Below are 72,089 nucleotides of genomic sequence, written 5' to 3'. Positions count from 1 at the left end.
TGATTTTTTCCTATTCCAAACACAAAATAACTCACAAGGATTGATGGCTGGAAGGGAGAACAAAGCTTTTTGAACCAGCATTTTTCCAATGGACTGGCTCCCAGTGATGCCCAACCATTTTAATGTGGGTCTGTTTTGGTTCCTGCACCCGGAATATAGTAGATTGTCAATAAATATTTGTTGAAGGAATGAATAAATGATGGATAAATGGAAGAAAAGAAAAGGAAGGAGGGAGGGAGGGAGAAGAAAAGCCTGGAATATCAGGGCTGGAAAGGCTCCTACTGAGTATCCAATCCCATCTTACTCCCTGTGTCTCTGTTGGAGAAACTGAGGCTCAGAAAAGAAGGATTCTTCCTCTCTTCTGCCCCAACAGAATTATTGGCAGAGGATAGTAGCATAGACCCAGGCCTAGAAATTCATGAAATACTTAATAAATATGAGTTAAATTTCTATAATAATACACATGTATTGAACAATTATTATCCCTCAGCCCTGCATTAACTACATACAGACAGTATCTCATTTAAAATTTGCACCCACGCAAGGGATAGGTTAAAATTCCCATTGAAGCCAGGAGTGGTGGTGCATGCCTATAATCCCAGTAGCTCAGGAGGCTGAGGCAAAGGGATCAGGAGTTCAAAGCCAGTCTTAGCAACTTAGCAAGGCCCTAAGCAACTTAGCAGACTCTTTCTCTAAATAAAATACAAAGGAGCTGGGGATATGGCTCAATTGTAAAAGTGCCCTTGGGTCCAATCCCTGGCACACACACACACACACACACACACACACACAAATGCATTTAACAGAGATGCAAACTGTTTATCCGAGAGGTGACATCACTTGACCTAAGTTATAGAGTCAGTATGCAGTCTAAGGGGAAATTAAACTCAGGACCTCTCTCTAAATCCACTGCCAAGGATAATTAGCTGCCTTCTTGCAGATGTTGAGGGCTCCAGGGGTAAAATAACTCGCCTAAGACAGGAAGCTGTGGAGGAAGGACTTGAACTCACATTTTCGGACACACAGTTCAGGATTCCTTCCAGTTTCCTTCCTGCTTTCGAGAGTCAGCCATCTGACTGGGCAAAGGAAGGGGACCCCCTTCTGGCTGTCTTTGCCTCCCAGGACTCATTTCCCCCAAGGACTCTGCTGATTCTAAGCATCTCTTTGGGTTCTTGTGCCACCTGGTGGTAATATCTTAAACTGCATCAGACCTCACTAATGAACCAGCCTAAGCCCTCTTTGGAACCAGGTGTTTGCTCTAGTTCTCTGGAAGGAAATATAACTGGTGCTTAGGTCCAAGTGTAGGCTCCTTGCTGTCCTGACGTGCCACACTCTCCTTTTTTCTCAGCTCCCTGACTGGCCTCCCTGACTCCATTCCAGCCTCCTCCAGTCTGTTCTCTGCATAACCAGCCAGAGAACCCAAAATGAACCACGCTATTCACTCCACTCCCTGCTTATACTCCCCATAGTGGATTTTTTTTTTTTGGTGGTGGTGGTGCTGGGGATTAAACTCACGGCCTAGTGCATGCAAGGCAAGTGCTTTACCAACCAGCTATATCTTCAGCCCCTACACTCTCTCTAGAGTCCATTTTCTGAGGATGAAGTCCATCCTCCTTATGGCCTGCAGGACACAGTCAATGGTCCCCACCTCTCTCTCTCCCTGCCTCCAAGCTGTCTCTCTCTGATCTTCAGCCTCCTCATCTTCTTCCAATTGCTTGTGTCTGTCTGAGCCACTTCCTAAGTCAGCCTTTACACACACAGCCCCACACCTAGCCAATTCCCTACCCTGTACCTGGAAAATTGCTAAGTTCCTGTTTGTGAAGCTGAAAGACGACTACCTCAGAGATGCACTGTTTTGAACCTCGGCCTGACCTTTGCTAGGCAAGTACTCTACCCTGAGCTGCACCCCCAGCCCAAGAACGCACTTTTATATTCCCCTGCAATGCCACTCCCAGAGTGCTCTTTGGACTTGCAGTTACTTATGCAATGACTGCCTTTATTGTAGTTAACAAGAACCCCATCTCACTCAATCTCACTCAATGGGGCACTCCCAGCACCAGGCACAATTCCTAGACATGTAGCTTCTCAATATTTGTTAAATGAATGAATGGATTAAAATGAAGCAAAGGAAAAACCTGATACTTAGTAAGCTCGATATGCCACAAAGTACTCTAAATTATGTGTGTGTGTGTGTGTGTGCGCGTGCGCACAACTGGGGAATGAACCCAGGGGTGCTCTACCACTGGCCTGCATCACCAGAATGCCCCTCTTTTTTTGAGTCAGGGTCTCTATAAGTTGCCCAGGCTGGCTTTGAACAAGTGATCCTTCTGCCTCAGCCTCCTGAGTTACTGGGATTACAGGCACAAGCCACTGTGCCAAAAGAAAAGCCCTTATAACCATTACCTCACATGAGCTATGACATGGCCATTATTAGCTTCATCTTACAGGTGCAGAAACAGTCTCTGAAAATTTAAACTGGTGGGGCATAATGACACATTCCTGTAGTTCTAGCCAATCAGAGGATTGAGGCAGGAGGATCATTTGAGCCTGACCAGGCACTGTGGCGCACACCTGTGTTCACAGCAATTTGGGAAGTTGAGGCAGGAGGATTGCAAGTTCAAAGCCAGCCTTGGCAATTTATTGAGGCCTTAAGCAATTTAGCGAGACCCTGTCTCAACATGAAACATAAAAAAGGTTGGGGATATGACTCAGTGGTTAAACACCCCTTGGTTCAATCCAAACCCTGGTACAAAAACAAACCAACCAACAACAACAACAAAAATCGTAATGCATCCATTGCTGGGCATGGTGGATCATGCATGTAATCCCAGTGTCATGAGAGGTGAGGTAGGAGGATCAAAAGTTCAAAGCCAGCCTCAGCAATTTAACAGGTCCCTAAGCCACTTAGCAAGACCCTGTCTCAAAATAAAAAATTAAAAAAGGGCTGGGGATGTTGCTCAGTGGTTAAGTGTTCCTGGGTTCAATTCCTAGTACTTAACAAAACAAATAAATAAATAAAAACAAAAACCTTACTATAAGGCTATTAAAGAAAAGAATGCATACAAAAACTATTGACATCTGAATAATGTCTGTATTCTGCTTAACAGTATTATACTGGTACAGTTTTTTGAGGTGATTATATCCGGTTTTGACATTGGCTATATTTATGCAGGATAGGTAAAGGGTACATAGGAATATTTATGCAAGTTTCTGCAACTTCCTGTGAGTCTATAATTATTTTATTTTTTTAAAATTTGTTTATTGGTGCATTATAATCATACATAATAGTGGGATTCACTGTTACATGTTCATACATGCACACTATAATTATTTTAAAATAAGGATTCTTTAAAATGAAAGCACAATTTTTCTGTATCCTGATTGTGGATACATGATTCTATACATGTCTCAAATCTCATTAAACTGTACATACAAAAAGTCAATATTATCATACATAAATTTCTAAAAATGTGGTCAAACAAAGACTTCTTCAGATTAACAAAAGCTGAGAGAATTCATTACTACCAGACCTGTACTCTATGAAATCTTCTTTTAAAAAAGTTTTTAATTGTAGATGGACACAATACCTTTTTTTATTTATTTTTATGTGGTGCTGAGGATTGAACCCAGTGCCTTACTCAAGCCACTAGGACACCTCTACCTTAAAAATTCATAAACCAAAAGCACACTGCATTTCCAGAGGGATTTCAGAGGTCACTGTCACCGTCAGGACTTGAAAGATGCAGGAGTGGTGATTCCCACCACATCCCATCCCCCCCATCTGTTTGGTCTGTGCAGAAGGCTCAGGGGAATGAGTGTGGGTTATTATAAGTTCAGTGACTCTATTGCAGCCACCATCTAGATACAGTGTCATGATCTGGTCCCACGGTCCCAAACCATCATGTGACACACTCACACCCATCGTAAGCCACCATGTGACATGCTCACCTCCATCCCACACCATCAAATGACACACTCCAATCCCCAATTCTGGCACACAGCTACTGATCTGCAACTTGCCTTCCTTCCCCTTCCCTGTCCATCATGGCCATCACAAGGGACTTTCTTAGATCTGGAAAGGACAGCAAGACACCTTCATTGTCCTGCCTCAGGAGTGTATCAACTCTCTAGATCAACGTCCCAACTTAGTTCACAGAGATCTCAATGACCTTCCTCTTCCACGAGGGACCACCTGGCCCATTACATGGACGTCGTCACGCTGAAGTGGTGACTGTCCTACACTCGGTGATCCATGTGCATGTGAGGGGTAGGGGGAGGAAGTCCAGCTGGAATTCAGAGCCTTCTACCTCAGCAAAATATCTAGGGGTCCAGCAGTGTGGGTATGCTGAGATACCCTTCTACAGTTGCTCCATCTGGTACCCCTACGTCCAAGAAAGCAGCATGGTGCCATTGGGCACCTCTGCACTTGAAAGATATTGTATTCTTCATTTGGATGTGTTGCTCTGACCCATTTACTGGGTGATCAAAAAAAACTGCTCTATCTATCTATCTATCTATCTATCTATATATATATATCTATATATATCTATCTCTCTATATATATATCTATATATCTATATCTATCTATCTATCTATATATATCTATCTATATCTATCTATCTATCTATCTATCTCTATATACATATCTATCTATATCTATCTATCTATCTATCTATCTATCTATCTATCTATCTATCTATCTATCTATATATATATATATTTCAGTACCAGGGATTGAAACTAGGGGTGATCTACCACTGAGCCACATCTCCAGCCCTTTTTTATTTATTTTGAGGCAGAGTCTTGCTAAATTACTAAAGCTGGCCATGAACTTGTGATGCTTCTGCCTCATCCTCTTCAGGTGTGTACCATCAGGCCTTGTTGAAAAACTGCTAGCTTTTTTTTTTTTTTAGTACTGAGGATTAAACTCAGGGGCACTCAACTGCCAGGCCCCATCCCCAGCCCTATTTTGTATTTTATTTAGAGACAGGGTCTCACTGAGTGGCTTAGTGCCTTGCTTTTGCTGAGATTGGCTTTGAACTCACGATCCTCCTGCCTCAGCCTCCCATGATTCTGGGATTACTGGCATGTACCCCTGTGCCTGCCAAACTTATATGTCACTTTTTCTATATAGCAGGAAGAGAATGTAGAATGTTGGCAATTTTGAGAGCATATAAATGATTATTTGGGTAATGAATAGTTCCAGAATTGTGTGTGTGTGTGTGTGTGTGTACATGTGCTGGGGATGGAACCCAGTAGGTATGACCACTGGGCTGCATCCTCTTTACAATCTGAATGAGCCCCAGGGACAAACGCTATCTTGTTAGGGACATCTGTCCAGGGGCAGCGACCTCCAGCCTTCTTTCCTGAGATAGATAAGGGGATTTCAAGGTGGGGGTGGAGGAGGCCCTTTTGCAGCCTCCTCTTCGCATAGATCAGGGAACTCCTGGGGCTCCAGGTGCTTGGGTGGGCAGAAGCCACCAGCTTTCTCCTAGGTCATGAGCCCGACACACCCCAAACCCCACTGTGTTTTGGAGGCACCTTCTCTGAGTCCAGCAAGCCCCAGAGGTAAGCCCTCCTGCAGGACAGCTTCTGTGACTCTTGCAGAAAGCCACACCTCATCCTGGGGCGGACGTCACATCTGGGATGTGACCATGCCTGGGCCACCCTGGCCATCAGCTGCCCTGGGTGACAGGTGTGTGCTGTTGGTGGCTTCTTTTCCTTCTGTTCAGAGGCGGACCACAGCTGATATGACATCTGACACTAGAGCCCTGCGTCTTGCTGGTCTTGATTGATGTTGCCTAATGCAGACTGGAGAGTGGCCAGGGGGCTCTGCACTCACCAGGTGCTTTGAGCAGAGGAGCACCCCAAAGAGGAAACCCATGACCTCCACAAGAGGCTTTGCAGAGATCCAGGAAACCCAAGGGTCTTCCTCTTTGCTCAACCCTTTCAAGTCTCCCTCTGCAAGCTTTGGTTTTGACCGACCGCTAGACTCCTGCATCCAGCCACCACTCATTGATCCACTCTCAACCATGCAGACTGCCTCAAATAGTCATTTGCCTACACTCGTAAAAATCAGTTTGTCTCCTTGTGTTTTAGAATTAAAATGTGGTCACTCCCTGGATCCTGAATTTGACCTTAATATAAACTACAATTTGGGACCATCTTGAGGATGCCGATCACTTGGTTCACAATTTACATTTGTTGGAAATAATCTGCAAGTTTGTGCATTCCCATTACCACTTAATATGAGTGTTTAGTTCAGGTTTACTCCATTCTGTGTACCCTATTCACCCAAAGGGGAAAACCTCTCCCGAAATGGCCTCAATTTATTTTGAAGGTTACAGGGACTGTGAATTACCACTTCAACTGCATTTTTTCTGAAGCTTCTCTCTCCAACAAATCCATTCCAGTCAAAACAGCCATCAGCAGTTATGCAGTAAATGAGGGCAGAGGCAAGACCTGAACCCAGGACTTCTGAACCCAGGACTTCCATCTCTAGAGCCCATGTGCTGATTCCCTAGAACATTTCAATTCTTTTTTCCTTTTGGAGACGTACTGAGGACTAAATCCTGGGGTGCTTTACCATTAAGCTACATCCCCAATCCTTTTTACTTTTATATTTTTGAGACAGGGGCTCACCAAGTTGCTGAGGCTAGCCTCGAACTTGCGATCTTCCTGCCTCAGCCTCCTGAGTGGCTGGGATTACAGGCGTGTGCCACATCAGACTAGAGAACTTCTAATAGTGAGAAGATGTGCTTCCTGCCATGGAGAGGCCCATCTGTGTCCCATCTCACTCCTGATTAGTCAATGACATAACCTTCTGCTGGACAGCTATGTATAACCAAGGACGGATTGGCGCTGTCGTACAGGCTCCCGCTGCCTCACGCCAGCCCTTCAATTCTTCATTTTTCACAGAACCAGCAGCCAAGACCAGGCCCGGCCCGGCCCCAGGCACTGCCCAGTGTGTCTGTTCCCAAGCAGGTCCCAACAGAACGAACGGGCAGATGTTCACTACTGGGAAACACAAAAACAGCAGACAGATGTAGCTCCACTCGCAAGACCCTGGGGTCATTCCAGCCCCCCCAGTTTAAAAATAAATAAAAGCAGAAGAGAGCAAATGCCAAGGAGCTTGCATTGTTCAGCCTGGAAATGGAAACTAGGACCAGGGGTGTGGCCTAGGGGCAGAGTTCCCACCCAGCAGGCATGAGGCCTTGGATCTGAGCCCCAGCCCTTCAAAAGGAAACCGACATTGACACAGACAAATTAGAATGGAACCAGCAAATAGCAGAGGAGGGCTCTGGGCTGCAGGTGTAGCTCAGGTCCAGACCTGCCTAGCATGCAGGAGGGCGGGATACATCTCCAGCACCTCCCCCTGCTGGCCCACAAGGTGGTGCAGGTCGAGTCTGAGTATTTCAAACCATTGGAAGTGAGTGGGGGAGGGAGGGACTGGCCTCCAATGATCAGCAATGAGCTTGCATTCTGTAAGAGCACCCTTAGCCTTGGGTGGCAAGGCAGCAGGGTCCCTGGGCCCAGAGTTAGAAGTCCTCCTGGACTGGGGGCAGAGTCCTGGACTCTGCACTCGGGTCACCCAGATTGCTTTGAACCCTGGGCTTCTTCAGAGAAATTGACTACAGATGTGTCCTGGGGTGTTCCCAGCCTTGGAGAGGATGGAGAGTCAGGCTCCTGATGACCCGGTGACCCAGTGAGCTCCTAGCACGTGCCAAGTACTTTCCATACAGTTTTCAAGTCTCCATGCCAGACTGGACCAACTGGTCATTCTTGGCTCAGAGACACTGGTGTTCACAAGAGAAGCCATGTGCCCAGTGAGACCCAGACTAAGAGCTCTGGGTGAGATGGGCAGGAAGATTTTCAGCAGTCCCCTAGTATCCACAGGATATTAATTTTTTTTCTTTTTTGGTACTGGGGATTGAACCCAGGGAGTCTCTACCACTGAGCCACACCCCTAGCCCTTTTGCTTTTATTGGGAGACTGGGTCTGACTAATTGCTGAGGCTGTCCTTGAACTTGAGATACTCCTGTGTCGGCCTCCTGGGTCACTGGGATTACAGGCATGTGCCACCACACTCAGCCCTCATTTTATCTTTTAATTTTGAGCCTGATATAAGAGGTTGAGCCTGGTATAAGGGACTGAGCCAGGCACTTTACCACTGAGCTACAGCCCTGCTCCGAGGAATAGAATATGCAGGAGGATGTCAACCTGGGCCCTGGGGAGGAGCCTAACACACCTGGCAGGCTGGGCTTCCTGCCCCTTGGGAGCCACTGTCATGTAGGAAGCTCAGCCCTCCTGAGACCACCAGGCTGAGAAGGAGGCCCTGGTGGGCATCAGGCCACATACAGAAGAGAACCAGAGGGTGCTGAGGTATACATACCAGCCACTCAGGAGGCTGAGGCAGGAGGAACACAGGTTGGAGGTCAGCCTTAGCAACTTAGCAAAACCCTGTCTCAAAAAATAAATAAATAAACAAGGACTGGGGATGCAGCTCAGTCATAAAGCACCCCTGGGTTCACCTCATACCAAAAAGAGACCTCCTGAGGGGAGGTCCTACTCGTGGGAGCAGAGACATTGTTCCTGATGTGCCTCTCAAATTCCCGAGCCAGGAACACCGAGCAATGGTTCCAGATCTACACGGCCCAGCTCAGGTGTGTCCTACAGCCCTGGACAGCTGGAACATCCCAAGTCCTAATCTAAGCCAAAGTCCCATCTTGGCCTCAAAGAACTGGTGGGGCTGGGCCGGTGTCTAGGAGGTACAGATGCAGAGTGCTCACCCAGCCCTGCGAGGCCCTGGGCTTTGGTCCCAGTTCTACAAAAATCCATAAAACAAAACCAGGCGCCAGGTGGATCTTAACAACTGGATCCCACACTTCTTACTGAGAAGGCTCCAATCCCTCTAGGTGTTTCCGTTACTCTTGGAACAAATCTGAGCCCTTTCCCATGGTCTCAGAGGCCATGCACCACCCAGGGACAAAAGTAGCTCCAGAATATGCCAGGCCTTTCTTGCCTGGGGCTCCTCTTCTTCCCGCCAGCCTTGCCTGGAGAGGGTGGGTCACTTACCAGGTTGAGATGACTTCCTAGGTCCACTAGGGCCTCCTGCCTGACCCTGGGCTTTTCTTTTTTCTGTCCTAGTTCATGAGCCGGTTTTGACCACCTCTGGCCCCAGCTCTGGGAACACGGCAGGTGCCGAAATCCAGGTGCCTGGGCCTCAGCAGATGCTCACTGAGCAAATGCAGCTGCGCTGATAAGGACTCTCAGTATGCTCCTGACAGGCAGGGGCTGGTGTGGGTGGAGGGGAGACAAGGTAAAGGGTATTTCCAGGGGATCAGCTCAGCAAACTTGCTTAAGAAGATTGTTAACAAATATGAGCTGGGGCCTGAAGCCAGAGAGCAGCTTTGACCACCAGCCCTCGGAAGGCCGATTTTTCATGTCTGAAGCTGCAGAGGGTGAAAGGAGATTTGGGAGCAAGAAATGGGGGCCAAAGCATGGATTCCTATCATCATGGCTGCCACCACCTAGAGTCTTTCAGTGTCAGGGTTCTTCCTACAGGGGCATTTCCTACGCAACACTGAGCCCCAGACAGCACCAGGGCCCTTTATCCTAAAAAAAGCATCGTCTAAGGAACAATGACATTTTAAAGAATGTTAGATAACAGTCAGGCATGGTGGTACATGCCTGTAATCCTAGAAACTGGGGAGGGTGAAGCAGGAGGATTGCAAGTTGGAGGCCAGCCTCAACACTTGAATTTAGCAAGACCACAGCAACATGTTAAGACCTTGTTTAAAAATAAAAAAATAAAAAGGACTGGGGATAAAGCTCAGTGGTAAAGGGCCTCTGAGCTAAATCCTCCATACAAATAAAAATGGGTCAGATAACAGTTTTAAGTGGTGGCTATTTTGGACTAATTTATACTCTAGGCCCTAACACACTAGACTGAAAATCAAAATGTAGTAACCCATACTATACTCAAACAAAAATTAAGCTGATATAGGATCTTTGTAGGAATCAGGATAGAAAGAAGACAAAACTTGAATTCCCAAAGAGTCCTTTACAATGGCATGACAAGTTTTTTTTTTTTAAGATGGACACAACACAATGCCTTTATTTATTTATTTATTTATTTATTTATTTATTTTATGTGGTGCTGAGAATCGAACCCGGGTCCTGCCGGTGCAAAGTGGGCGCTCTACCTCTGAGACACAATCCTAGCCCCACATGACAAATTTTAATCCTTATCTTTTTTGTGCAATCAAAAATTTAATAAGAGGGATGTAGATGTTGCTTTGTTGGACAGTGCTTTCCTGGCATGCATGAAACCGTGGGGTCAATCCCTGCTTAAAAAAGAATAATTAGTAGCAAAAATATTATTTTTTTTAAATGTGTACTGTAGATGGATCCTAGCGGTGCTTTACTACTGAGCCACATCCCCAGCTCTTTTTATTTATAATTTATTTATTTATTTATTAAAATAAATGACACAGGCTTTGTGCCACCTGAGTTTTTTTTTTAATATTTATTTTTTAGTTTTTCGGCGGACACAGCATCTTTGTTTGTATGTGGTGCTGAGGATTGAACCCGGGCTGCACCCATGCCAGGGGAGCGTGCTACTGCTTGAGCCACATCCCCAGCCCTCTTTTTATTTTTTATTTTTAGACAGGGTCTCACTAACTTCCCCAGGCTGGCCTTGAACCTGCTATCCTCCTGGCTCAGCCTCCCAAATTGCTGGGATAATAGGCTTGTGCCACTGTGCCAGACCAGCAAACTACTCTTTTTACTATTTTTTACTATTTACTTATTTTAACTAGATTAACTTCTTGCTTCATGAAGCCCCATAGGATGGAAGAAAACTAAGTCCAGTATTTAAAATATGTTTCACTTGATTCTAGATGTAAAGATAATTTTAAATTAAAAAGAATTTCTGAAAACTCAGTCTGTTTAGAATCATAAAAAATTGAACACATTTAAATGAGCATGTAAATAATTAAATTATTATTAAGTTTAATTTTTTTTTCTTTTGGGTACTAGGGATTAAACTCAGGGGCACTCGACCACTGAGCCACATCCCCAGTCCTGTTTTGTCTTTTATTAGAGACAGGGTCTTACTGAGTTGTTTAGTGCTAAATTGCTGAGGCTGGCTTTGAACTTGAGTTCTTCCAGAATGCTAGGCAAGCATTCTAGAACTGAGCCACACCCTGGGTCCACCTCCCTGTCTGTACCTGTGTTTTGGGGACTGTGATTGGCCCTCTCCCAGCCCATTTCTTGAGAAGAATTCCCATTTTAAGCTGCCCTCCTTTGTGAATGGTGGTCAGAGGATAGGGGGAAATTTTTTATTTCTCATTTATTTCTGGATTTCTCTTTCTCTTTCTTTTTTTGGTGATTCTGGGGGTTGAATCCAGAACCTTCAGCATGCTAGGCAGGTGCTCTACCGCTGAGCTGCACCCCGTTCCCCATGGTACCTTGGTTTATAAAAGAATGAAATTTCGGTATTGCCAAATGTGTTTATCTTCTTTATGTTTTTCTTTTTTTGGTCTTTAAAAGGTGGCTTTGCTGGTATGAGGTTGTGGCTCAGTGGTACAGCGCTTGCCTAGCTCATGTGAGGCTCTGGGTTCCATCCTCAGCACCACATGAAAGAAATAAAGGGGAACTGGGGTTGTGGCTCAGGGGTGGAGCACTCGCCTAGCATGTGCAAGGCCCGGGTTCAATTCTCAGCACCATATAAAAATTAAAAAAATTAAAAATAAAGGTATTTTAATTAAAAAAGAAAAAGAAATACAGGTATTGTGTGTCCAATTACAGTAAAAATAAATGCTAAAAAAGGTGGTTTTGCTAATCCAAAGTTATAAACAGATTGTTATATTTTATCTAATACATTTATAATTTTAGTCTGTTTAGGTTTCTAATGCATAGAGAACTTCCTGATGTACACAGTAGGAAGAAATTCCATCTAAATTCAGTTTTTCTCAAATGGATCCCCCAACACCATTTATTAAATGGTTCATTTCTCCACTCACGAAGTGCTTCCTCTATCTTACACTAATTCCTATATATGTGCAGGGTTGTCTCTGGCTTCTGGTCTATTCCAGTTTGGTACCTGTTCCTAACCTACAGCAGCTCTCATTTACCATTGCTTTATAAATATTTACATATAGAATATAGCTCCTTCGTTGTTTCAATTTTTTTTCAGAATTGTCCTGATTGTGCTTTTTCCCTTTCATGTGAAGCAGCTCGTCAAATTCTATGCAAAATGATCTTGGAGTTTTGGCTGAGAGTACGCTGAAATCACACATTAATTTGGGGAGAGCTGGCATTGAATATTACATTGGAATTTTCCGCCCACTGGCAGGGTCTCAAGGGCATTCTCTGACGGTCTTTGGTAAAGTTTCTCAGTTTTCTCTTCTGAGGTTTTCCAAGTTCTGGTTGGACTCTTCAGTGGACCAAACTCTACAAGTTTAAAGTCTGTCCTAACCCCCTGCTCCCTCACCCATTCAGAGGCTTCTGCAGGCCCTTCTGCTTACATGATTGTTACAGATTGCTTACTTTTTCCAGCTGTTCACAAGTTACATTCTGTGTGTTTCCCCATGTGTCCGGTGAAGTCTGAAGGGCCAGGCTGGGGTTTCAAGTCCTGCTTGGGGGGAGAACAAGGTTGGGTGAGGATCTAGGAAGATGGGGATGGCAAGGGGCGCTGGGACCCCAGCAGGGGGAGGAAGGAGCCTGTCCTTAGTCCCTGGAAGGTGGCCTGTCTGGAGGGAGGGCATCTGCAGGCCCAGGGCTGGGGGAAGGTTGGCTAAAAGCTCCCTTCTTGGGAAAAGGGTGGGCAGCAGCCAGCTCCTCCATCCTGTGCCTTCATGCATGTGTGTGTGTGTGTGTGTGTGTGTGTGTGTGTGTGTATACGTGCATGCATGTTCTGCACATGTGGCATCCCTGGGGCATTCTGTTTCTGGTGGCTTCTCACGTTTTCCAGAACCCAGCTCAGCCACTTTTTGCCCTGCAACCCAGTGTCCCCGAATGACACCTCCTCTGAGCATCATGGCTGAGAAATTCTCTGTCCCACAGACTGTGAGCTCCAGGGGAGGCAGGTGAGAACTCTTGCACATGGCTGCACTCCAATAGGCACGTGACTCATGGCGGGTCTAAACAGAATTCACACATCCATCCTGCTGGGGAGGGGTGTGCTCTCTGTGCAGAGAACATTCCAGCCTGAAGGACAAAAGGGACCCAGAGCCTCAGTAGGAAAGGGCTTGGTCTGTTTGGGATCCAGAAAGAAGCTGGAGGCCTGGGGTGTGGCTCAGTGGGGCACTTGCAGCCTGAGGCCTGGTTAATCCCGGCACTGCCCCAGACAAAACAGGACACAACAGGGTTAAACACAAGAGGTGGGAGCCAGTGACAGAGAGGGACCTGCTCTTTTAACAGGCTGCTCTCCTGAGGACAAGAGGTGGAGGGGAGGGGTCTCTCCCAGCTGCCCCGAAAACAGACACTGGGGCCTATGGGCCTCGCAGGCCCCTTTGCACCTCATGGGGACAATCTGAGCTCAAAGCATATCATTCTCTCTGGCATCCTCACTGTCGCCCATACCTGATGGTTACCAAGACAGAAGAAGAGAGTACATTCTAGGTCTTATAGCCAGAGAAACAGAGAAATGACCTACTCCTTTTAAAGACAGGTAGAGTCAGGCCGGGCTTGGTGACCCACACCCATAACCCCAGAGACTTGGGAGGCCAACACCTCAATTGTCGTGTAGGCCACCGTGTTTGTGGTACCTAGTTACAACAGTCCTAGTAAACTAATACCCTCTGGAAGGAGAGGAAAGCCTGTGTGAGCCCCCATGCAGACCTGAAGCTTCCTAGAGGAGGTGATGGTGAATGGGGCACTGAAGTATGGTAGGAGTTCACCAGGTGGAGAAGTCAGAACATTCCACGCAGCAGGAAGAACACATGTAAAAGCCAGCAGAGGCTGTTTTTTGGACCTCTTTGAATTTCCTGCCTGCCCTGCCCAAGCATCTGAGATCCAGAAACTCTTTTGCTCTGAGATAATGGAAAGATGATGTTGACCAGGGAGCCCCTTGGGCCCAGGCCATGAGATGCATCATTCTCACGGGTAGGGGGTGCACACAAGCCTGCCCATGAAGCCCGGCTGGCTGTGGGGGTGCCGGCTAGGTGGGTGCAGGCAGGAGGAAGCTCCAGCTGTTCCTCAGGGTCCAAAGCCTCTTCCTAGTGAGGCTAGGGTGGGCCGCTCTGGGCTGGCTGGGGCTTTCTTATGGTTCCAAAGGATGCACGGAACCCTGGAAGGACACTCAGACACAAGTGGCTCTCAATACAAGTACTTTATTTTAATTACAATAGTGACACACAAAACTACAGTAGCACGAAACATAATACAAAAAATAGATTCCCACCTCCAAACCCCACACCCATGTGCCCACAGAGAAGCAAGCCCGAGGCTCCCCTGGTCTTGGGAGTGTAGCTGCCCATCTCCCCTTGGCCTTGACACTGTGGAGGGGCAATGGGAGTGGGGATGCTGCCTCTGTGTGGGCCTGGACTTCTCCCCCTGCCCCGCACATCCTGACGGGGAGTGCCATCTCCATTCCCTCTGGCTAGACTCCAGCCCAAGACACTTGTATCTGGCTGGTAGTACTGACAGTTTCCTGGACCACCCTTCCTTGAGGAAGGCAGGAGGGTGGGGCAGTGTAGGCACAGGGAGGCGCAGGGACGGAAAAGGCCCAACTTCCAGGTGGCTGGCTCTAGCTCCTTCCCTGGTTCCTTCTTCTCTTTCTCCCAAAGAGCTCCCAGGCCTTGAACTTGTTTGTGAGGAACAGGGGCCTCACCTGGAGCCCACTCACAAGCCTCCTGCTGACCCGAGCTGTCTGTGCCTCTTGGACAAGGCTTCCTCAGTAAGGGGCGTGCCATGGGGCAGGGTCTGGTCTTTCACAGGAGCTGCTGTGCAGCTGCAGTTGGGTCCACCTACCTGGTGGAGCCTGAGCATCCGCTGTTGGGAGGAGCTGTGGCCTCTAGGAAGGGGTGACCTTCTTGGTCTCTTGACTCCACGGGCCAGACTGCGCTGAGGAACCCTTCCCTTAGCCTCCTGTCTAAGGAGGGGAGCCTGTCCAGCTGCAGGGGCCGTCCTGATCTAAACCAGGGGGCATTGATGGCTGGAGCCCAGGGCGAGGGCAGCGGCATCTACCTTCTACTACCCAGGGCCACAGTCCTGCAGGCCAGAGCTCCTGGGGGATGAGGGGTGGCCCTGTGAGCATCAGGAGTGGGAGTATGGCCTTGGGTTCCAATCAGGACACTTGGGGGCTCCACTGAGGAGGCCAGGGGCCGCTGGGGCAGGGGTCATCTCCTCAGCACGGCCCAGGCCACAGCCTCAGATAAGGCACTAGAGAACTGGTCTGGAACCTGACCAGGCTGGGGGCTGAGGACAGAGCTCAGGGGAGGATCTGGACCCTTCTGCAGACAAGAACGGCAGTCTCTTTCCTCTTTCCCTTGGGGGAGAGGGATCCTGCAAGGCAGAGCCCAGAATGGCTGGGGTGGGGGGTTGCTACAGAGAAGCAACAGGTCCCGCGGGGTGACCTGAAGAGGAAGGGCCAAAAGAGAAGGTCCATGGGCAGCTGCGTGCATCTGGTGCTGGAGGGCCCTGTGCTCCAGATCCAGGGCGCTTGGGTGCCCTCAGACTATGCTGGGGACTCTGACCTGGCTTCATCTGCCATAGCCATCAGTCCCCTGCTGTGACTGTGGGGATGAGATCTTCCTTGCTGGGGTTTCCATGGTTGAACTCTGGGGGGCAGGGGCAGCAAGCTGAGAGCAGCTGGCCATAAACTGGGCCTCTGCCTGGCTTCCACATTTCCTGTCTGTGGGTGGCCATGCAGTAGTCACCACAGTCAGAGGATTTGCTTAGTGGCCTGGGGCAGGTGTGTGTGTGTCCCTGCCTCAGCCCAGCCTTGCAGTGAGGGGGTAAATCAGTGGGACTTCCTTGTCCACAGGTTATTTAGGAAAAAAAAAAGAAAACATAATAAATATAACAATCCTTCCTGCAAAAAAAAAAAAAAAGTGTTTTAAATGCATTTTTCCCTGAAGATTTCCAGTGTATTCCACAATGTTTAAAAAATAGTTCCCCCCAAAAATATATCTTAAAGCATTTGACACAGTGGTAATTGTGGTCTATGTGGTGCTGGATGTGGGTGAGGGGGCTGTGTCCCCTGGCCCTTGTTGCTGTGGGGCCCAGGCCTGGTGAGCCACCAGCCCAATACCCGAATGCCCACTGGAGCTGGTGCATGCTGGGACGCCGGTCTGCACAGGGGAGCAACTTGGGTATGCGGAGGACCCCCACCTGGCCCAGTGCTGGCTGCAAACCCTCCAGTTCGGGGAAGGGGCCCTGGGCGGCCAAGGGGCTGGAAGGAGGGGCGGACTCGGCAGCCTCCCCTTGGGGCTCGTCCTCAGCCCCTTCCTCTCCTCCGTCTTGGCTCTCTGTGCTCTGCCCTTTACCAGACTTCACATTTGTGACGAGGGTTCATGGGTGACCCAAGGGGGCAGTGGAAGTGTTCTGAGAACTCTTTGGAATTGGAGAGGGAGCCGATGACCCTGAAGCGGGAGGGGCTGTGGGGGTCGGTGATGAGGCCTTCGTGGGAGCTCTCGGGCGTACGGACAGAGCACCAGACCTGGGGGAGGGGACAAGGGGGAGAACAAGGGGGAGAAGCTGGGGTCACTGTGCAGGGGTGGAATAAACCCTCGCCTGGTGCTCACACCCCAAGGAGTCAGGAAGGCCCGTGGGTGGGTCGGAGGGGAGGCTGGTGTGCGCCTGTGCCCCTCTCTGACGCAGGTGTCACTGAGCTGTGTCTCTTCAGCCAGAGCCGGGTCTCTGTCTGATGCCAACGTACCAGGCTGGGATTCTGCCCAAACTCTACTTTACAAATCTTGGATTTAGTCCAGATCTCATCTTTCCTGGGCAGGACACTCTCTCGAGAAGCAGCTCTGGGAATCAACTGAAGGCCAACTCAAGTGCCGACCTGGTGGGTCTTGATTTCTTTCTCCCCTGTTTCTGGGGACTGAACCCAGGGCTGCTCTCTCACTGAGCTACATCCCAACCCTTTTCATTTTCTATTTTCAGATAGGGTCTTGCTAAGTTGCTGAGGCTGACCTCGAACTTGTGATCCTCCTGTCTCAGCTTCCCAAAGAGCTGGGATTATAGGCATGCATTACCGTGTCTGGCTATGTTAAGAAGTTTCTAGAACCCCAGAACCAGGAGGGGCCTACTCCACTACATATAGGATACTAGTATTCTTTCTTGGCCCTTCCTTGAATCTCTCTAATGACAGGAAGCTCACCTCCTCACAGGGTAATGACCTGAAGATGGTCTGATGAGTTAGGGAGCTGGTGATCGGAGGGGACCTGTACCTGTTCCCCTAATGAACTCACCTGTGCAAACCCCAGGAAGAAGAGCTGGTTATTGGTGAGACCCAGCGTGGGCAAGGTCTGCTCCTCCCCATTCTTCTTTACCCAGTTCTGGTAAGCCTGGGAGGAGAGAAGGCCAGAGGTTGAGGGCAGCCAAGACACAGGGGCGAGGGGCTAGTGTGCAGGCTGGGGCTGGTTTCTGGGGTTTGGGCTTCGGCTCAGCCTGGAGGATCCCTCCTCTTTCTCTGCTCCCTCCCTAAAGGGGAGTGCAATCTACCCCAAGGCCTAAAACGCCATACAATGCCCATGGCTCTCCAATGTGCACTTTGGCGCCAGCCTCTTCCCTGATCTGGATATTCAACTGCCTTAGCAGGACACCCAAGGTCACATCCAACTCAGCATGGCACAGAAGGAATAAGTCACATACACGTACCCTCACCAAACCTGCCACCATACGATGGCACCACCACCCTCCTAGTTACTCAGGCTCAAAACCCAGAGTGCCCCCCAACTCTTCCAGCCAAGCCAAACACTCAAATCTGACCCTCCTCACCCTTCCCCCTGTTCCACACGGTCTCTTGCCTGGGTAACCACACAACAGCTTCCAACGGGTCGCCCTGACTCAGAGGAATCAAGGACACAAGCCTGGTCCCCTCCTCATGTGGCAAACCATCTAGGGCGGGTGTTGGCAGACCTCCTCTGTGAGGGCCAGAGTAGATGTTCCAGCTTTGGGGCTACCGGTCCCTGTTGAACTATCCTCCTCAGCGTTCAGAGTGCAAAAGTAGCCACAGGCAACCTGTGGACACAGTGTGGCCAGGTCCCCCAAACCTACAGGGACAGGCTGGGGCTGGATTTGCCCACGGGCTGCGGGCTTGCAGACCTGCCTTAAAGAAGGATTTATATCATGTCTCTGGTTTGACCCTGTAGTGGCTCCCACTGTCACCAGAATAGAACCAAGCTCCTTTCTCAGTGACAGAGGCCCTTGCTCCCCACTCCTTCCACCACCCCTTGCCCCTGGCCCTTTTTCCTTGGTGAGTTGCCAGGCTGCCTCTCGGGCTGGGACCTGTATGAGATTCACTTGCTTTCACCTCTGGCCACCTGAGGGTGAAGGTCAGGGGCTCAGAGCCAAGCCAATGAGCTCAGATGGTAGCCACTTACTCTAGACTAGGATCAGAACCCAGAACTGGCTCTGTGCTCAGAGTCCTCCTGGGCCCTGCTGCCCTACCTGGCAATGGGTTCCCCCTCAAAGGTAAGAAGGGGCCAGTTCTGCAGGTGGACCCCACCCTGGCTCTCTCCCGGGTCTCTCAGGCAGGTGGTCTCCAAGCAGAAGGCCTTGGGCACCCGGCTCAGGCTCTGCATCCACAGTCAGTGCTCACGTCCTCCCCATCCCCACCGACAGATGAGGAAACTGAGGCACAGCACTCCTGAAGTTTGCCAGGCGTCTCTACGCTGACCTACTGATGAGGCATGTGGACAGATGTGGACCTGGACAGGTGCACAGGGGGAGCAGACCCACCTGATAGGCCGCCTTGAGGCCCCCATTGTCTGTGATGTTCTCCCCAAGGGTGTGGCGGCCGTTCTTGGGCTCCCCATTCATGCTGTAGCTGCTATACTGCTCCACCATGCACTCCGTCTGCTGCTTGAAGGCCTCCACAGAGGAGTTCTTCCACCAGGGCCGGAGGTTCCCGTCCTTGTCATACTTCCACCCTGTGGTTGGAGCGCAGGAGTGGCACCGGGGGACCTGTCCCTGCTATCGCTCTTCTTCCCTCCCAGTGACAAGTGGGTTCCTCTGTCTGACCCCCACCCTCCAGCCTGCACAGGGACAGGATGTCCATCAGAGGGCCAGAGGACGGGCCAGACCGAGTGGGAGAGGGTGGGGGAAAGTGGCCAGGCAGGCGGCCGAGCAGCTGTGCAAAGGCTCGAGGCGCGGGGTGGATCTCCACTGGCCAAGGGCCTCGGATCCCAAGGAATGGAGGCCAGCAAGGGGCCAGTGGAGTTGACAGAATCAGGAGCACATGACAGGCCTGGTCTCCAGGGTCTCTGCCACTTCCTTCTTCTCCCAAGCAGGGGGCAGTTGAGGAAGACCCTGGACATTAGCTACTGAGGAGGGTGTGACTTCCACGTCTCTGATTCCCACTGAGCACCGAGCACCCAGCACTCTGCAGAAGGTGCTCGCTATAGTCTTCACACGATCCTCTCCACCCCTACCTGGATCTGTTGCACCCATTTTGCAGATAAGGAGGCTTGGAGAATGACATAACTTGCCGAGTTGAGAGCATTTGGCAAGCGGCTGAGCCAGGGTTTAGACTCTGGTCCTTCTCTCAAAAGCTAAGTCCCAGGGAGCAGAGGCAGCAGGGCTAAGAAGCTGATGGGCTCTGTCTGGAGGGACCCCAAGGAAACTGTACCTTGATCATCAAAAGCGTGAGTCAGCTCATGGCCCACGACGACACCAATGCCACCAAAGTTTAAGGCCCTGGAGGGAAAAACACAAAGTGAGAGCAAGGCCTCTGGCTCCTGCCCTGTCATGTGGCCCTCACTTCTTGGGCCTGAGATGTAGCAGAGTCTCTCGGGGCTCTGTGGGACACAGCCCTGGAGACAGTGGGAGGCTGGGCAGTCTAAGGGAGCCAGCTGTGCCCTGTGGGTGATATGCACGTGCTGGACACTCTAGAGGATCACTGTCCCCTCCCACAGACTAGCAGTTAAGCTTTAAAGCAAACAAAGCCTGGGAATGGGCCAGCACCTCTTCCCAAGCTCCACACGGTCATCCCAGGAGTCCAGCTTCTAAGACAGCGCCCTTTCCTGCCAACTCCCTGGCTGTGACTGCTCTAAGCCACTGTCACAGCAATATTTCCCACATGGGGCTCTTGACTGCACAACTGTGCCACGTTCCCCAGTTGCAGGAGCTTTCGGCCCCAGAGACCCCTGGAGGGAAGGCAGGGGACGGGGGCTGCTGCATTCTGCACCCACGACGCTGCAATCCTAGGCCACCTGTCCACCGGGGCGCAGATGGCTCAGTAAGATGGCTGTCAGGGTCAGCTGCAGACACAGGGCTGGCTAAGGGGCAGGGGACCCATTGGGGCACCAGCACCAGAGATGGCCTACTTGGGCAAGGAGCGGGTGTAGAAGGGTGCCTGCAGGATCCCAGCTGGAAACACGATCTCGTTCTTGGTGGGTGAGTAGTAAGCGTTCACCATGGGTGGGGTCATGCTCCACCTGCAAGCAATAGGTGCGAGAGAGCCCAGGCGGTGGGCAGAGTGGAACTCCAGTGGGTTCTCCTTGACCCCAGGCCCAAGTAAACACAAGGACATCGGGCAGCACTGTTTCTGAGGGGGAAACTAGAAAACACCTGAATGTCTATAAATCAGAGATATCACCTCAGAGGATGCCACACCGAGGCGCTCACAGACAGCAAGAGGGACCATCAGATATTGAACTGAGGTTATTTTTGAGGCTTGAAATGTGTCTAGAAACTGTTTAAAGGTGTGGTCTGTGGACAGTCCCCAAGATCCTCTGGTTTATGATGTCAAAACTATCTTCATTATAACACTGAGACACTTTGCCTCTGCCACGTGTTGAGATGTGCATCATGGTACAAATGCAACTGTGGATGACACTGCTGCCGCCTAGGCAGGAAGCCAGGCAAGTCCTAGCGGCCACCTCTCCTTCCCCAGAAGGTGCTCCAACCAAAACAAACCAGCCAGTCATTTTCATTGACAACACCCAGGAAAAAGTAGCCTAACTATTAATTCCATTAAATCTCAGCTCCCAAGTACCAGTCTTTAATATCTCGTGTGACCAATGGGGGAATACCCACGTGGTGCTTCAGGCCTCTCTCATCCTCTTCGGATGACTGACCAGCCATGGAATTTTGGACTTGGGCAACTAGGCAGACATATTCTTGAAAATGAAAAGGGAAGCTTAGCACCTCAGGGGAAATAATTCACATTTTGTCATTTACTACCAATGATAAAAATCTGAGGTTTCAAAAAAACTAAAGTTTTAAAGAAAAATTAAAATTTTGGAAAAGTTGTATTGACCATCATGAATTTGATAGTACTTTAAGACTTTTCTCAGGAGGTCAACTATGTTAACTAATGTGAAAAAAAATTTTTTGGGGCTGCAGTATATGAGAGTGGGAAATCTGTAAATCTTAGTGGAACCACGATTTTTTTTCTTTTCTGTTTTTTTTTTTCATACTGGGGACTGAACCCAGGGTGTGTAACCACTGAGCCACATCCTCAGCCCTTTTTAATATAGTATTTAGAGACAGGGTCTTGCTGAGTTGCTTAGGGCCTTGGTAAGTTGCTGAGACTGGCTTTGAACTCATGATCCCTCTGACTCAGCCTCCTTAGCTGCTGTGATTGCAGGTGTGTGCTACCATGCCTGGCAAAATGCTATTTTCCAAAGGACCAATGCATGAGGCCATGATTATGTAAAAATCCAAAAAGTGCAAGACAGATCAATGATTTTAGTGTACAGGGTATGAAAAGTTCATGGATAAGTTTTCAGATTTTTCATATTGTATTTTTTGGAAGGGGGGGCAAGGAGGCTAATGGGGATTGACCTCAGGGCACATGACCACTGAGCCCCAGCCCAGCTATATATTGTATTGTATTTAGAGACAGGGTCTCACTGAGTTGCTTAGTACCTCACTTTTGCTGAGGCTGGCTTTGAACTTCTGCCCATGCCTCCTGAGCCACTGGGATTACAGGTGTGCACCACCACGACTGGTTTAGATTTTCCACACTGTATTAATCTTTCATTCCTTGGGGACTGAACCCAGGGGTGCTCTATCACTGGGCTTCATCCCTTGCCCTTATTTTTTACTTTGCTAAATTGCCTAGGCTGGCCTTGAACTTTGGCTCCTTCTGCCTCAGCCACCTGCGTAGCTTGGATTGTAGATAAATACTGCTGTGTCTGGCTAGAAGATAAGTTTAAGTGAAAAATTTTAATCTAAAATTTAAAAATCCGGGTAAATTGGCAGTAGTGTCTGTGCCATATTCTGAAGGTGAAGGCCCACCTACCTTCTTGTTTGTTAGGGGGACCCTGGTTGACAATAGAAAACTTGGAGGAAAAGGATGTTTGAACCTCCATTGCCCACAAGAGGGCGCCAGAGGCAAAGAGGACTTGTTCTGACTTTTGGTAAGATTTATCCTGTTTCAGGAGTGGAGGGAGTACTGGGCTGACTATATCTAACTTTCCTGGGGAGACCATTTTAAAAAGAAGGGTCTTTCTCCAGATTATTCTGACTTAAGATCTGGGGTAGAAGTTAGGCTATGGCCAGGTGCAGTGGTGCCCAACTGTAATCCAGCAATTTGGGAGGTAGAGGCAGGAGAATCACATGTTCAAGGCCAACTTCAGCAACCTAGTGAGGCTCTCAGCAACTTAGTCAAACCCTGTCTCAAGATAAAAAATAAAAAAGGGCTGGGAATTTAGCCCAGTGATAAAGCACTCCTGGGTTCAATCCCCAGGAACTCCCTACCCCCACTGCAAAAGCCCCCACAACCAAACACCACCATAACAACAACAACAAAAAAAACCATCAGGAGGCAACCCCTACACCCACACCCACATTTTTGGCAGTGCTGGGGAGGGAACCCAGGGTCTCAAGTACTAGGCTGTACTCTACCACTGAGCTACACCCTCATCCTAGGAGACTATTTTTGAAACTGCTCCCTAAGGAACACTGATGCACAGTGGGATTTGCAGTGTTCATGTGCTTGGTTATTAGCACCCATCTAGAACCTTCCCCAGCTCTCAAGGAGACAGTGGGAGAAACCACTGCTCCTGTTTGTGAGGAGTTATGGGACATTCACGCATGCGGAGGGCCTCCTCTCAGGGCCTGGCTCTCCCCAGTTCCCACACTGGATTGCTTTAATGACCCCAGAACCACTTCCCTTCCCATCTACTTCGAAGATAATGAAATGAAGGCTCTGAATGCGGAAGCCATGAAGCTGGGATGTGGTGCCAGGCCTCCTCGGCCTCAGAGGCCAGGTTCACTCTGCCAACAGGCTGGGCACTGCAGCACACAGACTGGGGCCAGGATGGGCTCTATTCTGGCTTTTTTTTGCAGAGGGTTCTGGGGATTTAACTCAGGGGCACTCGACCATTGGGCCACATCCCCAGGCCTCTTTTGTATTTTATTTAGAAACAGGGTCTCACTGAGTTGCTTAGCGCCTCGCCGTTGCTGAGGCTGGCTTTGAACTTGCGATCCCCTTGCCTCAGCCTCTTGAGCTGCTGGGATTACAGACATGGGCCACCGTACCCAGCGGCTTTTGGTTTCTTAATTTGAAAAGAGGGCCTCTGTGACAGTCATACCTGGCACCTGATAGTGGGTGGGGAAGGCAAGCTCAGCGGGGTGCATCCCCATGGTGGGGAACCAAGGCCTTCCTGGACGGGCCTGAGGGACTCACTGGTCTCTGTTGGGGGCTTTCCTGAGCTGGTCAGCGGTGACCCTCCATGAGAAGTTGAAAAATCGCATGGCGGTCTCAAAGTAGAGGTCTGGAACTGCCTTGTACTGAAGAAAGAAGCAGAGACACAGGATGGGAGCATGCCCAGAGGAAACTCAGAAACAGACCCCTCGAGGTGAAGGGATGGGTCAGCAGGCCCAGGGCCAGAGTGTGGGCTTGGAGCTGCAGGCTCTGCCCCTCCGGAGCCTCTAACCTGCTGGGCCCAGCAACAACTGTCTCCTTCAGGCGCCTGACAGTGTCACAGTGCTGCAGGATGCCCCAGTAGTGGTTCCCTTGGGCAAGAAGTATCTCCATCACTGTCCTGCAGGACTGTGACGATGGGTGTGTTCTCCGTGTATTCTATACCCACCCTGGCCAATATGGTAGACCCTGGTGACAGGTGGCTACCGAGCATCTCAAATGTGCTAGTGTAATTAAATTTTAATTAACTTAAGTTTTGATGAATTAAATAGCCCCCCCATGGCTGGTAGCTAACAAATTGGACAGCACAGTTTTAATGAACCACACTGGAATCTAGCTCTGAAATGTAAGGGGACAGGTGTTATCACACCCCCACCCCTGGGCAAGGCCTCTCAGCTCCTGACAGGTGCAAAGCCCTCCCCCAGGTCCACTCCAGATCTTTACGGTGTACCCAAGGGCTGCGATAAAACACTGTCCTGTGGGCCCTGCCTGAGCTATCTCCAGGAGACTCTGGGTCTTGCATCATGATGACCCTGGGGTGTCTGAAATTATTCTCAAGAAACATGGCTGTGGAATGAGTCTCCTATTCTCAGAAGTAATTTTAATAGTCTTAGGTTTTAAATAGAACCATGACGAGAGGTTATTATAATTTTAAAAATGCCTGAATTTCAGAAATTTCACTCATGAGAAGATAGGAAACTATCATTTGGGGCAAAATCACAACCCACTTAAAGGGGTGATGTGCCGAAGGTTCTGGCAGCATTCTGGCAGCAGGGAGGCAGCAATCCCCCTCCGCCTCAGTGGAGTGTCACCGTGCATTTGGGATGGCTGCCTCCTCGTTCCCATCCCCATCTCACGGTCAAAATTTGAGGTCCAAGTTTTCTCTGAGGAGGTCGGGGTACAACCCTGAAGACTGGTGGCCACTCTGGGGCAGGAGCGGGGTGTGAGGAGCTTCACTTTCTACCCACCCCATGGTGTTTTAGGGCCGAAATGCTGGCCAGCTGACCCCAGCCCTGTGGGCTCTGGGCTCAGGGTCAGGTGGTGCTGTACCTTTTAGGATCTGCTTCCCCAAGACCTTTTTTTTTTTAAATTTTTAGTTGTAGATGGACATAATATCTTTATTTTCTTATTTATTTAATGTGGTTCTGAGGATCGAACCCAGGGCCTCACGTGTGTGAGGCAAGCACTCTGCCACTGAGCCAACCCCAGCCCCCCTGCCCCCAGTTTTATGTAGTGCTTGGGTTGAACCAGTTGGAGTCATGATGCAAGGCCAGCGTTCTCCCACTGAGCTAATCCCCTGATGGCTGTCATGATGCCAGGTCAGCCTCCCTGCCTCCAGAAGCCCTGGGCATCCCGCCCACCTTGGCCCCTCCCCAAGTGGGCACTTGGGATGGCAGGGCATAAGCCACTCACGTTGTTGAACACTTTGTCCAGTTCCTTGGGGTCCATAATGAAGTTGGGGTAGCCTATCATGTTGTAGATGGCGTCCACCTAGATGGGAGGGACACAGAACTGAGCACCTGCGATGCTGGCCAGCTGGCCCCAGCTCTGTGGGCTCTGGGCTCAGGGTCAGGTCAAGGGGCCGGGGATCAGGCACCTCCCCACTTAGGACTTTCACATCTCTTTTTGGAAACATTCCCTCCTTGCCTAACTTATCTTTTTTTAAAAAAATATTTATGTTTTAGTTATAGGTGGACACTATATCTTTTTTTTTTTTTTACTTTTATGTGGTGCTGAAGATCGAACCCAGTGTCTCACACAGGCGGGGCGAGTGCTCTACCGCTGAGCCACCACCCCAGCCCCCAGTTAATCTTTTGAGTTTCTGATTAAATGTTGCTTCCCCAAGGGAAGCTGCTATGGTCCAAATGTGTCCCCAAAATTCAAGGGTTGGAACCTTTGGCAGGTGATGAGGTTCTGAGGCTCCATCCCCCACTGCTGGGGAACTAGGAGCTGTGGAGTGAGCAGGCACCACAGTAGCTTGGTCCACCTCTCTTGCACGTGCTCTCCTGCCTGTCCACCCTCAGCCAAGAGATGTGTGACACTAGGATTCAGGCTGTGCCCCCAGCCTACTACAATGGTCACAAGGCAGGACAGCATCCATGCGTGCCCAGGGGACAGGCTAGTCTCTCCTGGCCCTGCTCTCTCTCTGCTGCTCTCGCCTGGTGCAGGAAGCCTGGGTGCCCGAGCCCCTGGGCGGCCTTACCTTCTCCTTGGCTGACTTCTGGGTGTCCTCATCCATTCACTTCAGCGTGCTCAGGCTCTCCTCAAAGGCCTTCTTGATCTCCAGGATTATCTCGCTGGCCTGAGGAGACAGATGTTGCACCCTCAGCTCTGGAGACTGTCCCCCTGGATGCAACCAGTGCCCCAGGCAGGATGACACTGGACCCGAGGTCAAACTGAGCCCACGCTCAAGGCCTCGGGTTCTGCAGAGCGGGCTAAGAGGGTGGCCACGCCTGTGCTTCCAGACCATGTTCCTAACATGGACATCCTGTGAGACAAGACGGGCTTTCCGCGCACTGGTCTCTGTGGTTGAATGAGCTTGGATGTGCCTTGGGGAAGCAGAAAGGTTCACAGCAGGACTTTTCAGAGCCTTTAGCATGGTGGAGTGCTCGTTTGGAGCCATCCAGAAGACATGGCCTCTCCCAGGCTGATGGGATCCTTTTTGATGGAATAGAGCTTTAACACCCAGAGAACTTGATCTGAGGAGCACTCAGAAAGGCCACACTCAGGCGCAAATGGCAGCTGTTGAGGGTGACGGTGCACGGGCAGACCCAGGGGCCAAAGATAGAAGATGGAAGGATTCTGGGGAAGGGGAAGGCAAGAGCCGTGGGGTTGGGGCCAGACAGACCTGGATTCAGATTCTGCCTCAGCAGATGTGATAAACAATTGCTGCCACTGACTGTAGCTTATTTTGGGCCAGGTGTTCTTTACGTGTCGCATCTCATTTTGTTATGGCCAGGCTTTGTGGGCAATGACCACACAGACTCCATTTTGCCCTGAGACTCCACATCATGTAAGAAATGCTTCTCCCATGGAAAAGCTCCGCCTCTGCACCCATCAGCGAGCGGTTGCCTAGCATAGCATGTTAGGCGACACAGATGGCAATTCTTATACAATGTAAAAGTGTCCTCTCTTCAGTTCCCATTTTTCTTGGACAATCTACCCTGTCAGAGGTGGACTGTCTAGATGTTCGTAGCCATTCTTTAACTTGTCCTTGACTAGGGACGTTTTGGCCCACCCTCTTTACTGCTTATGATTTTAGATCTTATGATGTTTGTTTATGGTTTTGGGTCATAGCAACAGCCACTTATGCGTTAATATGGTTTTGGACTACAAAAGGTGTGCTCGAACCCTGGGAGGGGGTGGAAGGGTGTGGACTAGCAGCCTGGCCCTTGGCCTGTCTCTTGCTTTAAGATCGACTTGGTGATTTATTGCAATCTCACCTTAACAATTTAACACCCCTCTGCAGAAGGGACAGCCCTACTTTCATGTCCCAGGTGAGGGGAGAACACCGCTCAAGTCACCCAGCCAAGTGACAGAGCCAGAATCTGAGCTGGGGGCTGGCTGTCTCCCCAGCACTCAGACATGATGATCCTGTACCTGCCCGAATAATTCTGTCACCCTCAGAGTAAGAAAAATGTCACTTCCAGGTCAACATTACCTGGTGGGGTCCTTCACAGCCCCAGGAGGTGGAGATGGTTGTGGTAGCCTCGTGGGGTCACTGGGAAGATCAAATTAAATAACACAAACTGGCCTGGCGCTCAACCACGGAAGTCATTTAGTAAGTCATTCCCTGCAGCCTGAGAAGACGGCCTCTGAGTTAAAGAAGGCCCCAGGATCCTGTGGCCTGGAGTAGGAAAGGCCCAGGGCAGAGCAGAGTGTGGGCTGTCAGGCTGGCGGCAGGGTGGGGGGTGGTCCAGCAGATGTGATGCCCACTCTGTCCACAGGGGAGGTACTCACTATGTTCTTGCTGTCCTCGGCGAAGGTCGCTTTGACAAACATGGGGCCCGGGGCAAAGCCCAGGTTGTTTTCCGTGTCACTCATGCAAAACTTCCAGCAAGGAAGGCAGGTCTGGAAAACACGAGCGCAGAGGGTCACTGGGCCCAGTCCTCCTTCTCCCAAGGCCTGGCTGGGAGGTGGCGCCATAGGAGGCCTATGCTTTCCCCCAGAACTCCAGGGAGACAAACCTCTTCTGGCCACAGAAGTTACTTTAGGCCACAGACACCCCTCATGGCCACCATCTACTGTCTCCTGAGTACCAGCCTCTGTGCTTGGCAGTTCACGAAGGTCTGCCACTGAGCACCCCTAGCAGGCAGGGATGGGCCACTGGACAGACAGGAAGCAGAAATTCAGTAAGGGCAGTCACTGGTCCAGTAGGTGACAGTGGGTAGGGGTGCCACAGGGATGGGAACTCTGACATGCCTGGTCCTCCATCCGGGTCTCCCGCCAACTCCACCTGGTCCTGCCTCCTGGAGGACACAAAGAATCTTGGAGGCGCAGTACCTCGGGAAGCTGCCCGTCCACCTGAGCAACGGCAACCTTCCCAGAAGGCCAGGGGCCCAGCCCCATTTACAGCCTCCTAGAGAGAGAAGGCTACAGTGACATCACAAAACTTCAATGTCGGCTTTTTTTTTTTAATGTTCTAAGGATGCCAGGCAAGCGCCTCACCACTGAGCCGCATGCCCACTCCAACCCTAGCTCTTTCCTTATATTTTATTTTGAGATAGGGTCTCTCAATGCTCATTGCCCAGAATGGCCTTGAATTTGCAATCCTCCTGCCTCAGTCTCCCCAGCAGCTTGGATCACAGGTGTGTCACTGCGCCAGGCTTAATTTGGTTCTTCCTCAGTCTCACCCACAAGCAGTGCTAGCCCACAAGACACCTCAGTAGGAACCAGAAATGGTCCTTGAGCTGCAGCTCCCCAGAGCATGGGCTGATAAAGAGCACCGGGAGGGTTTCAGCCTCGCTGTCCCCCTGCCCGGCCATCCCTCCATGGACAGTGTGTATGACCAGGTGTGATGACCCTGCTTATGTAAACCGGTCCAGCTGCAGGGTCCTCTTAACCCTGAGGAACAGGCATGACAACCAGCTCGGGGCAGCCTGCTTCACACCAGCCCTACTTTGAACAACCCAAATGCCCATTGGCAGACAGATGGATAAACAAAATGTGGTGTTTTTCTACAGCGACATACTACCTGGCAGCACGGAGCACCAGCTACTCAGAGATGCCACAACATGACGAATTCCACAGACTCACTGAGACAGGCGGCCAGGCAGACAGTGTAGGACTCGGCTGCCCATCTGCAGCACCTCAGGGAGACATAGGAAGGGGCCCGAGGGCATGTGGGTAACTGGGTCCCGGAAACCTTGTTTGTCCTGACTGGGCTGGTGGTCACACACACGACTTCATTGTCACAAATCAACCAACTGTATCCTTCACCCACACTCTATGCACATGTGTGTGCATATTGTTTTTAAGTGCTGGGGGTTGAACCCAGGGCATCACACATGCTAGGCGGGCTTGCTTTCTTAATGGGGTGTTATAGATGGAACCCAGGGCCACACTAACACCACACTAAACTAGTCTATGTCTCAAATTTTTATTTTGAGACAGGGTCTCCCTGGAATTACCAGAGTGTGCCACCATGGCCAGGTATACTGAATACTGTATTGTATGTAAATTATGACTTAAAACATTTTTTTTTCTAGTCAAGAAGGAAGGAAGGCCATTCGAGTCTAAGTGTAGCCCCTGGATTCTGCTTAGCTGTCCCAACCTGTGTCCGTTTCAATGGCTGCTTTCGGCTCCCCCCTCCCTCCTGCCCGCCGCCCTGCCAGCCACTGGGCAGCCCACAGCTGGACACAGACTTGGCCTGGATATGTTGAGGCCAAGCACATACTGGGTCACAGCTAGGGAGTCTCCAACTTTGAGGCTGGGCAGAGGCTCTGATGGCTGGATCATGGGCAGATTCTTATTGTCTTCTGCCCAGCGTCTCTGGAGAAGCCCATTGACTTTACACACACGTATTTGTCCCCTGAGTGACTCCCCTGCTCTGCTCGGGGACTGTGCCAGGTCTCAGGAATTTAGAGCTGAATCAACGGCGGGCCTGCCCTTGAGGACTCTGTGAAAATGCCCAGAACATCCAGCAGGAGACAGAGGTGCAGTAATGATGTCAACAGCCGTGACAGCACCGAGTGCCTGAGAGCCCAGGGTGTGCAGCCCGCACACCTAGAATGCTCCAGGGAGACTAAGGGAGAGAAACGAGGCACAGAGAGGTTAAGTCACTGGCCCAAAGGGAGCACCCAGGGAGTAAGTGCTGCGGTGGGCTTGAGCCCAGAGAGTCTGGCTCCAGTGACTTCCCGCAAAAAGGCCACTCTGACTGCCTATGACAAAGGTTTTGGAATGAGGAGAAAACTCTTTGAAACAAGAAAGGGTCAGGCAGGTTCATCTGATGTGGGGGCCACCTCCGGGCAGAAAAGGAGGGGCCAACAGGCCCCTGAGTAGGCTGTGTGACCTGTAGCCTCTTCACCGTAACCTGAGGAGCACCAGCAGGGAGTGGAGAGGGGTCCCTCCTCCCCACCAAGATCTGCGGAGTGTAGGCAGGTAGCACGAGGACAGCTGGCCAGGCGTGCAGCAGAAGCTTCCGCCTTTGGAATCGACTTTACGGCCTGAGGAAACGGAGCCCAGGGATCACCTTTTCACAGACGGGAAGACCAAGTCCCTGCCCCATTTAAGTGACCCGCCCAAGGCTGTGTGGTAAGAAGCAGAACCTCCCATTCAAATCTCTGCCCAGCCTCCCCTGCTCTGCAGCCGGGGCACTCCCAGCCATTCTCTGAGCCTTAGGTACATGAGGGCAGGTCAGCCCTGGCACCTCCCAGGCAGGCAGGGCTCCTGGGCACAGATCCATCCCACCCATCTTGGTATTCCCACACTGGGCTTGGGGCCTGGCCCACAGTGACAGTGCAGGAGTAACTGTTTGTTGGATGCGTAAGTGAGATGGGGAGGCCTCATTCTTGGCATCAGAATTCTTGGCATCAGCTTCCCAGGCGAGAGGGAGGGAGGGAGGCCTGGAAGCCTCTTACAAAAGGAGCCGCAGAGGTTTGGGGGCACTTAAGATGGGTGGAACCTACTGGATCTGGGGCCTGGGACTCCTGCTCCCTGAGAGAACCTGGATCTGGACTGGGTTCCCCTGACCACAAACAGGGAGGATAAGAATCAGGGAACCCTCGTGAGCAGGTGTTTGATGTGTTTGATGCTTCTGGGGAAGAAGTCCCCACCTTTAGAGTCACAGTTACATAAGGAGAGCGCTGACATCTCCACGGGGAAGCAGCTGGAGGGACAGAACAGAAACTACCTTCTCTGCAAACCAGCTGAGTTGCTAAGACTCCTCTTTGTGCTTTGGCTTGGCATAACCACCTTCTTCCAGAAGCCTCTGCCCACCCTGGGGGCCTAAGTCCCCATCAGTGTTCCCATGACCCCAGATGGACCCTCAGTGGCCTCTTCATTCTCCTCCTAGACTCAACCCTCGTAAGTGCCACAGCCCTGAGGGTACAGTGGTCTTACCAGCCCCAGGGCAGAGCACACAGTAGGTGCTCAGCATGAACCCAGGAATCACTGTCGCCGCTCACCTTCTTGGTCCCATACATGACTTCCATAACTTCTTGTCGGCGTCCTGAAAGCTCTGGTCAAGGAAGGAGCTCGTTTTCCGCACCAGGTTCCAGATCATGTAGTTGTTCAGCAGGCTGGGGAACAGGACGCTGGCTCAGAAATGCCCAGGGCTCCCGAACAGCCTCACCCCGGCCTCCTTCCTAGCCTACCTGGGGCTCGGTTGGTGGCTGCCTTCCAAGCACATGGAATGTAACTCTCCGAGGAACGCCTGGTGCTCCGCCTAGAACCCCCCAGTGTCCGGTGCAATCACTTGCATACCAGCAGTGCTCAATACATGCTGCTGCTTAGCTGCTTTGTGTCTGAAGCTGTGAAGCTGCTGCCTAGAGACTTGCCTGGTGGTGTATGCTACAGTTGGGAGGAGGCTGCCATTCCCTGCTGAAGGCCAGACAAGAAGTAGAGGCCTTAGAGCAGCAGGGGCAGGAAAGGAAGCTCTGGCCAGCCAGGTTTCATGAAGACAATTCCCATGTTCCACCCACAGGGCACAGGGAACCTATCTGTGGCTGACCAACTGACCATGCTGAGTCAAGTTTGCAAAGATGTTACCTTAGTACAAAGATGTTCGCTATATTCAACATCTAGCCTCAACCGGAATCACCCTGAAAGTCTGACTACAGGGGAGGGTATGGCAAAGATTGCATGTACAGTTGATGGAATACTATGCAACTATAAAAATGATCCTCACAGAGGGTTTGGGATGGCACTGGGAAATATTCATAATGAAAGTCAAGGCAAGGCTTGGAGCGGTGGTGCATGTCTGTAATCCCAGTGGCTCGGGAGGCTAAGGCAGGAGGACAGTGAGTTCAAAGCCAGCCTCAGCAACAGCAAGGCCCTAAGCAACTCAGTGAGACCCTGTCTCTAAATAAAATACAAAAAGTTTGGGGATATGGCTCGGTGGTTAAGTGCCCCTGGGTTCAATCTTCAGTACTCCTCCTACTAAAATAAAAATGAAAAGTCAAGGGAAAAGTAGATTATCCATCTAGTCACATTAAGGAGAAAGAAGAACTATGGATTGGAATCCTCTCTTCCCTCACACCTTCTCTCCCTGATATGCACACACACACAAACACCCCCCAAAATGACCAAGAGTAGTATTTTGAATAATTTTACATTTTTCCTATTTTCTGTATTTTTCAACATTTCTATAAGCCTTTGAAATAAAAAAATAAAATAAAATAAAAATCCCATAAGTATTAATCAAAAAAGTGGTATTGGCAGCGTCCCGTTCCATGCTAGGAACGTGTTAAAACATGAATCATTTTGTGTGATTCTCACGAATCCCCTGCTTGGTAAGTGCTATCTGCATCTCCATCTTATGGGTGACAGTATGACCCCGACAAAGGACAAGGGACATGCCCACAGCTACACAGCTGGCTGAGGGCAGTAGGATTTGAAGCTGCCCAGGGGACCAGCAACCTCTGCTGCCTCTCGGGGAAGCCCACCAGGGTGTGGCGCCCTGTGTCCGGCCGCCCGGCCGCCCTGCCCCTCCTGCCCCTCCTGCCCCTCCTGCCCAGCAGGGCTGCCGGCCTCACCATCTGTCCATGGAGTTGATGAGGGCGGAGACCTGCTCCAGGTAGTCCTTGTCATAGACCACGATGGGCTCCGACGCGTTGATCTCCACGGGGTGGAAGATGGCGTTGAGGAAGGGCAGCCAGTTGATGGCCGGTGCCAAGGTCTGCAAGGGAAGGGGACAGCGTGCAGCTGGAGGGTGGCTTCTCCTCAGCCCCGTCTTCGGGTGTCCCTCAGAAGGCATCATTGTGCCTCTGCCCTGGGACCACGGTGCAGATGGAGCTCCAGGCAGAGGCTGGCTGGCTGGTGAGTGCTGCTGTGGACTACGTCCCCAGGAGCCAGAGGCAAACCACGTCTGAAGCGGAACCAGGGTGGGATGAGAGGCTGCAGCAGCAGCAGGCACAGCAGCCACCACCATCACCATGCCCTTCCCATGCGGCATGTGCCACTGCCCAACTGACCAAGCAGTGGCCATAATTATCCCCATTTACAGAGAAAGACATGGAGCCTCAGACCCCTAACTATTAAGAATCAGGAGATGGGCTAGGTAGCTTTCCTGGTGTAGCTTTCTTGCTTATGAGCTGTGCAACCTTTAATAAGTTAATGTGCCCATCTGTGCCTCAGCACCTCATGTGAAAAACAGGGATCATCATGACAACGAGTCCCGTATATCTGGTAACTGTGAGGGTCACACACAGAAGCCAGCACTGTCCAACTCAACAAGGGTGTGGAGAGAGAAGGGAAAGCATATGGAAATGGTAGGAGACCTTCAATAATACACAAAATTATAAGAGGTTATGAGGGGCAAGGGGGAGGGGAAAAAAGGGAGAGAATTGAACAACAGCAGAGGAGGTAGAGAGGGAAGATGGGAGGGAAGGGGGGAGGGGGGATAGTAGGGGATAGGAAAGGTAGCAGAATACAGCAGTCACTAATATGCCATTATGTAAAAATGTGAGTATGTAACAGATGTGATTCTGCAATTTGTATTTGGGGTAAAAATGGGAGTTCAAAACTCAATTGAGTCAAATGTATGAAAGATGATATATCATGAGCTCTGTAATGTTTTGAACAATCAATAAAAAAGGAAAATATGAAAAAAAAACAAGGGTGTCAGCAGCAGCAGTCTGCTGCAGAGGATCCAACATTCAGGAGGGCCAGTGTTGTGGGGTAAACTGTAGTCCACAGGTGAGGCTGCTGAGGGGGGAGCTGGGACAGCAAAGTCGGTGATGACTGCAGCAAAAAGGGAGAAGCCTGCAGCTCAGCCCTGCACACACCAAGCCCGCGGCTCTTTGTGCTTGTTTGTTTTGGGGAGTTATTGGGGTCTGAACTCAGGGCCACTTTACCACTGAACCACACTCCCAGCCCTTTTTATTTTGAGGCAGCTAAGTTGCTTGGGGCCTTACTAAGTTGCTGAGGCTGGCCTTGAACTCTTGATCCTCCTGCCTCATCTTCCCAAGCCTCTGGGATTATAGTAGGCATGCACCATCATGCCCAGCGGCAGCTCTGTTTTTTTTTTTAAGTATTTTTTTTTGGTGGACATGATGCCTTTATTTTTATTTATTTATCTTTATGTGATGCTGAGGATTGAATCCAGTGCCTCACCCCGTTAGGAGAGCGCTCCACCACTGAACCACAACCTCAGCCCCAGCAGCTCTGTTTTAAGGACCTAATATGAGAACCTGTACCCAGGGCTTTCCAAAGAGACACTTGGCTTTTCATAACTATCAGCTCCCAACAGATCTCACTTTCCCTTTGGCACCCCAAGGTACCCTGCTCAGAGGTGTGTCCCCCAACACCTCCACATCACGGCCAGCATCTCCTGCATCAGCAGCCTCCAGCCATGCGAGCTATCCCTCTTGAGGTGGCAGATTTTTGTTATGAAGTCCTACAACATTTTAAAAATAAATTGTGGTAAAATATGCTGCACATTTGTAATCCCAGAAACCCAGGAGGCTGAGGCAGGAGGATCTCAAATTAAGGCCAGCATCAGCAACCTAGTGGGACCCTGTCTCAAAATGAAAAATAAAAAGGGCTGGGGATGTGGCTCACCCAGCTGCAGATGACTTTTGCAAGACTTGAACTCTGTGCTTTCCACTTCCCACCCCCACCTGTCTCTGTGAGTCCGACGCTGGCCCGAGCGGCCCGGCTTAAGTGCAAACACAGAGATTCGGGCTTCAATGCTGGTGTGTGTCCCTTGGTGTCAGTTCCTCAAGCAGAGCTGCGCAATGTGTCTGCTCTGGCCCTGTATTCCCCACACGTTCAGTTATTTTTAGTGTGCAGTTTTACAGAACATGAGGCTTTGGGCTGCATATCTCGTCTTTTAGCAAAGACACCTCTACATGTCAATCACTTGGATGGGCATCTGACTTAGCCAGCAAATCCAGAAATTACGATCATCGCTTAAGACCTTCCAAAAGTGGCCCTGGGCCTGGCAGATTTCAAACTCCATTCTCTATTCTCTTGAAAGGGCAAAATGTAAGACAAATACGGGAAGTGAGAAATGCATTCCCTTCATACAGGAAAACCGTACCCATAAAGCCACCTAAGATCCATCCCCGCCTGCTGGGACAGGCAGTCAGTCACAAGACCCCCAATTCACAGAGGCTGAGTTTGCTGATCAGGGAAGGTGACTTTCCTGAGGTTATATGGTTTACTGTGGGGGTTAAATAAAACTCAGGGCACTCGTCTCTGGGTGTATTTGGCGGGGTGCTGGGGATTGAACTCAGGGCCTTGAGCAGGCTAAGCACAGGCTTTACCACTGGGCTCCACCCCAAGGCCATTGTTCCTGGGTTTATTTTTTTATATTTTTAAATTTTTTTTGGTTGTAGATGGACATAATACCTTCCCCTATTTATATGTGATGCTGAGACTTGAACCCAGTTCCTCACACGTGCAAGGCAAGTGCTCTACCATTGAGCCACAACCCCAGCCCCTGCTCCTGGGTTTAAGTGGACATCTAATCCATTGGGGAACAAACATCTCAAAGGACAGATGAGGCTGGGGATGGGGCGGGGGCAGCTCCCAAAGGCGGTATTGTGCTGGTACAAGTCATCGACCAGTTCTCAGTAGGGGGCTGACTGGCGTCATCCCTGGGTGAATGTTCCCACCAACACCGATGGCAAACCCTCACGAGGCTGGGAAGAGAAGAGCACAGTGGGCCCCGAGCCGGCAGGCACCAGCACAGCCCTGCGACATGAGCTGGGTGACATGAGCTGGTGACATTGAGCTGGGCGTGAGGAGGCCTATATCAGAGTCCCCAGCAGGAACCAGGGGCACTGTCTATCCTTTCCCTAAGATGGGGTCAGTGACCCTGCCCCCAGAGCTGACTGCCGCAGGCCTCTCAGCCTGGCCTCCCCCGTGGCCCAGAGCCTCCCCTCTCCCTGGCAGGAGACCCTCAGGCCAATCTCTACATTTTTGTGGCCACAGAATTCAGAGGTGTCTGATGAGACCTTCAAACTGGGTTCCACAATCAGGGTCACCTGAATGCATGGCCTGGTGGCAAAGACCCTGGGAAAGTGGGTTAGTTTACTGAATGTCACCAGTTACAGGGCTCACGAGAGCTTTATGAACTGAGGTGGCGGATCCCTGGTGCAGGGTGAGGCATCAGGTGGGGAAAACCCTACTACTCATCACAAACCTGCTCATTCCAGGAGAGCAGAGTCCTGACAGGGCAATTCTCACAACTCGGAGATAAAGAGCCTTATGCTGACAGCAGGACGTCCACATTTCAGTGTCTTGCTTTAGTGAACTCCTGAGACGCAGGTGCCGAGATCCATCTCCATGGATGTGGAAGTTTTGTTTGTTTGGTTGGTTGGTTGGTGCTGGGGAATTAAACTCAGGGTGCTCGACCACTGAGCCACACCCCCAGCCCTATTTTGTATTTTCTTTAGAGACAGGGTCTCACTGAGTTGCTTAGCACCTTGCTTTTTGCTGAGGCTGGCTTTGAACTCACTATCCTCCTGCCTCAGCCTCCCGAGCCACTGGGATTACAGGTGCGCCTGGCTAATGCAGCAGTTTTAATGGACTAGGACAGTCTGCCCTGACTCAAATCCCCTAGAGGCAGGCCCGAGAGCTGCTTCCCACACCCAGAGCCTAGGAGGACCAGTGGGCACCAACCAACTCAGGCCTGAGGAGTGGGAAAGATGAGGGTGCTTTTGGGCTTCATTTTTACAGGAGAAATGGCAGAGGATAGGGCCGAGGCCCAAACAGCCTGCGGGACGGGAGGTCCTAGAAAAGAATGAGAAGGCCCCCCTCCACCCCTAGAGCAGCAGAAGGTGGTCCGACTCATGGCTCTGAATCCGAACTCCACTTGGGGCTAGCCTGGAACACCATTCTGTTCCAGCAGGTCTAGCCTTGAACCACACGTAAGCCTGGAGTCCCTCTCCTCGATTCATCTTGAGTAGGAGAAGAAAACAAATCTCCAGCTACCAGAGAAGAAGACACTCTGTCCCAGGGTGGAATGATTCAAGTTAATTTAGTGATAGGGACCTGAGAAATATCACTGATCACAAAAGCACAGCACTACTGATATTGACTTCTGGGATGCTACTTTTCCACGGCGCATGCCAGTTTACAAAACAAAATCTCATCTTCTGCGTCATGTTATGTCCTCATAACCTGCGGGCAGGCCAGTCAGGTTTTGGGGGCATCCAGGACTTCTCTAAATGTTAGCCTGTGTGTTTTTTTCATGCACACATGTCCATTTTTCCTGGGTGACAGTCCGTAGTTTTTGAGTTGTTCTCAAAAGACTCCATGACTTAAGAGTTAAGAGCCACTGTCCCTGGTGAAGGCAGGGGCAGTGTCTCATTTGTCTCTGTTCCGGCACAGAACAGGTGTGAGCAGATGAGCAAGGGCTTTTTACCTGGAAGGAAACCAAGGCTCAGGGTGGGCTCCTCATCTGCCAAGGCCACACGGCTCAAGGTGTGACCCTCTGACTCCAGGCCCCCTGCAGGCACTGTGTGGTCTTCAGCCCCTGCTGAAGTTATGACCTTTCCTTTCTTCCATGAAACAAGAGAGTGAAAGCAATGGGGAGAGGCTGCCCCGGTGCAGAACCTGCTGGCCATGCCAGATTGATGTCCATTCTCTGAGCACCATGTCAGAGCCGTGAGGCGAGTGCTCAGGCCGGGCCCCCTGCAGCTGGGGGCGAACTGCATCTCCCTCCACCTCCCGGCCTCAGAGCGGAAAAACAGTGCCAGATGATGCCCAACACAGGCTGCCGATCACCATAACAAACCGCGCGAACCACTCACCCTGCCACCAACCTCCCTGGAGACCCGAGGGGCAGCTGTGCCACCAGAAGGCTGGGCTTTCTTGCCTCAGCCCAGGTCTTTGCATGGGCTGCACCTGTGCCTGGGAGACCCCACCCCCCGCAGCCCTCAGGATAAAGTGCGTCTCAAAGTCCAGGATCTGCTGCATCGGGGTCCAGGTGGTGCCCTAACCCCCGGGCCCAGCAGCCTCCCAGATGGACCATGTAGTGCAGGTATCCAGTCAGCCAGGGACTCAACACTCCCAAACTGCTGCCCATTAGGCCAGGGTGGAGCAGGGATGGCTGTAGCCCTGTGCCTGGGGCCAGAGGGACACACACTTCACCCAGGAAAACCAATGGAAGCACGACTTCCAGAATGAAGCCCACGAGGCCCTGCACACACCAAGGTCCCTGCAGGGCAGGTGTACACTCAGCTTCCCCAGCCCTTCCCCACCTGGCCTCAGTGCCCTGCTTCTCTCGCCCACAGCACTAGGAAGGGAGACTGGGATTGTTTCTTAGTGTCCCCACCAGACCAGAAGCACAGGAAAGCGGGGCCCAAGTGGCCCCTGATACATCTGTCAGATGGAGGAGGAAAAAAGGGAAGGAATTTCCTCCTCGAAGGAAGAGGGAAAGGATGGGAGAGAAGCTGGGAGAAGACCGACCGGCAGTGGAACCCACCGCAGGCGCAGTGTCCGCCCCAGCAGAACAGCAAGGGCCACCAGGCGCTCCTGCCTGAGGGCAAGGAACAGGGAGATCTGTGGGACCACTCTGCTCATTCCTCGGAGACCTCCAGGGCCCAGGACAAGCGGGTCAGCAACAGCACACGGGCCAGAAAGAAGGAAACAGTAGGAAGTCCACCCCAGGCCCTGGAGGCCTGAGCAGCCACCAGGGGGAAGCCTCGGCAAGGCTGACCTACGGAGGAGACAGCAGGTCTCCGTTGAGTCACACCAGTTTCACAGAAAGTACAGGTCTGACTCCCAGTTACACCTCTGGATATCGCCTAGGGACATGGTCAAAAGCTGAGCCAAGCCTGAGTCCCAGGGCCAGCACCCCTGCCCTCAGGAGCCTCCGGGCCCTGACCATGTCTCTTCATCTCCTGTTCACCAAAGGGAGAAGAAACGTCGGAATCCACACCCCACCTTTACTCAGTGCTCGGTGCTGGATGACTGGGAGCTGCTAGGGAAATGCTGTCACACGAAGCAGCCCGGCGAGGGAAGAAGCCTGGCTCTGGAGTCCCTTTGCACTCTGTGGCCACCAGCAGGTAATCTTACTTGTCTGAGCCCCAGTCTATCTGTAACCTGGGCATAAACACCTCCTTCCAAGGGTGGCTTTAAGGTCATGATGAAGTGGGTATGACCCCTCCCCCCAAGAGCCCTGTCCGACTCTGTGTACTCCAGTGGCCCTGCCCCTGCAGTAGCTGGCGCACAGGGTACCTGCAGCTCAGCGGCTGTCACTTTGTGGTAAATGAGCTCCTCATCCCGATGCTTCTCCTGGTGGATGGTGATATTGGCCAGCGCTGTCTCAAAGTCCAGGATCTGCTGCATCTGGGGCCGAATGGCGTCCTCATCCCCCCCGCCCAGCAGCTTCCCCAGCTGGACCATGTAGTTCAGGTATCCGGTCAGCACCTGTGGGACCCAGCAAGCACCCCAAAACTGTCTGTCAGTGGCTGCCACCTGCCGCCCAGTGGGCCAGGTGAGGCCAGCCCAGCTGCGGCCCTGTGCATGGGGCCCAGGAAACATGCTGGAAAACAGCTCTGGGGAGGAGTCTGGCGCTATGTGTATTCACTGGTGTCCATGGCGCTCCTGGTAAAGCCCACCGCCTCTGGGCACACACAGGTCCCTGAGGCTGGCCCCTGCTGCTCTGGCCCTGCATTCAGGGCTCGTCCTCAGCCATCTTCCTGTTCTGGAAATGCACCTTTTCTGAATCACCCTCTGCCACCATGTCCCTAGAGCTGAATCAAGTCCTTTCTTGACTCCCTCTGCCCTGATCACAATGTATACAGTTGGCATCTACTTGGGTGGTCAGTTAAGTAATGTCTCCCTCTCTTACTGGACCTTGAGCCCAGTAGACAGGAGAGTGAACCTCAGGTGGGCCGGGCAGGGGAAGGGAGAGCTGTGAGGGGTTGGAGGTGATCTGGTTGTGGCTCTGGATCTCCCCACTTACTGGCTGTGTGACCTTGAACAGGTCACTTCTGTCTCTGAGACTTATTTCTTCCTCTGTATAGGGCAAGGTAAAACAAATATCCATTTGACAGATAAAGCAAATGATGTTCAGAGAAGCTGAGTGACTTTGGGGTGACTGGGAGGGTTAGAGGTGAGGTATATAAAAGGTCTGAGACCCTCAAATGGTGGGGGCTGCTACTGCACCTCTTTACAATGGGGACAAATGACACCTAACCCCTGTCCTTTGTGCCCACAGTGCCTGCATATGAACTAGCGAGCCTGGGGGCATCCCTCCCCTGACTGGGCTGCCTGTTGCCCATCAGGAAAGTGATACCCCTGTGTTCCCCCAGCTTCTAAGACCTGCCCAGGTATGCTGTGGGGGACACGGTGGAAGAACCACTGCAAAGTCCCACTCACCTTCTCGTTTTCAGTCTTGTTCAGGTAGTAATCTCTGGAGGGCAAGCCCAGGCCAGACTGGTCCACCTAAAGAGGGAGGCAGAGTGAGAGGAAGGCCCTGCTGCAGGCTTGTGTGTCTCCTGCGGCCTCTGCCTGCCCCAGGACTTCTCACACCAGGCACTAAAGACCAGCTCAGGTCCCAGGAAGAGCACAAGCCGGTAGCCGAAGTCACAGATGGGATCACTCAGTGATAAGACAGACATGTTCCTGCCCACCTGTGGGGTCAGCTGCAGGGACCTGGGCCCTTCTGAGGGCTGGACAGAGCCTCCTTCCTCTTCAAACACCCCTTGCCTCAGCAATGCACTCTACTTCTCTAAACCCTTCCCAAGTGGCGAGGAGCCAACACAGTGACTTAATCTTAACCCAAGTTACTTAACCTTTCTGATCCCCAGGTTCCTCGCCCAGAAAGTTAGGGATAACACCTAACCTTCGGAGCTGGAATGAGGATTCAAGAGGACAGTGTCAGTACAAGGTTTCCTGAGAGTGGGGCAGGCAGAGGAGGGTCAATTCCTGATGGCTACCATTGGAACCTTCTGGCCACACCTTGACTCAACTTGGGTAGCTGCTATTATAGTTCATTAGGATGAAAAGGAAAGTGTAGCTCAGTGAGGGTGATGCTTGTTAAGGTCACACAGTGAGTGAGTGGTGCGGTTGGGCTGAGAACTAAGCCTTTATGACCCCTAATCTGGGGGCTCTCCTGGGTGTGCTGATCCTCAGCCTTGGGCAGTCTCTGGTGGGAGAGATGGACCAAAAGCATTCCAAGCAGCACCACAGAGCCAGAGGCTAAGGGAGGGGACAAAGAGGTGGCTACAGCTGTGCCCAGGAGTTGATATCACTTGTCATTTCTGTGGCCCATGATGAGCTGCCCACCGAGATGGCTAGTCTGCCCTCTCATAGTCTCTTGCCTGTAAAAATCTCACTGCTTGGGGCTGCCAGAAATAACCCCGGCTTAGAAACCAGAGCCTGCTGCCGCGGCCCAGGGCAGGTCTCCCTCCACCCCAGGAGGCCACACCCTTTGCTTCCCTGGCCCAGGCCTGCTCACCTGGATCACATTGCTATTGGAGTTCTTAGAGTCTGCACTGACATAGACGGAGAAGAAGGGTGAGGTTCGGTAGTGGGCAGTGACCACCTGCAGGGTGTCCTGGAAGTTGTCCTTGGCCCAGGGACTTGTGATATTCCAGCCTCTGAGCTGGGAGAAGGCAGAGCAGATAGGGAGGGGAAGGTGGTAAGGAGCCTGTATGCAAATTCTGGTTCTGCAGCTGACTTGCTCTGTGACCCTGGAGCAGTCATCTGACCTCTGGGAGCATCCAGAGCAAATGAAAGGGCTTCTGACCTGTGACCTGGAGACCCACAGAGGGAGCAAAGACTCATCCTTAACAACTGAGCTGTGAATCCCAGAGACTTTGCCCCCTGTGCTGTTCATTTGTTGGACAATCAATCACACGAACGTGATTACTATTAAGACATAAATCCAATTGTGACTATGGGAAATAAGGCTCTGTATTTTGAAAAAGGCTGATAAGCTAGGGTCTACCTTGGTCTCTCTCCAAGTTGGGACTTAAAAAAATTCTCTTTGGTCCTCCAGGATTGGCACACACTGGCACATGGGGCCTGTGCCAGAGAGGAGGGACTGGGAGAGTCCCCATGCCTGCAGCAATACCTTCCCCGAACTGAGATAGGATGGCGAGCCCTTGAGCAAGCAAAGGGTGGCCAGAAAAGCCGCAGCCATCTCTGTCTGTGCCAGGCAGCCTGGCCCGGAGGGAAGATTTCTCCTGGGCTCAGGAGCAAGGCGAGGCCTCCAGCCAGCACGTCTGGCTCTGTTGCTGGCCTAAGACTCCCTGTTGGTTTCTCTGGAATAACACACACCTCTCGCACACTCACACCCACCTCCTGAGGAAAGGGAAGTGGCAATCCAGAGGAAGAGATTCCCAGTGAATATCGTCCCCAAGGCCCACGCAGATGCACTGAGGCACTTGGATGTCCTCAACAGATGCTGACACACAACCCCACACATTACAACAGACAGTCCCCCCATGCACAGACGTGCATGCACACGCAGTGGCAGACAGACAGGCTGCGTGTTCCAGCTGGGTGCGGAGGCTGGAGGTGTGGGGTGGCTGAGCACCAGTGGGCCTGAGAGCTGCAGCCAGAGGGGCTGGCAGGAGGCGCGGCAGGAGGGAGGCCAGAGTGTGTCCCAGGGACTCACCTTCTCAATCAGCTCCATCAGGGGCTTGGCCCTGAGCTCCTCGATCCTGGTTTCATTCATACATGCGCGGTAGTATACTTGGGCCTTCCTTTCTGCCTCACTCGAGCTGGCTGTGGAATTTTCTAGAAGGATAAGAGATAGCAGATATTGAATAAGCCCCCATTTACCTGCTGGGGATCCCCAGGCAAGATTCTTTTGGAGCCTCGGTGCTCCCCACTGTGAAGCTGTCAGGGCAGCTGCTCTCAGGGAGCAGCCAGCCCCAGTGGGTATGAGTGCCCCCATCCTAGTTGGGTGCAGATCAGGAGGGCATGCCCTGTCTCTGCCCATCTGCTGATCAGGCCTGAGGACCTGTCCCTGGCATGCCAGCCCGGGCCCACCCAGCAGGACAGTCGGCATCCCTGCCAGCCAACATGTGGCAGGAACTCCCCTGCCTGGTGCTGGGACAAAGCCATGTCTTGGCTTCAGATCGCAGCTCACCTTCCTTGTGAGAAACACTGGGGTTGAGTGAAGCCTGAAAGGCCTCATTCACTGTGAATTGACTTTCCGCTTCCTCCTGGGGGGGGGGGCAGGCGCAGTCAACAGACCTGCGGACGACTCCAAGGGCTGTTTTCCCCGTCCCTCCCCAACTCAGGCCAGCAGCACCTCATCCTCTTTGGTTCCCAGACCCCCACCCACCCACCCGGAGACTCCCTTCCCATCCCCCCTGTCCTTAGCCCCTGGTCCAGAGCCGCCTGCTGAAGGCCACCCTCCTGTGTGAGCACAGCACGGAAGGTCCCCATCTGTACCTGGCGAGTTTGAGTACTCAGGTCCCCAGGACCTACTATGTGCTGGGGCTTCTGGGCCTGCATGTTTGTCTCAGAGCTCTACTCCAGACCACGTCAGATTCCTGGCCTCTGCGTCCATCTGTCCAGCTTGCTCCCACCCTGGGCTGGCCACTTGTCCTTCTCTCAGATTAGTTGCTCTCTGACTTTAAACCTCTTCCTTTGCTTTCTCCCAAGATCTCTCCAAACCCACCTCCTCCATAGGCACCTTTCTCGTGGGCCTCTATCGACCCATCCATCCATCCATCCATCCATGGGACGCAGAGCAAAGGGTTGCTCTCTGCCAGGTACTGTGGGTACTCTGGGGCCAGACAACAATGTCCTCAACCCCAGGAGGCTTCGGCATGGGACCCTGCTAAAACCCCACTTGCTTCCATCCTTTCTATTTTTTTTACTCAGAACCTCTCCTATGTTGCTCCTTCCAGAACATTCTCAGCACTCTGGTCACAAAATTAAGACCTGCTCTCTATCCCCAAAGAGCTTACAGTCTAGCGGGGACATACATGTGCCAAGGAAGGAACACAGCACACAAAAGTGCTTTAACACTGCAGAGGCTCTGGAACACAGAGAAGCACCCCTCTCTGGGGGTGGGGGGGCCTTAAGAGGAGGTTCTATTGGAGCTGGGTCTCAAAGAGAAACAAAGGCGGTCACCAGGTAGAAACAGGGCAAAGGGCACTGGGTGGAGGGAATGGATAGCGTGGGGCCAAGGAAGGAAGCAGGAAGGGCCTGCTGCTAGAAGAAAAGGAAAGTGTGTGGCATTCACTGGGTGCCAAGGGCACGAGTCACTTCCTGGCCAGTCTTTAATCAGCTTCTCCAGTTCTCAACCCAGAAGGCTCCCCATCCCTCCATTCTGGCATAAATAGCACCATGGCTATCACTGGTCAGAGGGCATCAAGCCCAGTCTAGCTGAGATCTGGGAGGTAGCCCCGGAAAGGGCACTCAGCGGGCTGGACTGAAGACAGGTCAGAGCCAAGAGAAGGCCCTGAATGAGATATGGAGGTTAGGGGCTTGAACAATGAGGGGCAAGCCCTGCCCAGGAGACCAAGGGCTGCTGCTGGGCTCTGGAGACACCTGTGTGAGGCTTCCTGGGGACAAAAGAGGGAAAGGGGGCCAAGCTAGGGTTGCTGCCACACCTCCGACTCAGGAAGCAGAGCATGGGGCGGCAGAGGGGAGTCCCTCACCCCAGTGGCCTCAGCTCTGTGGCAATGCTTTTCCCTTCCCAGCAGCTAGGCTCTTGGAAGGACAAGCAGGAGAACTGTCATCATTTGCCAGGCCCAGAAGCTGCACCTCACCATCCACATCTGGCTCCATTCATGACCCTGAATGCCAGGGCCACTGTTAGGGGAAGTGCTCTGTGCACAGGTAGAGGGCCTGGCATCTCCCTCCTCCAGAGCCCAAGGCCACCCAGATAAGAGGCCCATGGAAGGCTCACCAGGAACAGCCTGGCTGTGCTAATCACAGCACATTCTGAGTTCCAGCTTGAGGCTGCCTGGCCCTTCCTTCCCTAGCACTTGGAGGTCAAGGACACTGCCTTCAAACATGGCCTCCCTCTCTCCTTTGTTGAACGGCTCCCCAACCAAGCTCAAAGTTCCTCCAGCAACCTGGGATCCTACTCACTGGCTTTCCCACAGCTGTGGGTTTTTGGTGGCCACCAGGCTGGGTGTGGAGATGCACGGATCTGTCCGAGGAAGCTGGCAGCCCAGTAGTGAACAGATGGCAACTAAAGTCACAAGAGTGTTTGATTCCACACAGGGGAGTATGAAGAGAAGGTGCCAGAAGCCATGAGAGGATGGTGGGAGAGGCCTGGGAAAGTGGCCAGAGGAAGCCCTGCTTGGGCAGGAGGAGGCTGACGTGGAGCGGGATTGGGGCTGTGTGGGCTGCCTCGCCCCACATTGTGTCTTAGTCATCCCTGTGTCCCCAGAACCTGAACAGGCACAAAGTAGGCCTTCAGCAACATGTGCTCAAAGAAGGGAGCTCAGCGTCCGTGTTTAACAAGGCAGGATGTCACCTCAGGGGAGGAGGTTGATGGGGCTGGTGCCACCCAGGATTTGCATGGAGAGGAAATGCAGGTGTGTGCTGTGCTATGCCCCCTCCAGGGGCACCATGCCTGGACCCCGCTTCAGCTCTGGCTGGGGCAGGAGCCCTGGTGGAAGTTCAAGTTCCTCTTCCCACCTCTGCTTCCTGGAGCCCAGTGATTCTCCCACCCCTCTCCTTCCTCACTCAAGGGCTCCAAGGACAAGTGCTGAAGCAAGATGGCCAGGTGGAGGCCACTGGAGTAGATCAGGTGGGCCAAGATGGGGGCATGGGCCAGCAGAGGAGGGGTGAGAGTATCAGGAATGGTGCCAGGCTTCCTCAGCCTGGGCAAGCAGCTGCCTTTACCAGGATGTGGAGCCCGGGAACCAGTGGAAAGTGAAGAGCGTCGGTCTGAAGTTCAGGTTCAGACACCTGGGGATCTCTACCACACCCCCGAGTGGACCTCTGCCCTGAGCCTCAGCCACTGACTCGTGAGACCTCCAGTAAGTTACCCAACCTCTCACCTATAAATTGAGTGTGGAACTAGTAAGAGCCGCAGTGGGAACTGTTAGGATGAGATGTACACACACGGCCACACCCACACAGGGGTGGCTGGTCCCCAGAGAGGCTTAAGTGGCCTGGGTTCAAATTCCAGGAAGCCCAAGCCGCTGTGGGCTCTACTCTCCCAGGCAGGCGCCTCCCCTCCCCTCCCTGGGCCTAACCTTCTCCCTGTCTCTGATGCTGAATCCCCATGGGCTGTCCATGAGATCTCGGTGCAGGGCCTGGCCTGCAGTAGGCACCAGGAATGGCAAAAACACATGGTATCCTTATGTTTTTTCTCCTGCAGAACAAGGCACCTTCTTTATCAGCTCCCGCTTTCCCCAGCAGGATGGGGCTCCGGAGGCCTGACTGTTGGAACTGAGTCTGTGGTTTTTATCTAAAACAAACACAGGTCCTGCCCTGATGGCCAAGTGGGGGCCCCACATGTCCCTGGCCAGGCAGTCCTGCTGCAGCCAGGGAGACCATGAAATTCCCAGCCCCCATCCCGCAGCCTTCCTGGGTCACTGCTCTGCCCCCCTGGGTTACCGCTCTGCCTGCCTGGGCTCGTTCAGGCTCCTGAGGAGTGATGTGGGAAAGGGTGTTCCAATAAAAACTCCCAGAGGAAGAAGTGGACCGATTAAATGGGATGCTGTCCTTCCTCTCCGGGACTTTGGGGAAGTGACTGGGGAAGTTTCTGGAACTCAGGGCCCCAAGAAGAAAGTATCCAGGCAGTTGGAAACTCTGTGGTCTGGTCCCAGGCTGCCAAACAATTTCTATGCCCTTGGGACCCCAGAGTGGCCCTGTCTCTAGAATGTGTCCCGCACGGAGCTACCATTTCAGAGACACAGCCTGTCACAGAGGGGAGGAAGATGAAACAGCAAATGCGGGAAACATAAAAACAAAACCATGAGTGATGACACAGGGTAACCTGATTCGTTGCCAGATCAGTGACGTGGACACATCTCATGCTGCTGGAATAGTGTGCATGTGTAGATTGGTGTTTGGGATAGAAGGAAGGAGGCTGCAAACTTTTCCTTATCATCCCGGTATTGCTTGAATTGTTACAAGCTCGCATTATGTTTTTTTGTTATGCAAAATATATATGATATTGTAGATATTGTAGAATAAACCTGGCAGTACCACGATGTAGCTCAGGCCCTAAGAAGCCCTTGGAAGACTCAACAGAGGCAGTGGGTCGAAGGGGTCTTGAAGGGCCGGGTGGGGGCACTCTAGAGACTGGATCCAAGCACAGTGGGAAAGCCTCAGGCAAGGGCCAGGCTAAGGAGTGAGGGGCCTGTCTGTTGGCTTCCCCGATGATGTGAGGCCATACTTTTTTTTTTTTTTTTTTGGTACCTGGGACTGAACTCAGGGTCGCTTAACCACTGAGCCTCATCCGCAGCCAGCACGTGAGCTAGACGCCACTTCACAGGTGGAGAGCTGAGGCCTGAGAGGCTGGTGGCCCTCTGCAGTCACACAGCTTGTCAGGATGAAGTCCGGTTGGAACCCACCCCACCAAGAAGGGCGCCTATGCCCTGCTGAGCCTTTGGTGGGTGCCAGGCCCTGTGTGTGGCCCTCTGAACCACACGTGCCAGTCAGTGTCACAGCAGACTCACTCCCGGTGGCACTGGCTCCTCCATTTCACAGAGACTGGAGCTACGGTGGAGAGAAGCAGGTCACTTGGCAGCGGCCAAGCTCGCAGGCCAAGGCCACCAGACTTCGCAGCTCTCTGGTCTGCCTCCTGATACCATCAGCCCCTGGCCCTGGGGTCAAGGGTTTGATGGCCTGGTGCCGGCTGTTCTGTGCCCGGCTCAGAGCAGCTTTCCATGTACAACAGGACTCTCAGGGACACGGTGATGTAAGGCTACGGCCCAGGCCTGGAGGCCACTCCTCATGAGCCCTGCCAATGTACAGGGAACAGGACAGGATGGATCCAATCTACGCACAGGTCTAAGGTCCTCCCAGTAAGAATCAGCTCCAGGCCAGTGGGAGGCCAGCACCCTTGACCACAAAGCAAAAGGAGTGGTTCTGGGCCTAATTGCCCATCTTTCTTCCTCCCCCCCCTCGATGCTATCTGCCCCCCAGAGCACCAGCCCCACTCCATTCTGGAATGAAGGTATGTTCTTGGCAAAATTATTTCACATTTCTGAGCCTCAGTTTCCTCATCTGTAAAATGGGAACGATAATCCCTAAATTCCAGAATGTTAATGAGAATTAAAGAGGCAGTAGATATAAACAGCCTAAAACACAACAGACACTCAAAAACTGCCAGTGTCCTTCCCACTCTCCTTCAGCCCTCAGTGTTCTGTGCTCCCTTCAACACAGTGACAAGGGAGCTATGTCTGTCCCTTATACCTGAGGAGAGGGCATGGGACAGGGGAAAGGACACAGGACCAGGAATCAGGCCAACTATGAGACTATCTTGAGGACCTCTCTGAACCTCAGTTTTTTCATCTATCAAATGAGGTGAACGATACCTCCCCAGTTTCCACCCTACAGGATAAAATGGGATGACAGTTCAAAAGTGTTCTGTGAACCGTACAGTCCTGTGTGGGGATTAATGTGAGGAATGAGAGTACTATTACTGCAAACAGCAACCACCACGTGCAGACTGAGGAGAGCTCTTTACTCATATTTTCCCATTAAATTTTATAACCTGGAGGAGCGCGGTTGCCAGTGTGTCAATGAAAAATCAGGCTACGGAACTGGCCCAGACCCCGCAGTGAGAGTCAGCACTGAACCCAGCCCACCTCGCTACATGTCTGGACCACCCACTGCTTCGTTATGGTCCTGCCAAGGCCCTGTCTGTCAGAGACCAGCTCCAACAGGGGGTCTCAGGAGACGAACGGATGGTGAGGAGTCGGCGAAAGAGGGGGTGGAGAAACAACACAGACACCAAAGTGAAGGTGTTGATCCCAATCTTTACTTGTGAAGTTGATCATATATACTTTTCATTTTGGCAGGCTTACTTTACTTTGTGGTTACAAAACAGGAATCATTATTCAAACAAAACAAAATATTACGTAGCTACAATTAGAATAGAATAATGTATCTTGGCTTATGCATAAGCAAGCATTTGTACTTTCAGTTCGCGTTTTGCTTTGAGCAGTTTCTGCTTAGTTAACTTTTAATAATAGTTACAAATGTCCCAAACTATTGGCCTATACCTTGACTATTCTTTCTTGACTTACTGACTGGAACCAGTGCCATGGTTACGGCAAGGGGTTGATTTGTTATTACTTTTAATCAAACAAAAGTAAGAGCACAAACCATTGTACACAGGAACAAGAACAAGTTGCCCAGTACTAAGCACTAATCTATCTTCTTAACATTAATTTTTCTTCTCTAGATTTTAATTTAATTTCTCAAAAACTTCCTTGACAGGAATACAGGGAGTTTTTCTTTAGACATTAACAATTTACACTCCACAGCTGAATCATTGCATTTAGAGCAAACAGATCCATTCTTTAGAAGTAGTTGCATTAATTGGGAAAGTCATGATTTTTCCTTTATACTTAATGGTCATATGAGAAATCAAAACTATACTTATTAAAGGAATACAAAATCAAATCAGCCCATTCCCAGAAACATACTGCGCTCCTCCAGAGGATGGACGCCTTGTGCCATCCACCTCAGTAGGGCCTTGCCATTGCCTGAGTCAGGGGAGGGGCGCAGCACCTGGCTGTGTCACTGGGCTCTGGGGAAGGGACTGTCCTGAGTTGTAGCCTTGAAACCACAGACATATTTGCCACTTGAGCTTCCAGATCTGAAACAAAAGGCGGCACCCCCTTTGGAAGACACCTTTGGTGGCCTCAGATGGCCCGGGGCCATCTCAGGCTGGGACTTGGCCATCTTGGCCTGCAGATTCCTTCACTCCACGTTCAAGTACCACCCTGCTCCATCCCTGGGGGGCCAGCAGGAGGCTGTCGCTGCACTGGGTGCTGAGGGGCATCCCACCCAGGAAATGCCCAGGTCAAGGAGAAAGGACAGGCAGGTTTTACCTGGTGTCAGCTGTGCCGCAGCACGAGGCACGAGTGAGTCAAGGACTCCTTCACCTGTGTACATGTTCCCACCTTCACCAAGAGCCCCAGCTGCCTTGATTTCATAATTGTCAAATTAGAATCATTTCCTGTCTCGTAAGGAGATGACTGTCCTTTTGAGAAGATTTGTCCCCTCTCAGGTAGCTTCTTCATTTTACCTACCTTGGGTGTCTTGAGTGGTTTTCAAAAAGTTAATGAGTATTTGTCAAAGCCAAAGTCTGTCCAGCATGGCTGCATGGATTATTTTTTTTCATAATCTGGCCCTTCCCAGCATTTAGGGTCCCAGGACAGGGGATAGCAGGGGGCAGCAGTAAAAGGTCCCTACTGCCAAGGGGTTTGAGTCAGGAGTGGGGTGCAGCCTGGCTCTGCAACTCCCTCTGGGTTCCATGGGGCTGATGGGAATTCAACAACATGAACCAGAAGTCCAGCTGCACAAAGGCAGGCGGGGAATTGGAATCTGAGGATGAAACCATCAACCCCAAAGTCAAAAGTACTTTGGAGAGTCTGTGAGGCCACGGAAGACCCTGCCTACGTGGACAACTTAACTCTCCGATAAGCTGTTAGAACTTCCGTTGGGCCTTAAAGTCTGATGTGGTATGTCCAGCCTTGACTCCATTTGCTCACAGCTTTCAAAACTCAGTCAATGCTAGCCAAGGACGATGCTGCATCCTGAAGCCACAAAATAAAATGACCACAGCTATCAGCTCCTGTGTGCCTGGTATATGTCACAGACGAGCTGACGCATCACAGTGTGTTCTGTAGTGCTCAAAGCCCTGCATGATTGTAATCTCAACTACTTTGGAGGCTGAGGCAGGAGGATTGCAAATTTGAAGCCACCCTGGCCAATTTTGCAAGTACCCTGTTTCAAAACTTTGACAAAGCACCTGCCTAACATATGCAAGGCCCTGAGTTTGATTCCCAGCACCTCAAACAAAACAACTCTACAGTTTGATGTTATTAATGCTGTTACACAAAGAAACTGAGACTAGAGATGAATAACTCACACAGCAGGGCCCCACAGCGAGTGACAGGGCAAAGCCCCTCCTGTGACCAGGCCTGGCTGGCAGGTGCAGTAGGTGGCGTCCCCTGCAGCCCATTCCTTAGTGTCCCCATTGGTGCTTACCCAGCAGGTACTTGATGATGGCTTGATTGTGTTCCCAGAGGTTGCTGAAGGTCCCCCAGCGTGAGTGGCCATCAGGCACGGTGTTGGCCTTGATCCAGCCCCCACAGGCATAGCTGAAGAAGTCCTGGCAGGGGTCCACCGTGGGGTCCATGGAGTTCAAGATGGAGCTGGTCACTGAGATGCAGGCCTCGCTCAGGCACACTGGGGGTGTTCCTGGAGGGGTAAGGGAAAAAAGTCAGTTATGGGCAGGGAGGAGGGTTGGGGAGGGCAGCGCAGGTAGCCTAGGGCCCCCAGCACACAAGCTCCACCCTTGCCCTGACCGAACAGACTAGGAACTGGATGGTCACTAGACCCCGAACAAGAAAGGGTTCAGCAGCTTCATGATCTTCTGGTTTGTGAAATAAGACTTCTGCCCGTTGCCTAAAGTCCCTTCTGTGGCTTAAAAGAACCTAGAGCCCAGGTGCTTTTTTCTCTTTCTAGGGATTGAATCCAGGGGCTCTTCACCACGGAGCTATATCCCCAGCCTTTTTACTTTGAGACAGTTTTGCTAACCGACATAATCTGGGATTACAGGAGGGCACCAGCACACCCAGGGGTGCTTTTCCCTTAATCAGCTCTTCCTCCACAAAGATTCTCTAACTTCTTATTATTCCCTGACGCTCAACACACTTATCCACTCATTCACGCACTCAGCTACTCCACAAAATCAATACTGAGGCCCTTTGCCGAGTACAGAGTGTGTGTGAGGCGGGGAGACAGGAGGCAGTCTTTCCCTTCAGGAGCCGACCCTTTTCTGTTGGGGACATACATGTTACATAAGCAAAGTCAAAACACACCAGGAGAAACTGCCACTTATTTACAAAACTAAACTGAACGTTGACTAGGAGCCAACTGGGAGATGCGGACATATGGTACTAGGACTCAGGGACAGGGAAAGGAAATGGAGAAGCCATTCCCTCACCAGGCAGGAGAACTGCTTGTCCCAATTGAGGGGGGGGTGGGTCGGTGGCTGAACAACCCTAAACCAAAACAATAAATAAATAAACAGAAACAACCTGAGAGGCTGGTTTGCTAAAGGCGTGAGCAAGGGCTGGACCCTGCCTCAAGGCTGTCTGATGAGGTCTTGCAAGGGACCAATCTGGCAGGTCCCCAGAGGCTCATGGCCTGCCCACAGGAGCCACCCAGGCCACAGGGGGGACTGCTTCCTGAACAGGCTGGGCACCAGGACCACCACCCACGTTCACGGTCTTTCAACCCTTGCTCCAGCGTCAGATACGGATGGGATATCCCTGAGGAATCTGAGGCTCTGAGAGAGCGACCAGATCAAGGTCATCCAGCCGCACAGGAGAGCTGAGAGCCAATGCTGGCCTGTCCTGGCCCAGCAGCCCCAAGGCCGTGTTTTCCTGCTGTCCATTTCCTCTTTGGTGGCCACAGCAGGGGCTGAAGTGGCCTGATTGGCAGGATTGGTTCTTTCATCACACAGGGAGGCAGTGAGGCTGAGTAGCTTTGGAGACTGGTAGATCTGGGTTCAAATCTGGTGCAGAGACCTCCTGTACGAGCCTGGGTTGGGGGCGCAGCTCGGCAGTATGCATCTGCCACCGAAGGCTGAAGCTAACCCAGTGGGCAATCTACCTACTCCCATAGCGTCCTTGAAATGCCCTTGGCGGCAGCAACATTTGGAGGCTTTCGCTTGGCCTACAGCCAACAGGGAACAGCTCAGGGGGCTTCAGAGTCTCCCCCAATTTACAGCTAGAGTCAACAGAATTGAGCTGACTCCTGAGAGCAGAGTAGCCACCCAGGGCTGCAGCCAAGAACTCCAGGACTGACCTGTGGTGGACTCCCAGCTGCTAGCCATAGACGTCCTCAGCGGGCGCCCCCTGGCGGCTGCGCGGCGCTCCCACAGCCCTGAGCGGCGCTCCCAGGGTCCTCTGCTGCTCACAGGAAAGGCTGTGCACGCATGGCGCGCGGGGCGGAACCTCTTGCAGCAAGATGGAGGGCCGAGTGCCGGGCTTCTTAGTAGCCTTCCAGGCGAAGGGCTGACCGGAGGCGGTGAGGACGCGGGTGCAGGAGCAGGACTTACGGCAGTGCGGCCTGACAGGTAAGTGGGCTGCAGGAGAAGGGCCGCCCAGACGCGCCACCTGGTGCACACCAGGTTTTCGTGAGCCGAGTCTCGCGAAAGGAGGTTTCCCCGCGTGCCGGTGCTTCCCCTCCGCCGGTAGGGGGTGGGTGGAGCTCGGCGCGAGGCACTTCCGGGTAGCCGGGCGGTGGGCGAGGAAACGTGCCAAGTGGGGCGCGAATCCCGGGTCCAGGCGCTCCGGCTGTGGGGGTGATGCTGGTCGGACTCGGAAGACGCACCGCCTCTTTGACTCTCCTGACGGAGCCTGCACAGGGCCGCAGGTGGCTGGCCGCTGGGTGGTTCTCCCCGCGGCGTTCGGGCCACTCACGCTCGCGCCGTCCTGCGCTGTCAGTCGGGGTCCGTCCTGCCCTGGGGAGCCACCGCAGCGACCCTCACCGGCCTCCCCCGCCCCGTTCCTCGCGGGAGCCCGGGACCGTCGCGGCGCCCGTGGGAGGCGGAGTCGTCGTCAGTCGTCTCGCGGAAGCGCTGGTGGAGCGCGGGGGGCGTGGGCGAGGGCAGGACTGGGGGGGGGGCTCGCCGGAGGTTCCCGCCCGGAGAGCGGCCGTCTTAGTGGAGAGCGCTCGGCCCGCCCCTGACTGTGGGGTCCCACCCGCGGTTCAGTGGCTCTCGGGAAACGAGGCTCCGCCGGCTTCCCTCAGAGGGTGGTGGGCGGGTGGAGAGGGGCCTGTGTGCGCGGCTGGTCCGCCGCAGTGACCCGGAGAGACTGCAGGGGACTGCGGAGGTGGCGGGTCGCCGGGGAAGCCTTGGGAAGAGCAGTCGGGGTGTAAACTACCAGGCAGTGCAGGGAAGAGGGGGAACACCAGACCCAAGGGTAGCGACTGGTCATCCTGTTTGTTAAAGTAAATGGATATTTTGGGAAACTGTTTGTGAGCTAAGATTTTTCTTTTCCTGATTCCAGCAGTCGTGTGTGTTCTTTGTAAAACATTTGGGGAAATAGCCTATGCCTTTGGTGGGTTCCTGGATTCCTGGTCCTGGAGGTAGATACCACCGTCATGAGCCAGTTCTGTGATGGTTATCCAGCAGTTGCCCTTCCTACAAAAAACTTTATGGTGACCTAATTCCCTATATTAAATCCTTTTCTGTTTAACTTCTTTTTGGATATTTTTTTTTTTAGTTTTGCAGTCATCTTCTAAGTATTAAATATTGTTATCTTTGTATAGTTTCATATCATTTTAATTAAACATGTTATTATATACTAATTATAGATTCACATGCAGTTTAAAAAAAAGAGATCCCATGGAACCTTCCTCAGTTTCCCCAGTGATAATATCTTGCAAAACTTCTGTAGAATATCATAGCCCAGACATTGACTGGAGTTTTAGAACAGAGGTCTGACTTTGGAGAGCCAACAGATCATTTAGAACAAGAGGAAGCTTCAAACTGCAAGGCATCCTGATCTCACAAGAGGGGAAGGTTAATCATGGCAAGGTCTTTTGGGCGTGAGTACCTGGACTGCCTCATTATAGTCACCTCCTCCTAATCACATATGGTAAAGGGTGAGTGATTAGATAATGACAAGTATCATCACCATTGCATCACACATAATTAATCCTCTCCTAAAATTCCACTATGCCTGCTGTCCATCCCTCCCCAGTCTCCTTCACCCTGACAAACACTGTGTCTTTTCACTGTCCTGAGGGTGGTCTTTTCCAGAGTGTCATGTAGTTAGAATCATGCAGCATGTAGCCTTCTCAAATTGCTTTTCATCACTGAATATCTGCCCTTGAGTTTCCTCCATGTATTTTTATATAGCTTATAGCTCACTTTTTATCACTGACTAATGTACACCTTCAGATGACACAGTTTGTTTTTCAAATCAGTTTCAAAAAGACATCCTTCTTGATTCTGAGTTTTGACCAGTGTGAATAAGGCTTTTATAAACACTCCTGGGCGGAAAATTGTGTGCATGTAACTTACCAATATTTTAGAAAAATTACCAGTGATCACTGGATCATGTGGCAAACATATATTGGCTTTGTGAGACCCGGCCTGCCTCTTTCCAGCAGCTGTCCCCTTTCAGCCATATAGAGAGAGCCCTCCTGTCATGCTGCCCTCTCACTGACACTTGGTCTTACTAGTGTTCTGGATTTTGGCCACTTTGGCAGGTGTGCAGTGGTATTCATTGTTTCAATTTGGATTTTTCTGGTGATATGGGGTGTGGAACAGCTTTTCTGGGGCTTTTTTGCTGTCTGAATATCTTTTTGTTGAGGCATCTCTTCAGGTCTTTTGCCCAACTTGTAACTGGGTTGTTTGTTTTATTGTGGAGAAGTTTGAAGTGTTCTTTGTATATTTTTAATTCCATTCTTTTATCATGAGTTTTGTAAAAAATTTTTTTGAGGGTGTAGTTTGTATTTTCATTCTCTTCATAGTGTCTTTCACAGTTTAAGTTTTAATTTTAATGAAGTTTACCTGTGCATCTTATATATCATGGACTTGATTATGGACCGTGGATTTGGAACCCAAAGCAAACTAGTTATGTTATCTCGTTTATGTGAAAAGAACCAAAATAGACCTCTGAAATTTCGCCACATGTACCTGTCAAGCAGGAGTGTTCTCAATGACCTAAGCTGAAACTTGCCTTATACGAGTCCTGTAGTGCAACTGGAGAACCAAGCAGCAATCTTTTATGAAGGAAAGAACCTATGCTATCTTCTAGTCTTATAGTTTTGAATTTTCCATTTAGTCCTATGATCCTACATATTTATGATCCCCTGCTGAGTTGAGTTTGGTGAAGAGTTTTGGTTCTGCATGTGTATTTTTGAGGGGATGCACAGTTCATGCTGGTAGTAAAAAATCTATTTTTTTTCTGAATTCCAGGAGGTAATATTATTATAATTGCCATCACCTCTGTCATTATGAATATCTTGTTTACAGGAAGTCAGCTCTTACCTCACAGGATTCTGCTGGTTTTTTTTTTTTTTACCAGTTTTGAAGTTAACTGCATTTTGGACTATGCCTGTAGTGTGGATGTGAATGGCCTGACATGGCAGATTCCTGAGGCTTGAATCTCAAAGGCACATTAGCTGGGGTTTCCTAAAGACTGGGCACCTGGTTCTGCCATCTATTGCTTACCTGGTCAGTAGATTCTAAAGTGGGTCAAAGAATCCACATTAACTGTGGAGATGCCTGGAGATGCTCCCCTTTGCAGCACAGGTCTAGTTGTTTGAGCACTAACAAAAAATTCTAAGGAATTAGCTAAGGTTACACAAGTTCTAGTCTCCACCTTCTTTTTAGTGGTTGAATCCTAATTCTAGAACCAAAGTTCTAGACAGAATATGTTGGAATCCCAGCTTTTACTAAAAAGATCAAAAACAATTTTTGTATAGGCTTCCTAAAATCGCATTTGGTATGTATACTTTCTAGCATGGAAAACATTAATAAGTTTATAATGAAAATGAAATTTTAGACCTCAATATTTTCAGATCACCTGGTTATATAAAAGTGCTGCTTATGGTTATTGTAAACATTATCAAAAAATTCAAGTTATATGGTCACTTTCCCTTCTATTTTGTATCCTTTCTTCACACTCAAGCAACAAATTAAAATGCCATGTGTAAAAAATATACACATGAAAATAATACTAAAATTATAAATAAGAATAAATCATGACAAAAAGTTCATTTCTAGGAAGAAACTGAAGATCTTAGCTTATTCATTGTATTGTTTATTATGTATTGCAAAACTTCAATACATAGATAATAAACTATATATACTATTATAAACATTCAAATTGATAATGAAATAATTCAAATACTTCAAGTTATAGTAAAGATGAAAACTTTTCTAACCTCTCCGTCTCTGAAAAGTTGAGTCTAAATTGTTAAATATTTTTCTCTGAGGTTGGAAGGCAAAAGGGACAGAAAATCCATGTTCTATTCTTGATTTACATTTGTATTCTAACTGCTCAGATTCTAAGTGTGTAAGAATTGGCTTGGAGACTGGATCCTGGCCAATAAACCCACCATGTACTTTGGCTGAATACTGAAAAGAAGATTGGCCTCAGAAAGAATACTGTAGAAACATCTGCTTGCTTTCACTAAAAGAGAGCCCCAGGCCCTAAGATCTTCAACAAAGAAGTTTTAAATCAGTTATTTGGGATGCATAACTTGGTGCTGAGGAATCAGCAAAGAAAGGAAGAAAGTATTCTAAATGTATTTATTTTAAAAAATAGGGAGCAGGAAAGAGTGATAAATACTGGAAAAATAATGCAGCTCAGAAATCAATAAAGACATTACAAGAAACTGCATGACTTTTCAGTATTTTAAATGATATTACAGATATCATGTATTAATGCTGTATAAATGTACCATGCACTAAAGAGCTCTGCACCATGAAATAAGTTATTAGGCCTAGAAAACATCATCTTTACTTTATCTCTATTTCCATTTTCAGTTTTAGGAAGTTAAAGATATTAGAATCATAGCTATTCATTTCCACAATGTAGGAATATATATGTAGTGACTTAAACTCCTTAGTGGAATATTCTAAAAAAAAGGTGGATTCTTGCCATATGTCACAATTTTGAGATGGCTCTTCCAAGTTCTCCTAGAAACGTACTCTAAGAGAGACACAATAAAATAAAATTATCGATGCAAATACAATTCTAATGTGACTAATCATAAGTTTATTTTGATTTACTTTTTAAAGGATAACTTGCATATCTACTCTCCAAAAATTCTTCCTGAGCCCTCTGGCAATTTGCATCAGTGTTTGTCCTTTGTCAGCTGGACAACAGTTTATCCCATACTTCTGGTAGACCTAACCTTTACTCAAATCCTTTGACCTTCTATGATCTTGGTTGTCAATCTTCTGTTCTTGGGATCTTACCCAGAAGTGTCATGTATATGCCCTCACTGTACCTGATCTCTACAGTGCAGGTGCCAGCTCAGTGGTAATCTTTTGTTGATTTTTTTCATTGGCTTGGTTGACATTCTGTACTGTAATCTTGGGAGCAAGCCCAGAGGGGATTTATGTGTCTCCTTAGGAGTTATACACTAAATCTTTGGTAAATACAAGCAGTCATAATTGCAAATGCATACCTTAAAAAATAATCACTGGCTATCACTGGACAACTTGAACCAAAGCAGCAAATAAAGAGTTTTGCTATTGTGGTAGCTTAAAGGTGATAGAATAAAGTAAAATCTAGTATCTTTTGATTTTTTGTCATTCTGTAGGTTGTCTTTTCTTCTAAATTAAGCCAATTTGCTAATTAGAAAACTGAAATTAGTCCATTTTTTTATTTTGTTTTTTAAAAGAATTTTAAAAGTTAAAAACTAAGCTATTACTCTTTAAAAAAGCTACTGGGTGATGGCATACAACATTCATTCTATTAATTCAGAGAGTACATTCTCAACTATGAGTATTCCAGTGACCTAAACACAGTCCAAAGGCTGTTTTTTCATTCTCTAAAGCAAAATTTGAAGTCAGCACTCTATCCTTGAAATAAAACATATACTTCTTAGCATAGCATGGAAGTCTGAGAGATCACCAGAAGTATGTAATAAGTAAGCAGATTGCTCAATTTTTCCATCTTTTTTCTTGACTGTCCCTCTCTCAATCCATTCCTCAAGATTTACTAAATCACCTACAACTTCCAGAAAATTCCAAATGTCCTTTATCTTGTCCCTTACACAAGCCCCTAGTCCATTCCTGTCCATTTGAATTGACAATTCCCTTTACTCCTTGAGATTATTGCATAGACCTCCTTTTTTCTAGGGTTGTCCAAAATTCTTGGAGAACCCTTACCTAAGAGTCTGTACCAAGGTCTCATCCCACGGGGTTGCTTCTCACCCACGACTTACCTTACTAAGTCATGTGTCTGGAAAAGTTCCCTACACATCAAGGCACCAGTCAGACACCTGACCTGATGAATGAACAAAGGAACCTTCATACACAGGGAATTCTAAAACTCCCCTAAACAAGCATTAGACTCACCTGCTTTTGCATCACAACTATAGCCTGCATAATGTAGCCAGGAGGCAGCCCATGGCTCCTGGGTAGAATGATGGCTTGCTACAGTGTCACACTCAGGGTGCACCTGTGTGCCAAGGCAAGAGGAAGTGAGAACCCACTGGTTTCTAAAACATTCTTCCAGACAGTGTGAACTCTTGATTACAAGATCAGAAATCCACCAAAATCAAAGGGCTAGACAATGAACCACAGATTTCTCTATCCAGAATACCTGAAAACATGTTATAGAGTCACAACTAAGAATTCAAAATTGAAGCAAACCTATAATGAGTTGTTTGCAAAAGAGCTCCTCCAAAGGCGATTAAATAACTTTATAATTAACTATTATTTTTATTGATATTTTATGCAACTTATAAGAAATGAATTTGTAATGTTTATCATTCATTTCTACATATAGATAGTTATTGCAATTCAATGCATGCACAAATATCTTAGAAAAATAAGCAGTGAAATTCACTGTTTCACTAAGGTCAAGTTTGATTTTTAAAAAATTATTTTTTGGACCCAATCTAAAACATTATTTTTAAAAATTTAAAAGAAATTTAAATTAGTTATATGGAAATATAATGCAAAAATAGCCCCAAGAAATGTCTCCTAATCAGAAGTGAGGGTACTGGTCAGCATTTGTTCTTTTCCTCCCACTTAAGCCTTTTTTTATACCTTTCCACCTTTTCTCCATAGCACCCATTAAAGCCCATGTTTAGTTGTTGGTATTTTTAGGTACTGGCCTCTGGATTGTTTAGGGTTATTTTTGTATACACCTTCAAAAATATGCTCATTAATTTGAGATGTTTTTCCTAAAATTTGTATTAGTGGATTTTATTTCCTTTCTTGACTTGTTGATAGTTTGATTATAGTCTTTTCTCCACTCTGGCACTGACCCCTGTATGGTTTGGTATCCTACTCATAGATTTTTCCAGATCAGTCCAGATTATCTTCTATAAATAACAGTAATAAACAACAAATAGCAGGGGAATTGCTTCTGTGTGAGGAATATCTAACTCCTTATCCTTGGTTATGAGGCTGTAACACAAAAAGTCCAATACATTTGGTATATTTTGATACTGATAAGTTGAGAAAAAGAGAGATTTAAAACATTACTGTTTAAATACAAGAATCTGACCATATATATATATATACAAAAAAAATTCTAAGAAGAAACAATGTTAAGTTTATTGATTGCTCAATGACTTGAAAGGTATCATTCATCATTCCTCATTACCATTATGGAGAATTCTTTGGAAAACCTTAAATAATGAACTTCTCATTGTGCACGATGTTCACGAATATTTAGTGTATGAGTCTTATAGAAATGCATATTGTTTTCTGTGCATATTCTGCAGAAGAACCCATGCTGATGAAGACCAAGCAGAGTAACTGACAGTTCAAGTTTAAGAAATCAATTTTCTACAAAGCATTTAATTGCCTGCCTACTCAACAGACCGTAACCTTTTTCTCTTCTGTAAGGTCTCCTCTACTGCAACTTTAAATCTTTATTGATCCTAACATTTCAATCAATAATGCTCATTACACTAGCTGAATGATACTAAGGACAAAAATCTTTACCTTTTTCTAATCATACTGAAACACATCTGTGCTTTCCTGGTAAAACGTGACTCACCCTACTCTACTTTTAACAAACATACATTATCAGGGTATTTTAACAGACAGCCTATAATTTTTATCCTTTCTCTTAATCCTTTCAAAATGATCTATTCCTCCCTTCCTCAAGCTGCAGTAAACAGCAGTACAGCAGCAAATTATCTGCAAGAGACTAAAAAGATTTTACTATGATCAGAAAATCAATATGGCCAGTAACATGGTCCTTGACAGAGTACCTCAAAGTTTTCACTGCTTTAGAACCAAAGCACATCACCTCCCAGAAAAATCTACCATCAAATGGATACATATATTTTCCTTCCAAAATATCCAAAATGAATAGCTGCACCTACATTTGTTCTTTGATATTAAATACTGTGTATATCCAATTAGGCCCCAAGATTGTCTTGAAGTTTTTAAAAAATGTGAAAGTGACAAAAATGTAAATGTTGGAAATATTTTCTGTATTTGATTCAGGATTGCTTAGTATTTTCACACAAAGCATCACAAAAATTCTATCATCTTAAATTAAGCACACAAATAAAAGCCTAGCAGTAATCCATAGATTTGCTGTCAATAGATCATTATTTGCCTCATAACCTTTTATCTTTTTTCAACTGTATCCATCTGAATGCCTAGAAGAAGAAAAAATCAGCATTTGCAAGACATATTTTGATTCTGGTGTTCTTTAAAAGCCTCTAGACCCAAAAAATGGCACATGGCTTTTCAATGTCACTTAAATGTATACTCAAGAGTCTGGTTTTATAAGGCATCATTTGATTTTATACGTTTTTTAAATTACCAGAGTGTCTGATCTAGCAACCTTGGGCAAGAGTGTGAAAGGAACATTCTGAAGGCCAGGAACTCTAAGCAAATCCCATTCAATACGAAGTTTGTTACCTGACCAGCCAATTTCCTTTCTATTATTATCCCTAGTTTCATATTAGACAGTTAAATTAAAATTCAAGTAAAGTTATATTTTTATATCATCTGGAAAAGACATTCAAAATTTTCAGCTCCCTCTAGCTGCTATGTCAGTAAAAAAAAAAAAAAAAAAAAAACCTTTCCTAGATGTTGCAAAAATAATAAATGTCACAGGCTAGCATTTATTCTTCCTAAAAAGACATACATATTCACTGAGAAAAGTTTTCCCATAATGTCCGTAATAAGACATTCTAAGTACTGGCTCAGCCCTGTACTTGTGAGTGGGTGCACTTGATGGAATGATAAAACTGCACAGAAATTGTTCATTTCCCCACAGAAAGGAAAAGAGTCAATGTATCTGTGCTTCTCATTAATATATTTTCTTGACATATTTTATATTGAGAATAGTGCCCAAATCACTCAGAGTTAACATAGTTTAATATGATAGATAAAATCTAGAGTTAATGGGTTCAATTAAATGTAAAACACCTCAATTCACCAATTCTATGAAAGAAAAACAAAGAAGTACTTTCTTATTCATTTAACAATTTATATATATATATAAATTTATGTCCATGTGTATATATATATTTTCTGTATTTGCTTTCCTGATAAAACATGACATACATACACACACACACTATATATATATATATATATAAATTTATGTCCGTGTGTATATATATTTTCTGTATTTGCTTTCCTTATAAAACATGACATACATACACACACACTATATATATATGTGTATATATATATATGTATATATAATATGAATATATATATATATAAATATAATATGAATACATATATATATATAATATGAATATATATATATATATATATATATATATATATTCCCCCCCCCTTGGAGTCTACTTTGTACCTACAAATACCTTTAGGTGCTGGCAGAAGTGAATTCACAGCAAAGCTAAAAATGCTTGGTTTTTAGAGCCCCTTACTTGCAGAGATCTTTTTTCAAGGTTCTTGTAGGGGCCTTGAAGTAAACTCTCAGTCACATGCAAAATTTGCAAAAGCAAAATGATTTAACTGCAAGGTTATAATTGCTGTCTTCTTTGCATCCTAGCATCTTTCTATCCTGATGTGTAGTGTTTAAATGGATCTTGGTTATTTCTGGAACTGAGCTAAGAGAAGTTGAGTTAGGGATGCACTGAGGATAGGTTTATTGGGGCTTATTTATGTGATTTACAGTTACTTCTGTTTATAGTTAGGTTATTGTATCCTGGTATAGGAATTGCTTCCAAAACACTCCTACTGCTCACTACACAAAGTTATCCCATTTAATAGTGAAATATAGGGTCAGAGGTTTTGCCTATGTACTAGGGCCACCAGGACTAGGAAGTGTGTGTGGTGGAGAAGAAGCAGGTTGGAAATGCATAAAGCCAGAAACTATTCTCTGCAATAATCTTTCAAACATTATGGCTCAAATGCTAAGGAACTTCAGAGATTTTTCTTTTTAAATTTTTTTTGTAGTTGCATATGGATAGCATGCCTTTATTTTATTTATTGATTTTTATGCGGTGCCAAGGATCAAACACAGTGTCTCACACATACTAGGCCAGAGCTCTGCCACTGAGCTATAGCCTAGCACCAAATTTTTCTTTTTGTATTTCACCATAATTTAAAATTTACAAGACATTAGCAATAATGCATTTTGATGTTGAAAGGCTTTCTAAACTCTCAGTAATTTAAATTCAATCCTCCATGCTAGTAAAAAGAATAATTTTGTATTCTCTTTATAGAAAATTATAGGACAAAATGGTTATGAGAGTCAATCAGAAACAATGTTACTAAAAATTGTGGGAGGAAAAGGGATAGGAGTGGGTCAGGCAGTAAAATAATAAAATATTATTTTTCTAGATTTTGTAATGATTATACTTACAATGCTTATATTTAAACTTTACAATGAAGTTTTTCAAGCATTCTGAGTAAATATTAATTTTCATTTCTATTCTGTTTGGTAACTTTCTATTCTTTTTCTTAAAGAGGGCACTTAATTTTAGACCCCCAACATCTCCATTATTCCAGCGAGTCTTCGGTATAACAATGAACAAAGTCAAGTTCCATTCCTTTTGGTAACCAAACTTTAGTAAGACAAAAGAAAACAAAGAAGCCAACAGTATCAGATGGGAATAATCCAGAAAATAATTTTATAGCAAACAACAGACTATAAAGTAAAATGGCACTAATAGAGTTTGGGAGGGCAGAGGGAGGTGCTGTTTTGGGGAAAACGAATTCAAGAAGAATAAATGCGTAGGCTCTAAGGTTAATACCTATTTGGTCTCCTCATAAATAAGCATGATATTCCCTATATACTAGTGAACATACAAAGACAAAGGCAATTAGGTTAGGGAAACAGCCTAGGCCCAAACATGCCAGGACTTGGGGGTCAGAGTTTATCAGTAAGTGGGCTTTTTATTTACTTCTTTGGTTGACATGGAAAGAATTGCAATATTCACATTATGGAATATAAGAAAACAATTTGTTAAGCAAATTTTCAAACTGATTCAGTAAGTGTCTAACCTTAATATCATGTCAATACTGAATTCCAGACATCTTCAATTGCTACCCAATGGCAACATTTGCAAAATAAAAGCTCTTCATTCTGATGTTTAAGGTTTCCTACCAACTGCCTGACCATCTTTCACCCCAACTCCCAGTATAGCATGCTTACTCCAACCAACCAATGACTTCTGTTTATAGACCATGTCTTGGCACCATTACAGAAAACTTGCTCCAATCTGGAATGTTTGTCCAATTTTATTTGTCTTTCAGGACTTTCAAAATATCTTGGAGTGTCTTCCCAAAAATAGAATGGCAGTTGGCAATAGGAGTCTCACATTCAGAGGCCCTGGGATGTTGGGAAAATCTTGTGGGGACCTGGACAGTTAATTCTACTCTCTCAGTTTCCATTCCTCATCTGTAAGAAGAAAACAGGCATAGTATCTTTATGAAGTCTGTAAGGAAGACATGTAGCGCTGTGTGTGGTCACTCAGCACTACCTATAGTGAGTTCATTTCTGTCTCTCTTTGCTACTAAATGCATATTGAATTATATCACATAAGCCTCCTCATTATGGGCATTATTTTGAAAATCTGAGGAACATGAGCTTTTGTAAATTCCACTTTCACAAGTCTTATCATATTTACCTATTTTTAAAAAGTTTATGCTCTTTATTTTAAAAAGAGATGCTCGCTAAAGGCAACTTAGAGTAAATTATGGTGGGATTATGATAATTTCATAAAACTAATGACAAAGTTCCACTAACATCTTCTCTATAAATTGGCATTTAGTTAGAGTTCACCTGACCATAATCTGGTGCTTGCTGATAGAACTGATGAGATTATTTATGATTTTTTTTGTTCATGAGTTTGTCTCAATTGATGTTAGACATAAGGTTTCAACTTTATATGCCCAACTGCAGATGCAAAGGTAAGGGTCAGGAAAAGCATGTGAAATAGTCTCCTGTTCACCAGATGTGAGGGGTACAAATGATGGAGGTACACTCTCCCATTCCTGTCTTTCCTCAACTAAGCCTCACTACTGAGATAAACCTTAGTTTCCTAAATTGGCTTACAAGTAAAATATTCTCCTTCAACCATTTATTAATGCATACCTACTATGCTATATTTGTTCACTTTTTAATACTTCACATCTTACTTGAAGCAACTTTTTATACATGTTAATCCTTCTCCTTTTGAAAATCCATGACATTTTAATAATATTCTCAAAAAGTAAGGACCTTCTATATATTTGTGATTTACCATGATCACATACCAAAATATCATTACAATTTTGACTATATTCTGAGACCTCCAGAGGTCTACTGATTCATGTGCTATTGATCCAAATTGCAATATCCCAAGGTTTAAAATGCATTAAACAGTACACTTGGGGAGATATAGTACCTCTTTTGGGCCACAAGGGTGATGCAGAACTCACATCAAAACTGACAGGAACCAGAACAATATGAGGGTTATGGCTTTAAATTTTGTTTCCTCCAGTGGATTTATTTGCAGGACCTGTGATGCTTTACTTAGTAGCTAATCATCACAGTGCTATCTCTTGGGGGCAATCACAAAGGATTTTATTACTAGTGGAGGAGGATTATTCTGGTTCTTGTTATAACCTGGCACAATAAAACATGAAAAACTGGAGTGATAATGATTTTTAAATTTGTAGCCACAATTTGTCATAAACTGATATTATACAGATGTTGAGGTGAAAAAAAAAAACTTTCTAAAGTAACCAAAGGTAGAAAACGCAATCTTTAATAAAAAATTGCTTCGTTTATTTATTTTCCCACATTTAGAAAATCTACAGTGGGACTGAACATTAGTTTGAAATTTCAATTGTTCATCTCAATAAGGTTACATAGTTGGCTGCCACTAAAAACTATTCTTTAAATGGGATCTTTTGGGCATGAATTTAGTATTAGCAGACTAATCTACCGTTAGAAAAGCATGGCATTTGGGGCCCTGAGATTAATCCCCAGTGCGGAAAAATAATTATTAATAATAAAAATGATATTTGATAAACTACACATATTCAAAGTCTAAAAGGCACATGTCAGGGTTTTCTGAGTTGAAGGGACCATGTAGTTCTGACTATGGAAATACACTGGACACAAAGGGCCCATAACAATTGAGATAAACTGGTTAATCAAGAAACCCAAATTTGCCCCTTGCACCAATAAACAGGTTAATTTGATTTTGTACTTGGCAATATAAATAAACATTTGAAATCAGTGAGTTCTGCCCTGGTGTAGGATACCCTCATTATTCACAAGCTGATTTTGAGTTTTGGCTCTGGACTTTCACATGTGCTGACTAATTTTCACCACCCTTTGGAACTATAGTGCTGCTTTTCAGTGACAGAAATGAGAGGGAGAAAATTCCCTTAGGGCACACGCTGCAGAACCTATGTAGAAGGACAGCCTGAGGAACTCATCATTTTGATAATATCCTTCACATGAATTATGTCTTTATATAGTTATTAATTTTATATTTAGAATCTTATAGATCCAGACTTTAAAACATGAAATTTCCCCTACCCTCTGAGAATCTTCTTTATTTCTCCTTTAATTAAAAGTCAGTTCATTATCTTTGTTCAAGTGAGTATTGTGAACCAGTTATTAGGAATCTAATCAACTGTGGTTCTCTGTGATACTTTATTCATTCGAATTGTGGAGAAGAATGATGACTACCTATTTCAACATCAGGAGAATGATGGGGGTGTAATAAGCTGGATGTCCACAGCTCTCCCTGCTCTTTCACACCACTCTTTGAAACACAGATGCTTCTCATGACAGAGGCAAGGGAATCACAATTGATTTTACTCATCCCAGGGCACCATCTGAACTTCTGTCCTGGGAAGTATAAGGCAGATTAGTTCCAACGATTTTTTTTCAAGCCACACATACATTTCTACCCACCAAAGTTTGGGGCATGCAGCAATAAAACTGAACCAAGATTGTTGCTAGACCCCAAACAGTCAATACAGCCTTTGGAATCTTTTTTCATAGGATAAGCTATAAGGAAAAAGACACATATGAAAAAATTAAAAATTAATTTTTAATATTTTGAAATTTTATACTATATTTCAAGATGGGTCATTTATTTCTCCTATGTAATCTAATCTCATTTTTTTGCCCCTTAATATTCATTGAAATCAATTATTCTCTTGATATTCCAAACTTCAAGGAAATATTGGACCCAAATGTCTCTTGCCACAATAAAACAAGTGGTAGCTGAACTCATTGTTACAGGTGGGTTCAGCTGTAATGCAAATGCTGGTGACCCTAATAGTTCCAGCCCTGGGACACTCTGCCAATCTTAGCCACTGCCTTGGAGAAACAGTGAAGACTTGGAAAAACACATTCCTTCCACTGCCCCAAATTATCTAGCATGAAAAATTTATTAACTAAAAAAGAGTTTAGGCCATCTTGCTTAATATAATCTTTACAACAATTCTCTGAGAGAACCAGAGAGATACAAGGAGGTAGAGGAAAGTCAGGGAGGAGAACCTCTGATTTGTAGCATATGCTAATTTCTGGGATATAAACAGTCTCATTCTGGGCAATTTCAAACTACCAACTTACAGTTACTAACACATAGTTAATTATAAGTGTCCCACTGTTACAGCACATTTCCACCACACAAAAATAATAACTTCAATAATAAATACCCTCAAGAATATAGGTAACAATAAAATGAAGTGGAATAGATAGAAAGTGTTTAACTTTCAAGAATGTATCACCTTTGCTTATAATATAACTTGTGTAAATGTTTATATAGTGTTAACATTAATAATAATTATTCTTAACAACCAACCAGCTTGCAAAATATTTTTAATTTAATTATCAGCTCTCAGGAGCTTGTATAAGCCAACTTCAGCACACTAGAGGATTTAACAAATGGATCTCTGAATTCTCACGTAAGAATTTTACTATAAATTCTAGAGTCAAACAAGATGAATATTAACAGCATACCATGGAAAAAGCATATGCTACCTGAAAACAAGAACTCCCATTCTAGCAAGCTATTGCAGCTGATGATAGTCTCAACAATATTTGTAAAGGGAATAATAGCAATAACAGTCAATTTTTTAAACTTTCTCTCTTATCATAGATGGTTCATTCAACTTTAATTTAGGGATTCTATTTTCACTAAAATGCACCTGGAACTACATACAAATGAATCTACCACATTTGCCTCATAACTTCCATCTAATAGAATTACTCTATTAGTGTGAAATTGCTTCATATGTTCTTTTACCCCCAGTTTGGGGTAATCAGAAACTTTAAAAAAATTTCTCATGATAAAAATTCAGAATACCAAATGTGACAGTACAACTGGTCAAATCCTAATAATAGTAAAAGCCCTGGCCACTAAAATCAAATTTTAACCAATGTTGCATGTAATGTATGAGGCTCTGGGTTCAATCTCTAGCATGGATAGATAGATAGATAGATAGATAGATAGATAGATACATTAATCTATTTATTTATTTATTTATTTTAAAAACACAGTACGGGGCTGGGGATGTGGCTCAGTGGTAGAGCACTCTCCTAGCACATCTGAAACCCTGGGTTTGATCCTCACTACCATATAAAAACTAAATAAAATAAAGGCATTTTGTCCAACTACAACTAAAAAATAAAAACAAACAACAACAACATAAAGAAAACATAGTATTATCTCTCTCCAAGAATTAATCACATTATAGATACCATTGCATTCTCATAATTTAGATACTTGAAGGGTTATTGCATATGAAATTTCAAAATTAGTTTTTATTCAAAATGACTTGATTTCAAAATGTATTATTGAAGAAAGTGGTGCCTGGTGTAGGACGGATAATTTGATCAAGACTAAAGTTTGTTTTAACTGTATTTTGTATTAATTTGTAATTAATTTACAACCTAAATAAATGTAACAAATAGAACATACTACAGTTAGAACTTGCCATCTCTTACTCCATAATCCCACATAACCTACCCATATCACTACTCCTGCCTATGTGGTGGCTGTTCATTTTAAGGTTAACAATGCTTTCACCATAAACCCACATCACCATCAACCCATACTCACTATTCTACACATATTAGGTATTGCCAATGCTGAGGAAAATGATTAGTTTCCTATAACATAGAAAATTACAAACTAAATTTATCGGTAAGATTAAGAGACAGGCAATTTGTAAATATGTAAGTTAAATAAGTAATTAAATTAAAAAAATATAATCACCATGGAGGATAATTCCATTTTCTAATAATGCTTTTCCCAAGGGAACACCTTCTTCCGGTCTATGAATTTCTCCAATTTCCAACAACCAGGACACAAATTCACTGCAACAGAAAGCCAATAATAAAAGTAGAACAGTTCATTTCCCTCCCCTGGAAATCTATCTGTACCATGCAGTCATGAAACAACCATGAAAGGAGTCTCAAAGTATAAAGGGATATTGGCAATGCCATTCAGCAGATATTTTTTCACATGTAAGACCTGCAAGTCATAGAATGTGGACTTTATTCTAGAAAACCTATGTCCACACATTGAGACTCTCCTTAAACTATTCAAATTCTTGAGATCTCTCATAAACCCAAAGTGAAAATCTTAGCATAGCCTTAATTACAAGAGTACTGTCCACAAAAAGGTAAATGGTCATGCGCTATCCTTAAAAGAACATTAATTACACAAACATTTTACAAATAAAAATATTCTCATAGGCTTTTTTAAAAAAAACAAACTAACATTAAAACTTTGACATACTAGTGAATTTGTTTTGGACTTTTAAATTTTTGTTTTTGTTACACAGAGACCAGAGAATCAAACCTACAGACAGCATCAGGAAACTATTTTTCATTTATTTCTAAACCAAAGGCAACACAAAATGCTTCAAAGACTCTAGATATTAAATTCTAAAAATGAATTGTCTAGTCTAAGAATCATATTTTAAGGCAGAAAAAGTTGTTAAAGTGCTTCCAATTCACTTATTAAATAAGAACCATCCAAAAGAAAGACCACACATTTTTAAAAAAGGAAGGAATAGAAGAAATAAAAGAAAAAAAATAAAGATATGAGAGGGTAAAATAAAATATAATGGTTGAGATCATGTATTTTGCAATAGGACAAGCTGAATTTAAATCCTATTTCTTCTACCAGCTATGTGATCTTGGGCTAGTCAATTAGCCCTCAGCCTCAAGAATATCAATGTGATTGTGCTGTCAAGTTATAAAATGAGATGGTGCTTATTGACACAGTGCCTGGACACAGTACATGCTTATCAGTGATTGACAAGTAAGCTGAGATGGTTGATATGCAGCTAACTTGTAATTCTCTATCCAGATGTCACCAGATCCTGAAAATGTCAAATTCAAAGTTGAGAAAGAGCCCATTTAAATACTGTTATAAATTGGGAATACTGTTTTTAGAAATGGGATAGGAGGTCAGAAAGACAGTTAAGGGATGGCTTTATCATGGGACCTACTCAGAACCAAGAAGATTCCAACAACACTCTAAGGAATCATGGTTCACTCAGGAGAGATCTGCAACTTGGCTGCATTGGATTGCTTTCAGAGAGAAAAGACATAGTTAACTTTTCCTAAGCCTGTCCTGTGCATCAGATGGTGAGAAATGTTTCACATATCATCACAACTGTTACCAGCAATACATCTATATGAGATAGTATGGGTTAAGGGTCAGCAAAATGCTTTCTCCTGCAATAAAACCAAATTTTATCTGGGATAACTTTCTAGCTTTGTCCCCCTAGACACCTGCTCACCTGGTGAAATTACAGTGTCAGCACTGCTATGGTAAAAATGACTCCTAATGGTTCAATCGCATGCCTCTAAAGAAAAGACATAATATGAAGTGAGTGTCTTTCAAGAGGGCATATCCATTTGGGGACACTGGAAGTTATACCCATGGAGTTGTTACAAGAGACACTGTCCTTTTGCTGCACTGGGCTTCTATGTCAAGCTGATTCACATCTGTTCTGCTCTTTGCATTAGAGTTATCACCTGGAGGGATGACAACAGAGTATGGAAGCCAGATGCTATGCCACAGGGGTCAGCTGTACGGCAGCTCTGAGGGCCATTCCCCCTGAAGAAGA

The 72,089-nt window shown here is 47.8% G+C and overlaps 1 pseudogene across 1 annotated transcript; it reads right to left on the bottom strand.

The window, feature by feature from the left end:
• Positions 1-14,320: 14,320 nt before the first annotated feature.
• Positions 14,321-54,398, bottom strand: LOC144374747 (endothelin-converting enzyme 1-like; annotated as a pseudogene). The gene is made up of 17 exons (XR_013434064.1): positions 53,651-54,398; positions 51,824-52,036; positions 43,290-43,411; positions 42,126-42,272; positions 41,045-41,110; positions 39,899-40,090; positions 33,244-33,386; positions 31,675-31,788; positions 28,010-28,120; positions 26,253-26,351; positions 25,463-25,540; positions 23,813-23,916; positions 20,502-20,612; positions 19,805-19,872; positions 18,916-19,106; positions 17,424-17,519; positions 14,321-16,666 (listed from the first exon to the last, which is right to left on the bottom strand). The product of XR_013434064.1 is annotated as an endothelin-converting enzyme 1-like (transcript).
• Between the last annotated feature and the right edge of the window lie 17,691 nt (positions 54,399-72,089).

Source organism: Ictidomys tridecemlineatus, unplaced genomic scaffold (assembly GCF_052094955.1).
Source record: "Ictidomys tridecemlineatus isolate mIctTri1 unplaced genomic scaffold, mIctTri1.hap1 Scaffold_85, whole genome shotgun sequence".
In the NCBI taxonomy this organism is placed as follows: Eukaryota; Metazoa; Chordata; class Mammalia; order Rodentia; family Sciuridae; genus Ictidomys; species Ictidomys tridecemlineatus.
The sequence above is the reverse complement of the archived record's forward strand: the minus strand, read 5'-3'. Positions and strand labels throughout refer to the sequence as shown.